General features: G+C 56.5%; 3 protein-coding genes across 3 annotated transcripts; 1 reads left to right on the forward strand and 2 right to left on the reverse strand.

The window, feature by feature from the left end:
* Positions 1-9,062: 9,062 nt before the first annotated feature.
* On the reverse strand, positions 9,063-30,233 carry CFAP92 (cilia and flagella associated protein 92 (putative)). The gene is made up of 8 exons (XM_040994913.1): positions 30,136-30,233; positions 27,048-27,191; positions 23,708-23,892; positions 19,040-19,938; positions 15,915-16,109; positions 14,117-14,414; positions 10,030-10,194; positions 9,063-9,694 (listed from the first exon to the last, which is right to left on the reverse strand). The coding sequence occupies exons 1-8, from the start codon at positions 30,200-30,202 to the stop codon at positions 9,185-9,187; spliced, it is 2,463 nt and encodes an 820-aa protein (XP_040850847.1). The 5' UTR covers positions 30,203-30,233; the 3' UTR covers positions 9,063-9,184.
* Positions 30,234-31,217: 984 nt separating this feature from the next.
* On the reverse strand, positions 31,218-36,990 carry LOC121165949 (uncharacterized protein CFAP92-like). The gene is made up of 5 exons (XM_040994969.1): positions 36,741-36,990; positions 34,550-34,740; positions 33,194-33,545; positions 31,341-31,569; positions 31,218-31,239 (listed from the first exon to the last, which is right to left on the reverse strand). The coding sequence occupies exons 1-5, from the start codon at positions 36,988-36,990 to the stop codon at positions 31,218-31,220; spliced, it is 1,044 nt and encodes a 347-aa protein (XP_040850903.1).
* Positions 36,991-40,341: 3,351 nt separating this feature from the next.
* On the forward strand, positions 40,342-60,272 carry EFCC1 (EF-hand and coiled-coil domain containing 1). Its single transcript, XM_040994970.1, has 9 exons — positions 40,342-41,007; positions 42,186-42,472; positions 54,157-54,314; positions 54,754-54,756; positions 55,525-55,669; positions 56,465-56,768; positions 58,054-58,191; positions 59,272-59,341; positions 60,136-60,272. Exons 1-9 carry the CDS (start codon positions 40,342-40,344, stop codon positions 60,270-60,272), a joined length of 1,908 nt encoding a protein of 635 aa, XP_040850904.1.
* The last annotated feature ends 3,356 nt before the right edge of the window (positions 60,273-63,628 follow it).

Below are 63,628 nucleotides of genomic sequence, written 5' to 3' on the forward strand. Positions count from 1 at the left end.
TTCAGCTGCATATGCCCTTGAAAGTTCACTGTTGAGCCCTCAAGATCTAAGTGTTTATAGATATCAGTATACGATAGTGGGTGTTGTTAAACCCACACTGTCCACAGGAGAGACAGTGTCTCTCTCAGCTGTGAGAGGCTGTGCCCCATCCCCACAGAGCAAGCCCGTACTGTTTAACTGCGGCCATGGAGTTGGCCAATAGCAGAAAGCTCCAGAACCTATGACCTGAGCAGATATAAAGTGGTCCCTCATTGGGCTATCACTAACAGATTAGTTGGCCAGGCTGCGCCAGTGGAATTGCCTTCAGTGTGCCCCCTTGGCTGGCTGCTCAGGCTGTTGGTCGGGCCCCGGGACCTGGCCCGGCCCTGGGAATCCTGCCTTGCCTTGTTCTTCACTTGGGTAGATGCGCTCGACATGTGTGGCCCAAGGAGTCTGTGTCTTTTAATAACATAAGTTTGTTACATCTTAAGCATCGTACAAGCTGCTTTCTAAAAACTTGGTGTCTTTGATAAAGGAAATAAGTGCCTACTGGTTTTTGTTTGCTGTGTGCCAAGCTGGTGTGGTGTCCCTTGTATGTCTAACTGATCCTACCACATACTAGTGGATATTTCAGTTATCCCCAGTTTTCTGTTAGAATTCCCTAAAAGCTGCCTCCCCGTACCCATGTGCGCACTTCTGTAGCGTGAACTCCAAGGCAGGCATTTAATCATTTTGATAGATAGTGTCAGAAGGGGAGCTCAGCACAATGACTCAGTGGCTTAATCCTCACTTTCCATGTGCCAGGAATCATTTGGGCGCCTGTTCATGTCCTGGCGACCCCACTTCCCATCCAGCTCCCTGCCTGTGGCCTGGGAAAGCAGTCAAGGACGGCCCAAAGCCTTGGGACCCTGCACCTGCTTGGGAGACCAGGAAGGGACTCTGGGCTCCCGGGTTTGGACTGGCTCAGCTTTGGTCATTGTGGCCACTTGGAGAGTGAATCAGCAGACAGAAGATCTTTCTCTCTCCTTTCTGTATATCTGCCTTTCCAATAAAAATAATACATATATATATTTAAATGTCTCCAGAGGGTTCTGACTGTTTTCTCTCCTGTGGACAGTGTGAGGACCTGCTTGTCTGCCTGCTGGTGCACCTAAGCTCAGACGAGCCATGGAGAGACCCTCGAGGAGCTGCAGGCTTTGGGGGCAGATCACTGTCAGGAGTTACTCTCAGGCTCCCGGGGAGCTTTATTCCTCCGTCAGACAAAGCCTTCCTGTCTCCGCAGTGCAAAGTGCAGCTGCTTTTTCTTTTCCTCAAAAAATTTTTATTTATTTGAAAGAGTGCCAGAGGAGAGAGAGAATGAGAGACAGATTTACTGGTCTACACGCTAAGTGAATGACTGTACTGGCTGAGGCTGGGCCAGGTAAAGCCTGGAGCTTCACCTGGGTCTCCCACAAGGGTGGTGGGCACGAACACTCGAATCAGCTTCCACTGTTTCTCCCAATCATCAGCAGGGAGCTGGATTGGAAATGGAGCAGCTGGGACTTGAAGCTGTGATGCTGGCCTGACAGGTGGCAGCTGTATGGGCTGTGCCACACGCTGAGTGGGGATCATTGTTGTGGCTCAGCAGGTTATAAGCCACCACTCACAGTGCTGGCATCCCATACGGGCACTGTTTGAGTCCAGGTTGGCTGCTCTACTTACAGTCCAGCTCCCTGCTGATGTGCTTGGAAAAGCAGCAGAGAATGGCCCAGGTACGTGGGTCCTTATAGCCGTGAAGGAGACCCAGATGGAGCTTCTGGCTTCCATCTGGTCCAGTCTCAGGCAACCCTTGTGACCTTTTCAGAAAATGAACCAGCGGGTGAAAATTTTTCTAATTCTTTCAAATTAAAACAAACAAAACCAAAAACTATTGTCCTTTGAAAGTTGATGCCCCTGGAGGTAGCGATGTTGCATGGAATGGAATGTGCATTAACTTCCTGGGACTCTTGCAACACCTCCTGCAGAGTGGAGGCCTCAGCCTGGATGGTTCAAGTTACACCGCAGAGCACGCCTCGGTCTCTGGCTATGCCCACTGCCCCTCTGCATCCTCTCACCCCATTGCCCCTGGTGGGCAGCCTTGCTCCTGAGACTGTGCCAGGCTGTGCACTCCACCTGCAGTGCCTGCCAGCTCAGCCCCCACAGGACTCAGTAGAGGGGTCCCTGCGAGGGCTCTCCCACCCCACCCAGACCAAATTGACCCCTGCAGTCTGTTGCAATTCAAAACAGGGTTGGCATAGGGATGTGACAGGCTGATCCTCCAACTATTGGCGCTGGTGTCCCATGTGGGCACTGGTTCATGTTCTGGCTGCTCCATCTCCAATCCAGCTCCCTGCTTATGGCCTGGGAAAGCAGCAGAGGACGGCCCAAGGCCTTGAGGCCAGGCACCCATGTGGGAGAGGCTTAAGTTCTCAGTCTTTGGATGGAGTCTTTTTTTTTTTTTTAAATACATAGAGTGATATCTGAAACAGTGATTTTACTTTCTCTTATTTCTTTGCCTGTGTGTGTGTGTGTCTTGCTTAGTTGCTTTGGCTAACGCTGCCAGTACCGTGTCCAATGAGAGCTAGGAGAGCGGGCATCCAAGCTGCTTCCCGATCTTGTAGGAAATGCTCCATTCAATCCAATGTTAACTGTGGGCGTGTTGCGTATTGTTTTTATCATGTTTAGATACAACGGCTTCCGCAGATCATTCGGGTTTTGATCATGACTACATGCTGATTTCATTGAGGGCTTTTTCTCTGTCTGGAGATGATTGTATTACGTTGATCATTCTGTCGATGTTACCTACCACATTTGTAGATTTACATGTGTTGAACCGTTGTAGCATCCCTGATAAATCCCCCTGGACCATGGTAAATATCCTTTGATGTGTTGTTGGCCATGGTTTTCTAGTATGTTGTCAATATTGGCATCTATGTGCACTATTAATATTTGTTATTTTCTCTTCTCCTCCCCTTCTCATCTCCCCTCTCCCCTCCCCACAGTTTTAGGATTAAAGTATGCTGGCCATCCAGAGCTTGGGCGGCTGTCCCCTGGAATTGCTAAGTAGTAACTGTTAGCTCTTGCTGCAGAGGTTCATAGAAGGCGCTAATGGAGCTGTCTTGTCCTGGGCTTTTCTGCTTGGGTCGGCTCCGTTGCAGATTGCATTTCATCCCTTGTTATTGGTCTGATTTTCTTTGTCTTCATGGTTTTTTTTTTAAAGATTTATTTGCTTTTATTTGAAAGACAGGGAGACAAAAAGATCTTCCATTCGTGGTTCACTCCCCAAAATCACGACAGGCAGAGCTGAGCTGATCCGAAGCCAGGAGCTTCTTCCAGGTCTCCCACATGGGTGTAGGATCCCAAGGACTTGGGCCACCCTCCACTACTTTCCCAATCCATTAGCAGAGAGCTGGATTGTAAGTGGAATATCCAGGACACAAACCAGCACCCATATGAAATGCTGGCACTCAAGGCAGAGGACTAGCTTGTTGAGCCACTGTGCCAGCCCCTGTCTTCATATTTATGTCAGCAATATCATTCATAGTATCTCCTTTTTTTAATCCTATTTTAAATTCATTTTGGGCCCGGCGGCGTGGCCTAGTGGCTAAAGTCCTCGCCTTGAACATACCAGGATCCCATATGGGCACCAGTTCTAATCCCGGCAGCTCCACTTTCCCATCCAGCTCCCTGCTTGTGGCCTGGGAAAGCAGTCGAGGAAGGACGGCCCAAGGCTTTGAGACCCTGCACCCGTGTGGGAGACCCGGAAGAGGTTCCTGGTTCCCGGCTTCGGATCAGCATAGTATCGGCCGTTGCGCTCACTTGGAGAGTGAATCATCGGACGGAAGATCTTCCTCTCTGTCTCTCCTCCTCTCTGTATATCTGCCTTTCCAATAAAATAAAATTAAAATAAATCCAAAAAATTCAAGTTTTATTTTTCTTGATTTCTCTCTTATTTTTAAGGATTTATTTTATTTTGATTTGAAAGGCAGATTTACAGAGTTAAGGAAATGGAAAGCATCTTCTATCCGTCAGGTCACTCCCTAAATGGCTGCAAGAGCCAGGAGCCAGGTCCTTACGAGCTTCCCGCATGGATGCAGGGACCCAACGCCCTGGGCCGTTCTCTACTGCTTTCCCAGTTCATTAGCAGGAAGCTGGATTGGGAATAGAGTAGCCAGATCACAAACCAGTGCTCATATGGGATGCTGGCACTTGCAGGTGGAGGATTACCCAATTGAGCCATTGTATCAACCCCGATGATTCTTTTAAAAAGACATTTATTTATTTAAAAAGGAGAATTACAGAAAGAAGAGACAGTGAGATCTTCTGTATGCCTACTCACTCCCTAAGTGACCACAATGTCCAGGTGTGGGCTAAGCTGAAACCATGAGCCTAGAGCCCCTCACACATCTCCCACAGGGGTAACAGGAGCCGCCGCCTTCCACTGCTTTTCTAGATCCGTTAGCAAGGAGCTGGGTTGGAGGCAGAGTAGCCAGGACTTGAGCTGGCGCCATGGGGGATGCTGACTTTACAGGCAACAGCTTTACCCACTATGCCACAACACTTGTCCTTACATGACCTGTCAAAGTCCCCCACTAGTAATATATTTAATATATTGGAGCTTACCTCTTCCTTTAGAGCTAATGTATGTTTCGCAGCATCAGATGCATAAACAAAGATTACACATATTTTTGTTGAATCAGTCCCTTGAGTATTGTATAGTCTTTCCATTTTTAGTTTTTAAAATTTATTAATATAAAAGAACATATTTCATAGTTTTCCTTCCCCCTTCTCCCAATCTTTCTTTCCTCCTCCTTTAATCTTTGCAAAATGTAATTTCAATTCACTCTAATCAACAGGCAGAATGCAGCAGTAACTAATATTCAGCAAGGAAGACCGCGGTTCCACAGGAATTTAAATAAGGACTCAGGTGGGTTTTTTAAAAAAAGATTTATTTACTTTTATTACAAAGATATATAGACAGAAGGAGAGACAAGGAGGAAGATCTTCCGTCCACTGATTTACTTCCCAAGTGAGCAACAGCTGATCCAAAGGCAGGAGCCAGGAGCTCTTCCGGGTCTCCCATACAGGTACAGTATCCCAAGGCTTTGGGTCGTCCTTCCTCGACTGCTTTCTCAGGCCACAAACAGAAAACTGGATGGGAAGTGCAGCTGCCAGGATTAGAACCAGTGCCCATATGGGATCCTGGTGTGTTCAAGGCAAGGACTTTAACTGCTAGGCCATGGCACCAGGCCCTCAGGTGGGTTTTTAGCAAGTAGTAGTTGTCACAGACTGAGCATGGCCCAGAGGTGTGGGAAGGGATGCTGGGATGTGCACCATCGGCTGGTGGGTGGGTAGAAGAGGCTAAGGATTCTGGGGTCCCCAGCTAGTTCCTTCCAAAGCCCAGGGTCCCAGCCCAGAGCCCCCGACTCTATCTCGGCTACTTGCTCATGGTGGCTTGGCTCCTCCTCTGGGAAGGGGCTGGCTCCGCTGCCCCGGGGTAAGCTCTCCCTGGGGCCCTGGCAGGTGTTCAGCTCGGAAGCCACCTGGCAGAGCATCAGCAAGGCCCTGCACGTCCTGGGGGGCTCCTGAGATGACCCACTCCGGGAGACCTCCCAGGCTGCTCTGTTCCCAGCCAGGCCCCGTGCATCCCAGCAGTCCTTGCTGTCTCAGTGGACAGACCTGGTGAAGGCACCTGGGAGCAATGGCCACTCCCCCCATGGACTGCTGGCTGCAGCCCTGCAGGCCAGGAGGGTCAGGGTGACAGGCAGGGAGCCCAGAGGCCATGGTCAGAAGGGCGCAGAGCCTCTCAGTGTCTGGGATAGGCTCAGTGCCCCGTGCTTCTGCCTGGAGCTCCCAGCTCCCAGCACCTCTCCTGTAGGAGCCTAGTGGTCCATGGTGCCAGCTTGGCTGCAGGGGGCCGTCTTCAGTCCCCAGTGCTCGCATTTGGCCTGGGCCCTTTCTGGCCTGCAGTGTGATGATGCACAGTGGGTGACGGCGTGGGGGCATGGGCAGGGCAGCGGCTGCTCTGGGGAGACAGGTGTCACCCCGGAGCCAGGGAGAGTCTCCCCAGCAGTGGCTTGCCTCTAGTGTCATGGTTCCTCCCCAGGCAGGGAATGCTGATTCCAGGCTTGGGATCTCGGAGGGTAGGGACACCTGCAAGGCTGGTCATGAACGGAGGTGGGTCCCATGGGAGGCCGTGGCTGTGTGGCCAGCCGCCCGCCCCGGCCCGTGTTCCTGAGCCCTGCTCCCCACCCTGCTCCAGTGCATTTGGTCCTGTTGCAATGTCACCCCCTGTGCCCCAGGGGGCAGCTTCTGACCCTCACATTGCTGGCCACAGGGAACCAATGAGATTCTGCGGCTGTACATCGCCCTCACTGGACTGCAGCACGCTGGGCGCATCCTAACCGCGAGGGTCAAGTAGGTGCCATTCCCTCTGGAGCTCGGGTACACCTGCCCAGCAGAAGCCCACCTGGACACAAGGCAGGGACGAGACACCGTCTCCTGTGCTCACTCGTGGGGTAGTTATATCCTGGACTACCCTTAAGTCATGCATCAGAGCCTGGCCCTGCCCTGGGATGGAGGCGAGGTGCCGGCTGTCCTGGGAAGCCCTCATCGTCCAGATGTTGGAGTGAGACTGCCCTCCAGACCCTGGGAATCCCATCCTTCCCTCCCCCAGCAGTGCCTGTGTCCCACACTGGGGAGCTGGGTTCTCAGGAGGGGGTGGTGCCCCTTAGGCAGGGTGCCAGCCCTGAGCCCACCATTGACGGGGGGTCTGTCCTGTGTCCGACCCTTCTGCTCTTGCCTAGGAGCAGAAATCGCTGCTGGCAACCAGGCATGGGCGCTCACAGCATTTGGCCGACTTCTTAGCCATGAAGCTGGCTGTGCCCTGCACCCTGTAAGAGAGCAGATGGAGGACCCTGGAGGTGGCCCTTCTCTGCCAGCCTGTAGCCAGGCTTCTGAGGGGCCATCAGCACACATCGGGGTGCGGGACTGTGGACTTTGTGCTCTGAGCAGTCACACAGACCACTGGCTGGAGACCTCGAAACTCCCCCTCAGCTAACTGTGGACCTAGAGTTGATGGGCAGTCCTGGGGTCCTGCATCCTGGTCTCAAAGGATAAGTGGCCCAGCAGGTGCATCACGGGCCAGGAGTGTGAGTACAGTCCCATCTCCTGCAGGGAGAACATGCTGTGCTTTGCTGGACATCCACAAGGCTGTTGTTCAGCTTAGGTGAGCCTTGTGGGACTGCTCAGTCACCAGCCCCTGGACCAGTCAGGAAGCAGAAACCTGGATTCCCTGGGGGTCAGGTAGGGTGGGGAACACACTGGCTGTGTCTGCAGGGCCAGGGGAACCCCACCTGGGCTAAGTCCAGGAGCCCTCCGTGGGGTACACCCAGTCCCAACCTCTGGGGAAGACAGGAGGGGAAAGGCAGTGCAGGGACTGAGCCACTGTGGCCCCGGGCCCCCCAGGAGCAGTGTGGGGCCTGAATTCTCTGGCCGGCCAGCACAGCAGGCCAGCCCTCTGCACCGGACACGGGAACCACGATGCTCAGGGATGTCCCACGAGCACTTTAATGCAGTTGAGGGTGGGAAGGAAGGGGGGGTCCCTGGTTGCTGTGGCCCTGCAGGGGGCCCCGGGAGGCAGAGACAACGGGAGTCAAGGCTTTGATGTCCAGTGCTGGTGCCTGGGAGGGCGAGGCCCGGGCTGCGGCATGCGGGGAAGCCGGGCAGGTGCTTGGGGCTGCCGAGGGCCTCTGCTGCTCCGGTTCATCTCCTGCCTGAGAGAAGTGGGGGTTAGCGACAGGGGCCCAAGCTCAGACACTAAGCAACCTGCTCAGTGTTTGCACTGGGGCTGGATTATAACCCCAGACTGGGCTGCTGGGCCAGGCTGCCCTGCGTGGCTGACAGGCTGTAGTGAAGGGGTCGGGTTCTCAGCATCACCCGTGCCCACCTCGGTTCCGGCAGGTCCTGTTGGCCAACATGTTCTGTGTGGAAGCTCATCTCCAGAACCTCGCCAGCCTGTCTCAGCTGGACAAGCATGAGTGGGCAGCCACAGGGGAGAGGGCCCCACTCCGGGAGGGCGGGGTGGCAGCCGTCCCTGGGATCCGGGTCAGCCTGGGTTCATGGCAGCAGCGCCTGCCTGGCAGGGCACACACTGATGGGTCTGACCCCTCCCCGGAGCAGTTGTGGGTGGAGCAGAGGTGCCCACCCATAGCCGCTTGTGTGTGCTGGCCCTGCTGGGCAGGCCTGGCCGTGTCCTTGTGTCTGCCAGGGGTGTGTGGAGGAGGGTTTGGTGACACTGCACAGGCTCTGGAGAGAACATTTGCTCTGCTCCTCAGCCACTGCCCGGCTCTGCCTGCCTCAGGCTTGGGCCTTCCGTTTGTGGTGTCCCTCCTTCTTGCCAGCCCCATAGTGGACTGTGCAGCTCCCAGTCCCCTCCTGACCCCCGAGTCCTGTGGGCTGGGGGTGCTGGATCAGCGTCCTTGCAGAGGCCCCTCTGGGCCGGGCCTGGTGTGGGTGTCAGAGCAGCACAGGAGGTGGCCCTGTGGCACTCTCCGAGGTTAGTCCACAGAACAGCGTGGGCAGGAGGGGAAATACCGTTCCAAAGGCCCTGTGCGCATGCTTGGGGGCGTGGACTGCTGCCTCCCTCTGGCCACGGTGTGGATGGGTCTCCCTTTCTCTCCTGCAGTGTTTCTTCAATGTGGCAAAATAACCATGTTTCTGTCCATGAATTCCTGGGAGCTGGCACTAGGAGCCTGCCAGTGGGGCCCATAAGAGAGCCCTGGCACCCCTGGGTGGGCAGCAGCCAGCTGGAGCCTCAGCATGTCCCGGGCCAGCTGGACGAGGAGGGGCACCGGAGGCAGGCAAGGACTGGACCCCTGCTTACGTATCTCGTGTTGCTTTCTAGGAAGAACACTCTGGCCAGCCTTGGGGCTGAAACTCACTCCACATCTCAGAGTTCTCACCCATTAGCCTACCTCCGTGGGCTCTGTCAGCCTGCGAACGAACCACCAGAGTGGAAGAAGGGGGACCCGTTCCTTCCTGGAGAAGCAGCAGTGTCAGGAGATGGAGGGGTGCAGGAAGATCCCCATGAGGCCCAGGGATGCAGAGGCCAGCCAAGGACCACAGCATCATGTCTCACTGTCCCTATAACCCCCTGACTTGATGGGCAGATGCCTGACCTGGCATCTCAGCTGAGTGACAGGTGCAGCTCTCCTGAGCCCCCCCCCCGGACCCCACCTTGAGTTCTCAGCACAGCAAATCCAGACACCACTATACACACACGGCACAAAGTCCCTGGCAGCAGCAGCAGAAGCTCCAAGGGGCTAGGCCCACCTGTCACAGGCCCCAGTGCTACAGGTGGGGGCAGCTGGAAGAAGGGCGGTGGCTTCTTGTACAGGTCAAAGTCTAGGTGGCGCTGGTCCCAGCTCCATCTCTCTCGATCCAACACGGGCTTCAGCACGTTGGCGAACAGCGCGTTCTCCATCCACTCCTCGTCCAGCTCTCTGATGGGGGGCAGCCTGAGGCTCTCGGCTTGGCCAGTGCTGCCGCTCCGCAGGCCTGTCACCTGGAAGCCACTGGCCGTGAGCCAGGCCTGGCGGGACCGCTGCTCGGCTTGCTTCTTCTCCTCCTCCGAGTCCTGAGGCTCCACCGTGGCTGACAGGTAATTCTGGGAGTAAGTGAACCTCCTTCCTGGCTCCTGCAAACACGGGCAAACAGATCCACTTGGAAGGGCTGGCGGCCATGGGGATTGCAGGTGGGGTCAGAAGAGCTAGGGCGCAGTGTGAACTGTGCGATGACCCGTAAGGGGCCTCTTGCTTTCAGTGGAGCACCCGCTGGCTGTAAGGCTTCGCAGCTGTCTCTGGCCGTGGACAGCCAAGCATAGACACGCAGTCCCTTTGGTCACCCTTGGGTGCTGTCCCCAGTGCCGGACCCAGCCTGTTCCCAGGGTGCCTGCCTTGCCTCTGCACATCTGAGTCCTAGGAGAGGACGGAGCTTGCCAGACATGCCACCCGCCAGTGTCCCGTCTCTCACCTTGGCCATCTCCTTGTACAGCTCCTTCTTGGCAAGCTGGGCAGAGTTCAGGGTCTGAGTGCTGTAGTTGTAGACAGCCTGGTTGGCCGGAGCAGAAATTCTGATCACCTTCACTGCCGACTTTGGGGGCCTCCTGCCGGCTTGGCGAACTTCCTGGATGTTTTTCTGCGGAAAGAGACCCCAGTCCTTACCTGTGCTGGTCCCCGCCACTTCACCTGGCAGCTCTGGTGCAGGGAGCTGGGGCACAGCTGCAGAATGGGCACTGATGGGCACTGAATCCTGGTGCTGTGCATCACCCTAGGGCCTCGCCCAAGGTCCCTGCTGTTGGAGCTCACGGCACAGGCCCCATCCTTCCTTTCAGCTGCTAGAGACCCCCAGCTAGGAGGCCAGCGAGGCAGAGGCTTTCTTGGGGCTCTGCCTCTGAGGAGGAACTCGCACAGTTCCCCCCTCAACCCCACCTTGAGAGAGAGAGCGCCACTTGGGAAGCCAGAAGCCCCAGTCAATCCCCACCCCAGCAGAGCAAGTCTGACCCATGCACCCAAGCCCGTGTCCCACGCCTGCAGGGGCTGGAAGAGCAGGGGGTCCTGATCCATGGGGGCACTTGGTCCCTGCATTGGAGGCCCAGTGCCTCCACCTTTGTCCTCCCAATGCTGCTGGGAACAAGGATGAGAGCCCCACTGCCACTTTCATAGCAGGGAGCCTGCAGCCTGGCAGATGGAAAGATGTGACCACTGGCAGAGGATTAGGGACACTGGGCAACTGCATGCCAACAAATCGGAAAATGTAGACGTTCCTGGACACACAGAACGTACCACGAAGACCGAAAACCTGAACCAGTCCGCCCTGGGTAACGAGACTGAATTGGCACTGAAAGTGCCCCAGCAGAGCAGGACTCAGGCCTGAGGGTCTCGTTGTGGGGTCCCCGCCCCAAGTTCCACTGAAGAACTGACACCAATGCTTCAACAGTCCCAGAAATCCAACATGAGGCAACCTTTCCAAACTCGTCTTTCTGCAAGGTCAGCATTACAGTGCCATAATCAGACAAGGACACACACACACAGAGTCAGCATTACAGTGCCAGAACCAGACAAGGACACACACACACACACACACGATCAGCATTACAGTGCCATAATCAGACAAGGACACACACACACACACAGTCAGCATTACAGTGCCATAATCAGACAAGGGGACACACACACATACACACACACACACACACGGTCAGCATTACAGTGCCATAATCAGACAAGGACACACACACACACACAGTCAGCATTACAGTGCCAGAACCAGACAAGGACACACACACACACACACACGGTCAGCATTACAGTGCCATAACCAGACAAGGGGACACACACACACGGTCAGCATTACAGTGCCAGAACCAGACAAGGACACACACACCCACACACACACACACACATACACCCCTGTGACTGCAGCAAAACTTCTCAAGGAAGTACCAGCTCAATTTAGCAGTGTATTAAAAATATTCCTCCCAGGATCAGGTGGGATTTATCCTAGGGCTGCAAGGGACAGCTCACCATATGGAAATAAACTATGTAAAACAAGGTATTAAAAAATAAAGGTATTAGCAGAATAAAGGATAAAATGAAGAGATGTTAAAAAAAAAAGCTCTAGAAAATAACCAACACCCACTCCTGATTAAATCCTGAGTAATGTTTATATAGAAGGGCCTTATACCAACAAAATAAAGGCTGCATGCGACAGACCCACAGCTTTTCATGGGGGGAAATCAAAGCATTTTGTCTAAGTTCTGGCACTACAAAAAGACCTAACACTCCGGGCCGTACTGAGGTGTAGCACGCTAAGCCGCTGTCTGCGGTGTGGGCATCCCATGCAGGCACCACACAGTCACGGCTGTGCCACTTCTAATCCAGCTCCCTGCTGCTGCGCCTGGGGAAGAAGCAGAGGACGGCCCAGGTTCTTGAGCCTCTTTACCCGCGTGAGACCCAGAAGCAGCTCTGGGCTTCCACCTGACATCACGGTCATTTGGAGAATGAAACAGCAGATAGAAGGTTCTCTCCCTCTACACTTCTGTGCAAATAAATCCATCTGAAAAGAAAAGGAGCGTGAACTCTCATGGCTTTAACTGAAATGTGATAGAAATCTCTGCACCACAACAATTAGGCGAGAGAAAAGGCACAAAAAGGTGCCATAATCCCCCTGCTGGCAGATGTTGGTATTGCAGGAAGAGGCTTAATCCCTATGCTACACTATCAGCCCTGAAAGAACTACTTTTTATTATTTTTAAAAGATGTATTTATTTAAAAGGCAGAGTTAAAGAGACAGGGATGTGCTCTGTACAAGGGTTCACTCTGTACAAGACTGCAATGGCCAGAGTTGTGCCAGACTGATGCCAGGAACCTGGGGCTTCATCTGGGGGTGTCATGTAGGCTCAGGGGTCCACACACTTTGGCCATCTGCCGCTGCCTTTCCAGGCACGTTAGCAAGGACCTGGACTAGAGGTAGCGCATCGAGGATTCAAACCGGTGCCCGAATGGGACGTCAGGGAAGCAGGCATTGGCTGAACCCATACCAGCACAGCGCCAGCCCTGGTCATTTGTTTTGTTTTTAAATGCCGTGTGGGGTTAAAGGAAGCACATAGTGTAAAGCAGCACAGGCATTGTGGAGAATGGTAGGAAATTCCTCAAAAATGCCAGACCTCGTGTGTGATCCAGCCATCCCACTTCTTTGGGCATCTTGCCAAAGGAAATGAGCCCCTCCACGCGCTGCCCACACCCCCACGCTTACTGCAGCCCGACACATAAAGCGTGGACTCAACCTTGACGTCCGACAGGTGACAGAGCAACTGACGGGTGTACGTTCACAGCGGCAGGTTCGCTGTCAGAGTGAGTCATCCGCAGCACGTGGACGGGACGGGGGCGCCGGGGGGAACGTCACGCTACGGGAAACACGTCAGCCACAGAATGACAGATTTCACTCATGGTGTCTCGTGTGGACGTTCAAGGGGAAAGCTCCCTCTGTACAATAGCCCCAGCGGGCACCGAAACAGCCTTGGACAGGAGCAAGCTCCGGCGCCCCGCCGCACTGCAGGGTGACCAGTGTCCACAGCCACACATGGTTTTGATTAAACAGAGTCCAAAGCCTCCAACAGGAGATGGAACTACCCCGACTCAAGCAGAACACATTTTACACTTGTCCTAAAATATCACACTGTGCCCATACATGTTTGCAATTCCCATGTATTCAAGAAGATTCTTGGGCCAGCACAGTGCCTAAACAGGCTAAGACTCTGCCTGCCAGCGCTAGCATCCCATATGGACACTAGTTCGTGTCCTGGCTGCTCCACTTCCTGATCCAGCTCCCTACTTGTGGCCTGGGAAGGCAGTGGAGGACGGCCCGAGTCCTTGGGTCCCTGCACCCATGAGGACATGCCTGGCTCCTGGCTTCAGACGGCTCAGCTCTGGCCATTGCAGCCATTTGGAGAGCGAACTAGTGGATGGAAGATCTCTGGCTCTCCTTCTCTCTGTAAATCTGCCTTTCCAATAAAAAGAGATAAGGAGATAGGAACTCTAACCTAATTTCATCTTTAATGTATGTGATACATGTTATCAAATCATACTGTGCTCCAAAAATATGTGCGATAATGAAAATATTAACTCATGAATAAATGCACTGTATTCCTGCACAACTGGAAGTGGCGAGGCGGTAAGGTAAGGAATATTCTATTGCTCAACCTTCTAACAGGCACATACTTGGATCTGACTTCATAATTTAGAAGAAATTTAAGGCACATAACGAGAACATACAGTGCATATTATCCTGTGTTGAACAGGGCCAAGGATGTACATAAAGGAAGGCTCACAGCTCTAAATGTCAGCATTGCTCATGGGAAAGAACAAAAGCCAAGCAGCCAGCTCAGCTGGTACCTTCTGTCCAAGGTAACGATGGAGGCTGAAGGCGATGAATGGGAGACACGGGAAGTGCCGAAGTGAGAAACCCAAGAACTGCTGTTTGTGGAACACTTGCCCTGGGTGTGTGTGCAGGGGAGTGACGGCCCAGGGGCCCCGGTGCCCAGCAGAGAGAGGCCCACCTGGATCAGGCTGAGCTTGTGGCCTTCCTTCTGCAGCAGCACCGCGTTCCGCCACTGCAGGTACTTCCGCTGGTGGGCGTGGATCTCGGTGGAGAGCGTGGAGGTCCGGCTGCGGAAGTGTTCCAGATTGGGGCTGGGCTGGGGCGGTGTGGCCAACAGCGCCTCCTCCGAGAATCCTTCTTGGGTGATGGGGATCCCAAACTCCTGGCTCAGGTCTCTGATCATGGCCGAGGAGGGCAGCAGGTCGCCCACGATCACGTCCCTGAGCCTGGTGCTGTTATAGCAGATGTCATAGATCCTGCAGGGGAAGAGGAGCCAGCCACTCAGCCTCACCCGCCTGGCGAGGGGTGCCACAGTGGAGATGGGAACACCGGGGTGCCAGGCAGAAGAACCGATCCTGGTCTGATGAGCCTGAACTCAGAGCAAACTCTCTCACCATCTCCCTCCTGGCCCTGGAAGCCAGGTCCCCTCACATCTGTTCTGGGACAGTCCTTACCCAGGCTCCCCAGCTGTCCCACCAAGCTGTCCACAGCAGTGCGTGTGGATCTGGGAGCCTCCTGTGTGGGGGACAGGGGACACGCACGACCCCTCACTTCTGACCCCACTTCCCCCAGCCACGAGAACACTCACAACATGAGCGCACATGGGAGAGATGGTCTCTGGTTTCCATAGACGGCATACCAGTGCCTGCCAGTGTCATTCCACCTCCCCCATCTGAGGGCTGGCCCGGGGCGCCCTCCCCAGGCCCTGGCCCATGGATCGCGTCCAGCACACACACTCCAGGACTGCCCGCTGCCGCTGTGTTGGGGTGCCCAGGATTGGGCCTGCCTGTCCCTGTTAGAGCTAGGGAGGGCGATTGGGGGTGTAGGCATGGTCTTCCCAGCCCTGGCTGGGCTGCCTCCTCCTCTTCCTCTTGAGCGGAAAGTTCAAGCAGGGATCCACGGGGTCCCCCTGATACTGGCTTTAAAACTGCAAAGACAGGGCCTGCGGACCCTGCACACCCACATGGGAGGCCAGGAGTAAGCTCCAGGTTCCTGGCTTTAGATAAGCTCAGCTGTAGCCACTGGGGCCATGTGGGGAGTGAACCAGCAGATGGAAGATCTTTCTGTCTCACCCTCTTTTTCCCTTTTCAATAAAATAGTCTTAAAAAAAAATACAAAGATAGGGCTTGCACCTCCAGTCCCACACAGAGCTGCCCCAGCTAGCTAGCTGTGCCTCGAGGTCCTGCCTTCCTCCTACAGCGGGGGCAGGACCTGCCCCTCAGCATGCCACCAACTGTCACTGTTCAATGACTGTTCCACTGAGTCATGGCGTGGGAGCGTGCTCTCGGCATCAGAGCCAGAAATGGGAAACCCTCAGGAAGCGCAGCTGAGCCAGCCTGGCTGGCATTGCCCTCCCGCGCTCCCTCAGGTCTCTGGGAAAACAGGCTATAACCCCCATCCCACGCCACACACTCTCGTCCAGCCAGAGGCGGCAGCAGCAGGCGGCAGCAGTCAAAGGCACGTATGGGAATGACCCTGCCTTCCTCCTCCTATGGGGAAGTGCCTAGAACCATCGGTCACAGACCACACCTGCACAGGGGCCCCCTACACCTGGCAGGGAGCCTCCCCCACACCTGCACAGGGGCCCCCCACACCTGGCAGGGAGCCTCCCCCACACCTGCACAGGGGCCCCCCACACCTGGTAGGGAGGCTCCCCCACACCTGCACAGGAGCCCCCCACGCCTGCACAGGGCCCCCCACACCTGCACAGGAGCCCCCCACGCCTGCACAGGGCCCCCCATGCCTGCAGGGCCCACCTGGCCAGCGCCCGGAAGACGCTCCTGGGCACCTGGCGACGCACATAGAGCGCAGCCTGCCGCATGAGCAGCGACAGCGGCTTGAAGAGGTGCACCTGGCACAGCAGGGTGTCCAGGTCCCCGTAGAGGCGGCAGCGGAAGCGCAGCTGCGAGTTGTATAGTACCTTGTATCTTCCCTTCTCTGTCTCAGGAATTCTGCAAGAGAAGCGGGAGGGCGTCAGGCTTGACCTCGCTCTGCTCCTCTGGGTCCGAGCACTGGCTGCCTTCACCAATATCCACCGCCCCAGCCCTGGTTACCAGCAGACCACAGGCTCACGAATCAGGCGGGGAGAGAAGTGTCAACACCCGAGGCCTGGCGGGGCGGAGGGGACCGTGAGGGCTCCCACCCTGCCCTGGCACTCTGGCCGCTGTGACTGCTGAGCCAGGGCGCACCCTTCCCACCCCCACAGTCTGTGCGTGCCCTGGCGTCCCCAGCCAGGACTCTGTCCTGTCACAGCCCTTCATGCCTGCGATGCACACCCATGTCCCACCCTTCCATGGAGATGTGTCTGTTGTTTTCATATCAAATCACAGGCTTTTCATGTGTTTAAGATACTCTTTGTTCCACAGATTGTATGTAACTTGTTTGTGGTTCCTCTTGTCACAATTTTAGGTACCTTTATCAAAACAGAAGTTATGCAGTTTAACGAAGCCAACTCTATCATTCCTTTCACTTACATCCCACTTTCTCTACTCTGAAGTGATGAAAATCTATAATACCATCTAGCAGTTTTGTCAGTTTGCTGTATAAAAATAGATTTATATGCCCAGCACAATGGCTCAATTGGCTAATCCTCCACCTTACAAGTGCAGGGATCCCATATGGGCACCAGTTCTAATCCCAGCAGTCCCATTTCCCATCCAACTCCCTGCTTGTGGCCTGGGAAAGCAGTCGAGGACGGCCCAAAGCCTTGGGACCCTGCACCTGCGTGGGAGACCTGGAGAAAGCTCCTGGTTTCGGATCAGCTTAGTTTCGGCCGTTGCGGCCATTTGAGGAGTGAACCAACAGACGGGATATTGTTGTCTGTCTCTCCTTCTCTGGAAATCTACCCTTCATCAAACCAAAGGTCTTCTACAGCAGAAACAATAAAGAGATGATGTACAGGAGAAAGTGCCTGTAAGCTGTACATGTGGTGAGGAATCAGGAGCTGAACATAGAAGGAACTCAACCCAGTAGACAACACCAGCATATTCCCATCTTAAAATGGGCCCATCGTAAAGCAACCTTACACACAAGTGGCCAACAGGTACCTGACAAAACGCTCAATATCACCCACCGCTGAGGATATGCAAATCAAAACCACAGTGAGACTCCACCTCCTGTCAGACTGGCTGCTGTGAAAAGGACAGAAGCCAACAGGTGCGGGGGCCAAGGGCGTGGGCAGCCAGGCATCCCTGGGCCCTGTTGGTGAGACAGCCCGAGGTAGGCATGAGAGCAGAACTGACACAGGGCTGTCCAAGGGAGGTGAAACCCACCCTGCCGACACACACCGGCACTTACTGAGGCCGGAGAATGGAAACCACCTCAGTGTCCAGCAATGACGGAGGACAGTGGCACAAGCCGCTCAGCCACGGCCAGGATGGAGCCTTGCTGTCCACACCAACACGAACAGGCCCCCCACCGGGGGCCTAACGGGCATGACAAGTGCCACGCGATCTCACACGCTCGTGACGTCCCGCCGACACCGATAACCGCAAGTCCAGATGGCTCTGGCTTCCTCTGCTTAGCATAACCATTTCCAGGATCTCCCAACAATCCCCCGTGTCCACATACCACATTCTGTTTATCCGTTCGTCACTCAACGCACGTTCAGGTTCTTTCCACCTTTTGGCTACTTATAAATTATGCTTTTTTAAAAACTTATTTTTGTTGGAAAGAGATTTACAGAGAGAAGGTAAGACAGAGGGAAAGGCATTCTGTCTGCTGATTCACTCCCAAAATGGCCGCCATGGCTGGAGCCGAGCCGATCCGAAGCCAGGAGCTTCTTCCAGGTCTCCCATGAGTGTGTCGGTTCCCAAACTTTGAGCCATCCTCTACTGCTTTCCCAGGCCACAAGCAGCGAGCTAGAAGGGAAGTGGAGCAGCCAGGACAGGAACTTGGCATTCGTAGGGGACCCTAGGCGTGCGAGGTGACTATTTAGCCACTAGGCTATTGTGCCAGGCCCCATAAGTTACACTGTTGTGGCGCTCAGAAATGGAGGGAAAAAACCTCTGAAGATGAGTCTACACTAAGTCCAGTTGCTGGCCCCTCTGGCACAGCCAGCCTCCAGTCTGACCTCCTCGGGGTTACCATCCTCGACATGACCCTACCAGCTGCATCACAGAGCACCCACACCACGGGGGCAGAGGGCAGAGGCCACGCTCCCCTGGGGTCAGATGCCCCCCAGATGTCAGAAATTCAACTTTGGAAGGTACACAGTGCAATTGTCTCCAGCGCGTTCACAATGGCAGCTTGTAATTCCAGACCCTTCCTATCACTCCAGGAAGCAGCTCTTAATCCTTATCCACTGTGCTTCCTTGGTGGGCTCCCCAGGGTCCACACTGACACCTGGTCTGTGTCTCTTTCCAGATCTGCCTAGTCTGGACACCGAACAGAGACGGCATCTTACGACTTGCAGCTTTTCGCATCCATCAGCACGAGGCTTTCGCAGTTTGCCCGGGCTGCTAAGCAACATCCCCTCAGTGGATACGAGTCATCTCCTACTAACGGCACTTGGCTTCCTCCCTCATCTTGCTTTCAGTCTTGCTGACCGCTGGGGTACAGCGCCCTGAGTGGCCATGCTTTCAGTTCTCCTGGACACAGGGTGTCAGGCCAGCTTCTCCCTGGAGCTTCTCAGCACATCAGGCCAGAAACCCACAGCCTGCAACAGCCTCCCAAGCCGGCCAATGCTACTTCCGCCTGCTCTGCTCTCAGCAGCTAAGATCAAGGCACACCTGCAGCGTGAGGACGGATTGGGCCTTCCACCCTAAAGGAGGGGACTCTGCTTACCCTGACCAGGACACCCGCACGGCTTCAAGCAGCCTCTCTGCTCCCCACCCCTCATCCATCTGTCACTTGCATGCAAAACTCAAAGCCAACCACCTACCGGTGCTGAAGGTTCTCCCACAGCTGCCTCAAGCCCTGGTCGGCCAAGCCTTCCAGAACAAAGAGGTGGAGCTCGCCGTCCAGCAGGTGGAAGCCGGTGAGCACGTTCAGCTGCTGCTGCTCCTGGATCTTCACCCGCATCCTGAAGGTGGACAGGACCTGCTGGATGTTCCTGATGGGGCAGGAGCCCAGCTCCAGGGCCTGGGCGTTAATCACGGTGATGTCCTGAAGCACGTTCTGCAGCAGGAGTGTCTTCCTGTGGTCAAACAGGATGATGATGCGGCCGAACGGGGGGCCCTGGAGGTCGGGGTCAGCGGTCCCTGCCCTGAGTGGCACCGTGATGTCTACCCGAAGCTTTAGCTGGGATCCAGCATCCAGGTAGTTGCCCATGGGCATCGGGCCACGGCGGAGGCCATCTTTGGGGACCCGGAAGCCCCCAACCTTCCTGAGGCTGCTGTCTTCCACAGGGTCTATGAGCTTGGGCTCACAGCTGTGGATGGGGACATCCAGGGCCAGGAACCTGTGGCCCAGAAGGAGGTCGGCAAAACTGACCTGGGCCACCCCGTACGGGTCCCACAGCTTGTGCCTGGATTTCAGAGGATTGACCTCCGTCTCCTTAGGGGATATCACAGCAGGCAGGTTGAGGGACATATCCAGGGGGTCCTCCCCAAACACGCTGGGCTTCTGCAAGTAGTCCTCGGACTTGCGGTCACGGTCATGAACTTCCACCACCATGGGGGGGCCTTCCAGGTACTCCCTCAGGTCACTGGGGTGCATCCCGCCGAGGAAGACGACGTTGATGTCCTGGAAGTGAATGTGGGTGGCATGGGGCTCCCCCTCAGTCTTGTGAACCGGGGCATCATGGAACTGATACTTGCAGTACACAGGCATGCACAGCCTCTAGGGGAGACAGGGTGGCAGCAGGTCACCTGGCTGTGGCAGTGCTCGCTCTCCTCCCGCTTCTCCCCAGGAACAGGCGCTCCCACGGGAGCTGTGCACATCCCACTGCCACGCTTGCTGCCGCGGCCCTGGGAGCCCAAGGACCTCAAAACCAACAGGCCCCCGAACACCCACGGTGCCAGCTGGTTCTGGGACTGCCTGGCCTCATGCACGTGAAAGCACCATGGTGGCTGGCAGGGGATGAGGTCAGGACTGGGCGCTGGTGTTTCTGTGCAGGCAGACACTTCATGGGACATGGAGTCCAAAGGTAAGCTTGTTTCAGTGCCAAAAAAAAAAAAAATTGAAATGTAAGCGTGGTTTTTCCATACTGTGCATTTTCCGGACACTTTTTGAAGACTCTTGGTGTGTCTACTGACTGGCAGAGAACAGTTTAAAATAGAATTTTTAGATGACCGTTTACATTCATATAAAAAAAAACAAAGCTTTTAGGAAGAAACTAAATGAAAGTTAACAACTCCAAAGCACGGCAGAGAGAAGTGAGGAAGGCTCTGATAGAGAACCAGACCGCTGCTGTGGCCAAAATACACAACACAAAGCCAAACACTAAAGCCGGAATTACAATCAATCTACGAGAAAACATGGTGTGGGGGTCTCCATAAACCTGGGGCGAAGGAAGATTTAACAGGATGCCATAAATACTCCTAACAGAAACAGCTGGTAAACCAGACTCCATCAACAATACCAACTACAGAACTGAAGTTCACACAGGAGAAAGACCTTAGGACGGAACCCTCTCTATGTGTACATGAACATACATGCACATGCGTGTGCTAGGATCTGAATGTGTCCATCTAATATGTATACGTTAAATATAAATGCCTCATGTGACAGTCCCCTGGGAGAGGACCGGTCACAGTAACCCGCCCCCCAGATGGGACCAGTGTCCCTACCGAAGGGACACAGCCAGCCAGCTCCCTCCACCCGCTACGCTCGAGGAAGGGGCTCTCGGCAGGCCCTTGGCTTTGGCCACCTCAACCCCAGCGGCATGAGAAACAAATGTGTTTCACAAGCTACTCATTTTACAAGATCAAGCAGATGAGATATGTGAAACACAAAGGACTCGCATCCAGAATACAAAAACAGAACGCCTGCAGTCGGTAACGAAGACAATGAAAACCAGCGACAGAGGAGCTTTCAAACGCGGCCGAGCGGAATGAGCGTGCATCACCTGCCTCTCCAGGACAGAACTGGTGGGTGGCTGAGGGCGAGGCCCGCGGAGGGCCTGGCGCAGCAAGGCATTTCCTGGGCCTGAGTTCCCCCTTTATGCTCAGGATGGCACTCACAGGATGACCGAATCCTCAACACAGTACCAGGCGTGGACATGTGCAGCCCCAGAGAAGCCCTCTACTGCCGACCAACACCCTGTGAACAGACAGCACGAGGCATTCATCGCCACTGCTTCCTGTTCCCGGCCCTGCCCTTGGGGACGTCCAATATCCAAAAGTACCTCTTGGTGGCTGAGAGCAGCCAGGCAAGTGCCTAGGACTCTTCTGTCCATATGCCCACCCCTCAGCCTCAGACACAGGTCCCGGGTCAGGAGTCCAGGGCAGAGTGGGAACCAAGAAGCCACAGCCGTTAGCCCACTCAGCAGCCCAGAGAGCTGGCAGACGCAGTGGGCGTGGCAGACAGGAGAGAAACAAAGACGGGCTCCCACGAAAGAACGTGAACACGCAATGGACAGACCTGCTCCAACACAGCGCGCCAGAGGCCTAGCGAGCGGAGCCCTGGAGCAATGTCCCCAAGAAAGACACCTGCAGGACACAGCAGGGACATACCAGCACTGAAAAACCACAACCGCTCCAACCTGTGACCCAGCGCCCCACGGCCAGGGACCGAGGGCAACGAGACAGTGTGACAAGCGGAACCTGCACGCCTGTGCCCACTGCAGCTCCATTCATACCAGCCGAGCTGCGGCCGGCCGTGGCTGAACGGGTAAAGAAAGGGTGTGGTGTGCAGGCAATGGAACAGCGCGCAGCCGTGACACAGAAGGACATTCTGACATCTGCAGGCAGACAGAATTGGGGTCATCACGGTAAGGGAAGTCAGACAGAGGAAGACAAATAGTGCATGTTGCAGGCCGCACCGACAAAAAGTCAATCTGCTCTTAGAACAGCGGAGAACAGATCTTACGGCGGACAGATTTCAGTGTTCCACAGCACAGCATGGGGACCGTAAGTCACAGTAAGATAGTCTGTGTCATACACAAAATTAGAAGAGGGGAGCTGGTAGACTCCAAATGTAAAGTTAAGGAAATGAGGGCCTGGTGCAGTAGCCTACTGGCTAAACTCCTCGCCTTGTATGTACCTGGATTCCATATGGGCGCCGGTTCTAATCCCAGAGACCCACTTCCCATCCAGTTCCGCTTGTGGCCTGGAAAAGCAGTTGAGGATGGCCCAAAGCCTTGGGACCCTGCACCCGCGTGGGAGACCCAGAAGCTCCTGGCTTCGCATTGATTCAGCTCTGGTCCTTGCAGCCACTTGGGGAGTGAATCAGCAGATGGAAGATCTGTCTGTCCTCCTCTCTGTATATCTGACTTTCCAATAAGAATCAATAAATCTTTAAAAAAAAAAGTTAAGGGGATGAAAATGCTTGATTTGGTTAATTTATACAAAATAAATGGGTTGAAATATTACCCATAAAAATGTGCAAGCATTAGGGCTGGCACCATGGTTCAACAGGTTAACCTGCCACCAGCAAATACCAGTATCCCATATGGGTGCCGGTTCTAATCCTGGCAGCTCCACTTCCCATCCAGCTCCCTGCTTGTGGCCTGGGAAAGCAGTCGAGCACGGCCCAAAGCCTTGGGACCCTGCACCCGCGTGGGAGACCTGGAGGAAGCTCCTGGCTCCTGGCTTCGGATCAGCTCAGCTCCGGCTGTTATGACAATCTGGGGCGTGAACTAGCAGATCTTTCCCTCTCTGTTTCTCCTCCTTTGTAAATCTACCTTTCCAAGAAAAATGAGTCAATCTTTTTTTAAAATGTGCAAATATTATGTTAAGTCAATATTTAAATTTAAAAAATCTACTGTTGATAAGACAAAACGGAATACTAGAACAATGTTCAAAAGACTCACAGTGTAACAGGAAAAATAAAATGAACAAAAAAAAATGTTAAAGAACAGTTAGAAAACAAATAGATGAAAACGTCAGACTAAATGTAAACGCTGCAAAGGGGCCAGACGACTCAGGGGCTTCATCATGACTGGGGGACAACACAGGGCCAGCGCCAGCCGGTCTCCGCTGAAGGCCACATCTCCATGACTTTGCCATACCCAGCGTAGCTAAGCACCAGCAACGGACGAATTAAAGCAGAAATTCCTGGTCTAGCATTTCTGAAGCCTGTCAGTCCGGAACCAAGCTGCTGGCAGCGCCTCGGCCCCCTGCAGGTGCCGGGCAAGCTTCCTGGTTCGACCTCTGGAAGTTGTGCCTCAGAAGAAGCACAGGCGAAAGAGGAAGAGACAGGATGCAGACAGGGAGGGCTCAGCCCGGCGCTCCCAGAGGCCGGCGACCCCCACTGGAAAAGCACCTGGGGTGTCAGCTGCCCCCTCAGCCTCAGCCCTTCCTACCCGCAGCTCTCACTGCCTCCTGAGGGACCCTGGGTGGAGAGATGTGCATGACCGTCCTGGCTGCGTGGGGCTTAGGGAGGGCTAGAGGTACATGGGACCTGGGGGGCTGGGGTGGGGACGGGCACCTGGCTGTCTGCCTCTCACCTCCAGCTCATGGATGGGCACGGGCTGTGCCGGCAGGCAGGATGCACACTCGATCTTTATGATCAGGGGGTTCAGGTCCTGCTTCTGCTCCTCGGTCATGAGGGGGACTTCCGCCCGCAGCGTCAGCAGACAGTCCAGGATGTGGGCTGACTTCTCGCTGCCGCGGCTCATGACGGTCTGCCGTCCTGCTGGGAACACGCACAGTGTGAACCCTGGAAAAGTGCAGAGTGGTGGGAGGGCCGGGGATGGGGCGAGCCCCCAGGGAGAGGGCGACCCACAGTTCCTCAGAGGGAGCGCCCTTCAGTTCTCCAGGTGATTTAATGCTATTCTGCAGCAGCAAGCACTGGGAGCATTTCCAGCATCCCCTGGGACACAAGGAATGCTGAAGCACCGGGGCCACCCAGCCTAACCAGACCTCTCCACTGGGAATGTGAAAGCTCTCCTGGGGATTCCAGAACCCTCTACCAGACCCTCGCTGTGCACTCTGGCAGCCACTGGCCACCTGGGGCTCCAGGGACTTACACATCATTTAGGGTACAGCTCCTTCATGGCATGAGATGCACCCCCAGTGCTCAGTATCCCTATGTGCCCAAGGTCACGGCTGGGGTCAGCACAAAAGGCGTGAGGGTGGGAGCAGGGCTGGGCTATTCCAAGCTGTTGTGTTCACACCAGTCAGCACGAGCCAAGTCCTGCCAGCATGCGCACTCGGAGCCAGCAGTGTGGCCCCAGGGACACGGAACAGACCTGTGCATTGCACCCAGCAGTGTGGCCCCAGGGACACGGAACAGACCTGTGCATTGCAGCCAGTGGTGTGGCCCCAGGGACACGGAACAGACCTGTGCACTCGGAGCCAGCGGTGTGGCCCCAGGGACACGGAACAGACCTGCGCACTCGGAGCCAGCGGTGTGGCCCCAGGGACACGGAACAGACCTGCGCACTCGGAGCCAGCGGTGTGGCCCCAGGGACACGGAACAGACCTGCGCACTCGGAGCCAGCGGTGTGGCCCCAGGGACACGGAACAGACCTGCGCACTCGGAGCCAGCGGTGTGGCCCCAGGGACACGGAACAGACCTGCGCACTCGGAGCCAGCGGTGTGGCCCCAGGGACACGGAACAGACCTGCACATCAGTTGAGCTGCAAAGGCCCCAAGTGCCGGAGCTTCTCAGATTTTGGAATCTTTGCATCAGCTTGGCCAGGAGAACATCCCTAAACCTAACCTTACAGCACAGATACACAAAGCCCTCCTGTGGAAGGTCACTTGCCATCTCGGGTTAGACACATGTGTCCTGGCTTTGGCTCTGGCAGACACACCCGGGGAAAAACAGAATTGCAGTGTAAAGCAGCTGGAGAAACCTCACATCCCAGAGCTGCCTCTCAGCCACATGCACATCAGAGCCTTTCCGAGGCTCATGTCCCCACATGCAATGTGGGGACAGAGCTTCCTGTCCAGGGGTAAGGGGACGAGATGACCACAGAGAGGTGCCAGAACGCTGCCCGCTACAGCACGTGCCCACCCGGGTTAGCCCTGCCCCTTCCTGCACTCCAGGACACACAGAGCTGCAGTGCTCAGGCTTGGTACTGCTGCTCACACAGCCATGAGCAGGCTGTGACTCTGCACAAGGCGCTCTGGCCCCACCATCCTCTCCCATAAGGCGGAGTCTCTGACGGATGGCCAAATGCGAGCTTCGTCCATGGCTGTGAGCTCTCCCAGGGGACGGGGAACCCCCAGCACACACAGGGCCCCGATCCGCACCCAGAATCAGAAGTTGTCAGCCCTGAGGCTGGGCAGCAGTGCCCGGCTCAGGACTGACAGCTCAGTGCAGCCCACTTCACAGCAGCAGCACCCCACTCACAGGGCTGATGCTGGAATTGCCTCCACTCTGCCCAGGGTGCCCTGGGGGATGGGATGCCCAAGCTGAGAGGGACACTTGTGCAGCAGCTGGGCGCGAGCACACATCACTCAGTACCCCAAAACTGCCTCACCTGGCAGCTGTCATCTCCACCTTCCAGAGGGGAAGAGCCCCAGCAGGGTCGGGAGGCCCTTCTCCCACCCCACCCTTGCAGCTGCCAGCTTCAGCCAGCTCTGAGCCCTGCCCCATGTAGGTCTGTGCCAGGCAGCCACACACTCTGAGCCTCAGGGAGGGAAGGAAGGAGATGGGGGGAGGGGGGTATCACCATCTCCATGGGATGGATGAGGCAACAGGCTCAGAAAGAACACGTGATCTGCAGTTTGGTCACCGAGTCTGCTTGTCACCAAGGTCCTGCACCCATGGAACACTGCAAAGCTGGGACAGCACAGGTGGGGAGGGAGGTGGCCTGGACACATCCTGGCTTCACTGGGTGGCAGCCCCGTCGGGCAGCCAAGGCCCCTGGGGCGGAGGCAGCCCAGAGATATAACAGGGAAGGCTCCATGAACTCCCTACGGCAGATGACAGGAAGCACCTGCCACGGCTCTGGCCCAGAGCAGGAGCACAGGGTGCTGTGCAGGAGACAGGAGTGCCCGGGGCACAGCATGGCCCTGGGCAGCAGCCTTGGGAAGTTCACACACACACACAGGGCCGTGTCCAGAAACGACGTGGATGCCACTCCCAGGCCAGGGAAGGCAGCCTGAGAGGATCCCTTCAGTGCAGACTAAACAGTACCTGCTCGGGACAGACCGACATGGCCACAGGAGCCAGTGAGGGTGCCTGCCTCCCGACCCTGCTGGGCGAGCCTGGCACTCCGACTTCAGGAGACTGACTTGCACCGCGGTTTACCCTGCCAAAGGCCAAAGGCCAAAGCCTGTGCCTCTGAGGAAGAGCCAGCAGGGGGCACACATCCAACCTGATGCTCAAAAAGTGACTGGACACTCTTAGCCAACAGGACAGGAGCACTTCCTCCTTAGTTCCCATTTTAAAACGAAATCATGTACTTCTACCCAAAATGTACTCACGTAAGTTTATCTCAAATATGCTCTGAGCTTTCCATCATCAAACCATGCGGCCTGGCCACAACCTTTCACCAGAAGATGGGCAGTGCAGTTCAGAGACTGTCACGTCTCAAGTGGCCAAGGGACTGCACCCCTGCCGGACCCCAATGGCGGCCTGATCAGGGAGCCACGTCTGCCCGCGTGTTTTCTCAACAAGCTAATGCTGACCCACCACGGCCTCAGGCTCAGGGACGTGACCAGAGTTTGCTACCAGGACCGGGGGTGTTAAAACGTTCTTGGAAAATGACATGAAGGGACAGATTTATTGGGGCACCACCTGCAGCTCTGGCACCCCATCTGGCCAGAGGAGGAAAGCGGACTTGCCAGCCCCATGCGACAGGACTGCCGGAAGCCGCAGGCAGGGCCACCTACCGGCCAGGAGCGGCATGACAGCCAGTTGCAGGGAGAAGGCGCTCTGCCGCCAGGGGCCCAGCAGCTTCCGGCCTTCCTCCTCCACCCCGGGCTGGGTCTTCCTCTTTGGACTTTTCTTATGTCCTTCGGAATCCTTCCCTTTAGCTGCAAAATCAAAGAGCAGACATAAACATTCAGGAGAGATGGGATCCAAGCCACCCATTGCAAACTAGGTGCTTGAGGAACCTGGGGAAAGTTCCAGAAGCCCTGAGAAGGCAGCAGTTGTTCTTGTGCTGCGGCACATTCCCAGCAAACAGAGGAAGTAGAAGTTTCAGATTATGGAGCTGGTGTTATGGCACAGCAGGTAAAGCTGCCACCTGTGCCATCAGCATTCCACGTGGACATCGGTTCAAGTCCCAGCTGTTCCACTTCCCATCCAGCTCTCTGCTACATCCTGGGAAAGCAGTGGAGGACGGCTCAAAACCTTGGGATTCTGCACCTGTGTGGGGACCCGGAAGAGGCTCTGGGCAAACCCAGCTCAGTTGGCCACTGCGGCCGTACGCAGAGTAACCAGCAGACGGAAGACCTCTTTGCCTCACCTTTTCTCTCAGATAAAAAAAAAAAAAAAAACACAGGTGCAGAAAAAAAGCAAGTCACCCACAGAGACTCCAGAAGCAGCAGGGCCCCCGACACTCACACACAGCTTGTGGGCTGTTCCCGGCCACATGTCACTGAACCACCAAGTTCACAGAGATTCCTGTGCGTGCCCGTCTCCTCCAGCCTCGCACTCTGAGCTGGCATCCCTGCTTGCTCCCTCCTCTTCACACCCAGGCAGGTGGGCCCCTCACCCTACTTAGAACACGGCCTGGCACCAACAAATTAGCGTGGGTTGATCAGGGTGCAAAGAAGACGTTCCACATGATAGGAACTGCCCACAGCTCCTTGAAGAACCTTCTGGCAGCAGCACAGGTGGGTCCCCGAAATAAAACCCTGAGAGCAGAGCGAGTTGCAGGAAGGGACACAACAGGCAAAATCATTTCTGCAACTCACAAGGGTGAAAGTCAGTGCGGGGCCAGATAACCATCCAAGAGGACGGGGCCAGGCACACTCCGCACGAGTGGATGCTCACACTCCCTGGCGGACAGCAGAGGGGCCCGCACAGATGCACTGCCTGGTGCTTCTCGCAAGAACAGAAGAGAAATGCGAACTAGAAATACCAAGGCTTCAGCAGTAAGCACACGTAGTCAGCCCATTTTTCCCTGAACTCCAAGGTTGACTGGGCTGACGTGTTGCTGAGGTAGAGGCCGTTCACTAGAAAAGCAGAAAACTCAGAGGAGCTCAGGGCTGCCAGATGTGCCGGTGTGGACTGACGTGTCAAGCCTTTAAAAATGGACAAGGGCTCTAACACTGTGGTGCAGTGCGTTAGGCTGCCGCTGTGATTCTGGCATGCCCTAGGAGGGTCCATTTGAGTCCCGGCTGCCCCCTGCTGGTGCACCTGGGAAAGCAACAGATGGCCCAGGCGCTTGGGCCTCTGCAACTTCGTGGGGGTTGTGGATGGAACGCCCAAGTTCAGCCTGGCCCAGCCGTGGAGTGAACCAGACATGGAAGCTCTCTCTCCCCGGTCTCTGCCCCTCTGTCCTCCTCCCTCCCTCCCAGGTCTTGGTGAAACTCTTTGAAATAACTAAATAACTCCTGACTGAGCTGTCTTCCCTAGCATCTCTAGCACCCCTTTGCCCGGGCGGTCAGTCCTCTCGACGACCCTCGCCTACTCATCCAGCGGCAGCTCAGGCTCAGAAATAAACTCACTGAGAGCACAGGAAGTGTCTGCAGCGGCTTCAGCTTTACGTAACACAGCCCTCCAAGGAGGGTGCAGCTACAACCTCTGGTTCTAGAACTATCACCTCATACCAGAAACCCGGGCACTCAGTGACACAATGGGGAATGGAGGAAGACCAAACTCGAGTGCCCCATGGAGACACTTGTCTCTGGACAGCCTGTGACCGAGGTCGCACAGTTCTGCCCGACTAGGTCCCATGACGTGGGCTGCCCAATCCCTCATTCCACCAGAGGAAGCCAACAGTTTACCATCTTTCAAGGAGGAGCCTTCCATAGCCCTCTCAAGAAAATAAGATTTATTTCTTTTTACTGGAAAGGAAGATCAGATTTCCTGAGAGAAGGAGAGACAGAAACATGTTCCACCCACTGGTTCACTCCCCAAGTAATGGTAATGGCTGGAGCTGAGCTAATCTGAAACCAGGAGCCAGAAGCTTCCTCTGGGTCTCTTATATGGTGCAGCATCCCAAGGCTTTGGGCCATCCTCGACTTCTTTCTCAGGCCACAAGCAGGGAGCCGGATGAGAAGTAGGGCCGCCAGGATTAGAACCTGTGCCAATAATGGGATCCCAGCGCTTGCAAGGAGAGGATTTAGCCCCTGAGCCAATGTGCCAGGCCCTATAGCCCTTACTCTCTCATGATTCCAATGTTATACTGTCTGCTGCATCGGAGCATCCATCACCAGAACTGTAACTCCTTATCTGAAAGTTTCTGCTAGCTATTTTTACACTCTCACCTACAAAATAGCATGGGTCAAGAGTCCCAGCACTCCAGCAGATGGGAGGAGACAGGCAAGGGAAATGCATGGCATCATGAGGGTGAGTGAGTGGAAGATGAAGGGAATGAAGGATGAGATGAAGAGCAAAGGATGAGGTGGACGAGGTGGACAGACAGCTGGCGGGATGGACAGACGTGAGAGGCGGCGACGAGATGGACAGACGGCTGAGACGGATGGAGGGATGAGGACAAGGACGGATGCATGGACAACAACAGATGGAGGGATGAGATGAGGGAAGGATGAAGGGAAGAAGGGAAGGATGAGACGGGGAAGAGGGAGACGGGTGGGGGATGACATGGCTGTGTTGAGAGACGAGAGAAGGGATCACACGTGGACAGATGTCACAGAGGGATGATGGGTGAACGTGTGTCCAGCACTTACTCTCAGGTAACATTTGGTCAAGTCTCCAAGAATCTTCTCGCATCCTCCTGAACGTGAAGCGCCCCGTTGCTCTCCAGGGCTAGCCGAGGGAGAAGCTGCAAGGCCACCGTGGACTTACCTTGCCATTTCTGCCTGTCTAAGTTGCTGAATGATGATCTCTCGATTATGTCATTGATTTCCAGCATGGTCGCCTCGGCCAAGGGCGTCGTTTGCACTCTTGAATTATTCCCCCTGGAAAAGTCACAAAATCCCTATTTTCCCATCATGGCCTTGTTCACCAACTCTTTGAAGATCCGCCCCTCTCCTGACTGTGCAGGCATTTTGAAATACTTTGCACAAAAGTTAACTCATCTGGTGATGCTATTTTCCAACGGACTCGCCCTTCCGCCCACATCCTCACCCAAGCACAGGGTCGTACCTTGGGGCTGACTTCTCTTGTTCCTCGCTACTCTTGGGAGAAGTTTCAGTGTCTGTCTGGCGAGAATCTGAAAATATCAGTAATGTCTCCAAAAATCCTCCTTCGATGAAGTTCACTCAGAAATGGGCCCCCCACCCCGGTCCTGCCCACCTCTGTCGCGCCTGTCTCTGCAGGGGCCTGGTGCATCATGTGACAAGCGTTTGGTATCAGAGTCTTGTTCCCAGGGAGGGAGACAGGGACGGGTACACAAACCAGGGAGGGAGGCAGGGACGGGTACACAGACCCGCTGCATCTGCCCGGAAGGAGGCAAGAGCAGCTTCCGCTCCTGCACAGAGCCCCGAGCGAGAAAGCAAGACCGTCTGCAACCTCCGGGACGGTCCTCCAAGTGTCAGCACGCAAGACCCTGAAACCACTCCCAAGTTTTCCGGGTACCCAACGGCAGGGGGTGCTTGAGGAGACAGCCTATCAGCAGACGAAACATACAAACTAAGGACAGAGAGACCGCAAAATCCATACGACGGCACAGGGACGATTTTAGGATACGTAATCCACAAAGGGTCACAGAACAAAGGCAAAGAAACACCTGTGGACAATACGGTAACCAGGATGCACTGAGCCAGGATGGAAGGGGGGATTAACCCTCCTGTGATCTGAGCCCCTTCTGTCTCTATCGCATTTTGTAGACACCTCACACACGTTGCTTCTTCTGTCAGAAACAGCTTCTCTATCTTACAACACAAAGAAAAGTCCACAAAGAGCTGAGTGCCCAGCACAAAGCGAGCTCACAGGGCAGCGTGGCACAGGCTGGGAGGGAGGAGGTGGCACATCATCACGCCAGCCAGGGCAGGGCAGTGACCTGAGAGCTCTGAGCCACAGCCCCTGCCAGCCACGCAACAGCAGCCCACAAAGGCTGTGTCCACTCACTGTGTCGGTGTGAGTGCGGGTGCTTGGAGTGCTTCTCCGCCTTGTCGGGCTTCTCCGCCTTGTCCTGCTTCTCCGCCTTGTCCTGCTTCTCCGCCTTGTCAGGCTTCTCCGCCGGCTCCTCCTGGTCCCACTCCACTTTGACTGCGTTGGCTTTCTCCAAGTCCAGCTCAGACAGGCTCCTCTGACTTAAAACCAAACGTCGCACTTCCTCTAGGAGGCAGAAAGGATGACTAACTCAGCAGGTCAGAAACACCTCAGCCCTCCCCTGGCGACGACGGCTTCCTCCACCGAGGCCTTGGATCTGTGTTCGGTCCCACACATGCCATGGCGGGGGTGTGGAGCCATCCTGCTCTTCTTGCTCTTTTTAAACCTTCCCGGGGCATGCATGGAGCCAAGCGGTGATGAAGCCCTCATTCTACTCCGGAGTCCCAGGTGGGATTGGGGCACCTCATCCTGGCTTTCTGCTATCACTCAAGTACACTAGACGGCCACATGGAATTTCTGGTTTCCGCCCAGACTTGGGCTGCTGTGGCCATGTAGGGAGTGGACAGTGGGTGGGAACTCTCTGGCTGCTGCACATAAATCAAAAATGTATGTCAATGTTAAATACAAACAGTAGCCCAAGAGAGTAGATGCAGAAGAATCTGGATGCAGAGAAGGGGCAAGACACAGCTGGGAGAAGGTGAACCCAAAAGGAGGACACACAGGCGGGGTCACCAGCTGTCAGGTGGGGGTGCCCAGTCCTGACACCACACAAGGGGGCAACACTGATGTCACCTTTTTCCACCACTGAAAATCAAGCAGATGGGTGGACGGAAGAGAAAAGGTCCCTCTGGTTGGGATGTTCTGGTCAAGGCCAGCAGGTGGGAAGCCACCAGCCTGGACCAGCAAGCCACCTGCGTGCTGACACATGGGCACATGGGGCAGATGGCACCCCAGCACTTGTCCTTCTCCATTACTATAAATGATGGTTTTGTGTGGGAAGAATTCTCTCCACATTTCGTTTTCATTGTATTTGTATTTCATTGAGAGGCACAGTTAGATAGAGATGGTCTTTTGTCCACTGGTTCATTCCCCAAATGACCACAACGGCTGGGACTGGTCCAGACAGACACCAGGGACCTGAGCTCCACCTGGGCCCTCCACGTGGGTGCAGGTGCCCAAGGACTTGGGTCATCTTCTAGCTGTTTTGCTAGGTGCAGAGCAGGGAGCTAGATTGCAAGCCGAGAGCTGAGACTCCACCCAGCACATGGTGGGATGTCACAGCCAGCTGCTTTACCCGCAGCACTGGGAGTGCCGCTCCCTATGGTCGTGTTTGCTGCTCTCCCCCCACAGGGGAGCACACATGACCTTCTGACATTCAATACCGTATTTCCACAAACACCACAAATGTCATCACAACATCTTGGGGAGGTGGCTTTTTTTTTTTTTTTTTTTTTTTGTCTTTTGAATCTTGGCATCCTCTTAGTTCCAGCAAGCAGGCTGCCGGCAGATGACTGTGTCATAGCCTCCAGCCAGGGACACAGACCGTGCCTACCCAGGTCTATCACTCCCCAGCAGCATGGCAGGATACCCAGGCACACCCTGGAGGGAGGCAGCGCCCGAGATGAATGCCATGTGTGCCCCAGGAAGCCGCACTGGAGCAAGCAAGGCAGTACCAGCTCCCACTCCTGCTGGCATGGCTGGGGACCAGAATTCTCTATTGGGGCGATCTGGAGGACATTCGCATATAGACACTGAGGTCCCCCGGGGACTGGATGGACATCTAAACACAGACTCACAGACGTTTCACGCACGGTATTTTCAGCGAGCCTGGGTTTTGACCGTGACCCACGGTCAAGTGTGGCGTTCTGCACCTGGGCACCATGTCTACGCCCAGACAGGCTTGAGGTCCTGGGGTATTTCAGACTGCGGCTCAGGAAGCTCCCTGGCTCCCGCCAAGTTTCCAGAAACGTCGTCAACAAAGCCAGAACGTCCAACGTACCGACAGACGCCACGTCGTCCAGAGAGCCGGCAGTCTTCAGCCCGTACCTGATCTTCCTGGGGACCCTGTCCTTGGTGTTCCACAGCTTCAGGGTTATTTTGTGGGCACATATTTTCTTCAGCAATTCCTTGGTGACGTTGATGTTAAACGTCTGAGTCCACGACACCCAGACTCTGTCTCCTTCTTCCCACAGCTTCACAATCTGTGCAGAACAGGGTTCAGAGGTGTGAGCTACCGTGTGTGAGTGTGTGAGTATGTGTGTGTGGAAGGAGGGCTCTGTCAGCCCATGCTGCTTCAGTCGTGGAGTCAGTGCTCTGTCCCACACCCTTGCATCCATCTGACCTTAAACCTGGCAGAAAGAATCCAACCAAAGCCATCAGCGCCCAGCAGTGGCTGCTCCGGAACCACCAAGCCAGCCTCTGCAGGCAACAAGTGCACACGCGTACACACATGGACACAAGCACGTGCGTGCTGTGGGAGATCGCCCCTGGATCTCTGTGTGGGAGAGCATAAGCGTGCAACACACCGTGTCCCCGGGGAAACCCCCGATGATGGTGTCAGCGAACCAAGAGCTCAGCCTGGCCTGGTCACTGGTCAAGCAGGCAAGAGCAGTGGGCTGCACCCATCTCTTCTCCGTCCCTGGACCAGCTGTGCTGGGACTTCCTTCATAAGCAACTCTGAGAGTCAGCTGCAACCCACAGCCTGTCTGCCAGCCACTCACAGTGAATGTGACCTGATCTGTGACTTGGTTGGAGGGTCCACAGACAGACATGCCTTCCAGCCAGTTACAATGTCATTGCTGGGTGGCAGGACTGTCAGGGAACACCCTTCTGCCTTCCCCTCTCCTAGTCTATATAAATTTGTGTCATTTTGCAATAAACGGACATGCTCAATTACGCTGTCTCCGGTGGCTCCTGTGGCCAAACAACACCATCACCTCAACCTCTCAGTGGTTTTGGGGACCTGCTGGCAGGAAAAGCCACCAAGACACACATGCTGACACACGTGCATAAGTTCACACACACACACGTGTGTGTACCACATCCGAGTGAAAAGCTGGCACACACGGTGAGGGCAGAGGCCCACGCAGGGGCCTGAGTGGTACCCAGGAGCCTGACTTTCTAGAACACCCCAGATGGAAGCACAAGTGGCAGATCCCCAGAGTACACACTGCGCCTAGGTGTCAGACCCCACACGCACACACACCTTCACTCCTGACTCCAGGAATACTTTGGCCATGGCCGGAAAAATCACCACGTCGACTTTCCTGGGTTCAGTGTCATCGGGCAGCAGGTAGTACTCGATGTGGCAGAAGCGATGAGCCCTCACGGCAGAGGTTTCCAGCCGGGGATGTTTCCTGTATTTTTCAATCAGCTTCGTGTATTTTACTCGATGACCTAGAAGTAAAGATTGACAAAGTTCGCTTCAACTTCGTAGGGAAAAGTCCCTATTTCCCTCTGCACAAACAGGATGAGCTCTAAGACACTAGAGATTTTCTCTCTCTCTTTTTAAAAGATTTTATTTATTTTATTGGAAAGGCAGATGTACAGAGAAAAAGAGAGAGAGGAAGATCTTCCATGCGATGACTCACTCCCCAAGTGGCCGGCCGCAACAGTTGGTGCTGCGCCAATCTGAAGCCAGGAGCCAGGAATTTCTTCCAGGTCCCCCATGAGGGTGCAGGGTCCCAAGGCTTTGGGCCGTCCTTGACTGCTTTCCCAGGCCACAAGCAGGGAGCTGGATGGGAAATGAAGCTGCCGGGATTAGAACCGGCGTCCATATGGGATCATGGCATGTTCAAGGTGAGGAGCTTAAACCATTATGCTATCACGCCAGGCCCAAAGTTTGAGATTTTCACCCCCGCAAGCCTCTGCTGCACTAACTGTGCCAGCAAGAGCATCTGTACAGTGTGGTTTGATTAAACTTCTCAGGAATCATTAGAACTTTCCTGGTGTTTAGCTCTGTGGCTTAGCAGGTAAACTCACTGCCTTTAGCACTGGCATTCCATACGGACAGGGGTTCAAGTCCCAGTTGCTCAAGTTCCTATCCAGCTCCCTGATAATGACCCGGGAAAGAAGCATGAGATGGTCCAACTGCTCAGGACTCTGCATCCATGTGGGAGACCAGGAAAAAGCTCCTGGCTTTGCCACAGCCCAGCCCTAACCATGACAGCCATTCGGGCAATCGGCCAGAATGTGGAAGACCTGGCAATCTCACACTCTCCCCCTCTCTAACTCTGCCTTTCAAATAAATAAAACAGAAATTTAAAAACAACGAACCCCCATACACACAAAAAAATTCCTCCAGTTGGCTTGTTAAAGAAAGGTGGGCCCAGTGTGGTGGCCTAGCAGCTAAAGTCCTAGTCTTGCTAGAACCGGGACCCCATATGGGCACCAGTTCGAGTCCTGGCTGCCCCACTTCCAATCCAGCTCCCTGCTTGTGGCCTGGGAAGGCAGCAGAGGACGGCCCAAGAAGACCCAGAAGAAGCTCCTGGCTCTGGATCGGCGCAGCTCCAGCCATTGCAGCCACTTGGACATTGAAGCAGCAAATGGAAAATCTTCCTCTGAGTCACTCCTCCTCTCTGTATATCTGAATTTCCAATAAAAACAAAATCTTCAAAAAAAAGTGTCACATGCCCAATGAAGAAAATACTTAACATATTAAAAAAGAAGAGAGCACATGGGCTGCCGTGCCAGGAGGCAGAGGACAGCCACACGAGCAGCGACGTGAGCAGCTTGCACAGCCAGGCCAGCGGAGTCCCGTCGGGAGGAGTGGGCTTGGGTCTTTTTCCCGGCACTTCACAGCCACAGCTTTTTTATTTCACGACTTAATTATTTGAAAGGCAGACTTAGAAAGACAGGGAGATCCTCTATCCATTCCCCAAATGGCTGCAACGTCCGGGGCTGGGGAGCCAACAGCTCTACTGAGGTCTCCCATGGGTGGCATACACCCAAGTCCTCGAGCCAGGAGTGCTAGCAGGAGCTGGGTGCAGCAGCCAGCCGCAGCCAGCCTCGAACCAGCGTGGAGAAGACCGAGCAGGCGAAGCCCACAGCTGGGACCTCTAAGCCTTGTTTCCATTTTCCAATTTAACTGACTTCTCCAAGGGGCAGAGCTCGCATCAGCTGTTCACTCCCGAGGGGCACGGCCTGAGCCAGGATCCCAAGTCCACCACACTGGTGGCAAGAATCCCAGAAGCCCATCACTGCTGCCTTCCAGAAACTCCGAGGGGCACAGGGTAGGATCTGAGCTGGCAGCCAAACACCTTCCCCGTGGGGGTTTCCTTCCTCGCCTCTGCACCGCCTCCCCCCAGCCCCGCAGCGGCCACAGGTGCCAGCATCTCCTAGGAGAAGGGCCTCGATGCCTCCCCCCCCCCCCGGGCAGCAGGCGCCCTGGCACCTACTCAGCTGTGGCGGGAAGGCCAGGGAGACAATCAGCTTCCAAGGCACGACGTGGGGCACGTCGGAGCGGAAGCAGTTCGGGGCCACGTCCGAGTATTCGCTGCCCTCCTGGCGCCCCAAGTCCAACTCCTTCGCCCGGGCCGAGGCCTTCAGGTCCGCGTCCACGTCAAAGTTGTAGGAGCTGGCGATGGAGTAGGCGGGCTCCGTGCTCCCCCTGTCTTCATACTCCTTGTCCCACGCCTGCACCGACATCCTCTCCCTCCTCGGACCGGGCTGCCGGGAGCCCCACCTGCTGGCTGTGCGGAGACCAAGGCTTTCATCCCCTGTGCTCCCAAAAGAGGGTCTCCCCGAGAAAGGCGCCCTCGGCCCCTCTCCTCCTCCCCTTCCCTGGGCAAGGCCTGAGCTCCGCACACACTGGGCTCCCCGGCTTAGGGCACCCGCACAGAGGACAGGCTCAGCTGCTCCTCCTCTCCCAGCCCCGGGCCCCAGGTGGGCGCAGCTCCCGGACAGCCCAGGAGGGCGAGGAAAGGAGGCCTGCCCAGGGGCAGAGGGCTGTGCCCAGGCGGCCACCACGGGCGTCTGCGCCTCCGGGGAGCCAGGGCCCTGCACGCCCCAGAGCCCGGTGAGGCCGAGGCGGCGGAACCCGGGCAAGACGGGACAGGGTGCTGGGGACCGAGCTGGGGGTCAGTGGAGGCGGACCCCGGCTCAGGCCGAGAAGGGGGGCTGCACGGGCGGCCAGGTCGGGTGTGAAGGGACTCCAGTCGCCCACGTTACCTGCGAGTGGGCGGCAGCCGGGCTCCTCAACCAGCCCAGGCGCGGACGCCTACACCAGTAGCGCATCCAGGGTAAACGGTTACCCTCGGCGGCCCCCTAGCAACTGGGCGCTGTTAGTGTTGCTAGGAGAGAGGCGTGGCTGCGGCCGGGGAGGGGGCGAGCTTCTTGCTCCGAGGCTGCGCCCGACACTTTATCAAATAAACGGCCTCCGATTTGAAGCGCGTTTCCTTTACTCATCCAATCAGCGGTTCGCTCTCTAAGCAGCTCCTATTCTTGCTCGTCACCTGTAGCTTATATACATGGTCAACAGCATCGCTTCCGCTCAGCAGATGCACCTGTGTGACTCCTCGGAACTCCTGGGCTACCTTCAGCAAGGAAGGTCCGCTCACAAGATGCGCATGCCCCAACGAGCACCTTCGTGCACACGTGGGCTCCATCCACGCATCCAGGCACCTCCTTTCTGTCCAGGTGAGGCTGCCTTCCTGGTCTCGGTCTCTCTGTCTCTCTCTCGGTCTCTCAGTCTCTCTCTCGGTCTCTCTCTCTCTCTCTCTCTCTCTCTCTCTCTCTCTCTCTCTCTCTCTCTCTCTCTCTCCCGGGCATCCTCCTCTCAGCCACAGGTCCCTGACTGCCACTAAATACACAAGTTGCTCTTCTGACCCTGGGCACCCCCAGACCCACGACCATCACCCCTCTGTCACACAGGACAAGCTGGGGCAGGCCTGATTCCCAGACACCTCAAGGATTTGTGCCTTAGGGATTGTGGTTTTTCCATGTCAAGGATGACAGGAATACAGTTTTTTCCAAAAGGAAAAATGAAAAGCCAAGTGGAGACAGATATATTCCAAACTGCAGGAATATCCACACAGCCCTGGTAACTCAGAGACACAGATGAAAAGCCAGGCGAACACAGAGAAATTCCTCACACACAGAGGAACTGTGAGAAGGAAGATGATGGGCGTGCAGAGAGCAGCAGTGCCCACTGGGGAGTCCTCCCCAGCGAGCCCCCAACACCCTCCCCGCTCCCCAGCCTCTGCCCAGCGTGGCTCTACACCCTACTGGACGGCGCCAGGCAGCTGGTCTACCTTCCACGAATCGGAACGTGCAGGAGGACAGATCGCCCACTGTGGGACTGAGTGGCTTATCTTTTTATGACTGAGTCGTAAGAGTTTATCGCCAACCCCAACACAAGTCCTTATAGGCCCCAGAGCTTGAAACGGTTAAGTGACACAGACTAAGATCTATCCATCCACTGGCTCGCTCCCCAAGTGGCCACAATGGACAGGCTGAAGCCAGGGGGCTGGAACCTGCGCCATAAGGGACACCAGCATTGCAAATGGTGGCTTCACTCGCTGTGCCACTCCGCTGGCTCCGTCTTTTCATTTTATGATAGCGTCTTCTCCAGCATAGAAGTCTCAAATTTGGGTGGGGGGAATCCCAGTGCCTATAAAACTGTATCACATAATACAATGTTAATAACAATTAAAAAATCAATTTATATAAAAAAAGTCTCAAATTTGGTTAAGATCTGACAATATCTGCTTCCTTCTTTTTCAGAACATACGTTTGCTATTGTTATCTAAGAAACCTTTGTGAAACCTAGGCCCGTTGTAAAAGGAAGAAGTTAAAAAAAAAAAAAAAAGTGGTGTCTACACAGAAAGCAAAATCCACGGACCAAGGCTCCCCGACAGTAAGACTGGATCAAGGATATTCCCAGACACTTCCAGGGACTGCACAGAACAGGACAGCTTTCAGGAAAACCTGACAGTTTGGAGCGCCTGCGAAGGGTCGCTGCTCCTGGAGGAACCCCAAATCCCTGGGGACACAGAGCCCCTTCCACAGTCTGGCTTAAGGGGCCAGGTGAGGACGCCCTCATCTCGGCACCTCCCGCTCCTGCCAGCAGAGGGCGCCACGGGCTGAGGAGGGAGGCGGCTCCGGCCCGGGCTGGGAGGGCCCGCGTCAGGTTCCTGGGGCGCAACTGAGGAACCCAGAAACCTGCCCGGTTCGCGGGTTACGGCAGAGCCCGTCCTGTACCCTCCTCCCGAGGAAGACACGGAACATGCTGTCCACCTAAAAAGCTCCTTCTTGCCTCAGTGCATGGGAAAAGTCTAAATGAAAATGTCAGAAGGGCGCGGTCGAGGTCTCTTGATGACAACAAGGTGGATTTTTTCCCCTTCTTTTTTTCAGTCATTTCCCGGCGCCTGGGAACGATTCTGCGCTGGAGAAGGCTCCAGCGGGGCCGACCCGGCCTGGACCAAGCGTCCCTTGGCTGCGGCGGGAGGCAGGGGGCGCGGGGGCTGGACAAGCCGCTTCCCAGCTCCCAGGCCTAACAAAGGCGCGCCAGGAGACCCCCTGACTCGGCGCGCTTGGCACCTCCAACAAAAACCTCGTGGATCCCAGCCGGATGCTTTCCCGGGCGCCTGGTAACGGGCCGGCGCGCCATGCCGGGCCCCTCGCGGCGCCACCGCGAAAGGCGTCCCCGTGGCCGAGCGGCTGCGGCGCCGAGGGCTCCTTCGCGAACGCCGCTCCCGCTGCGTGGGCGCAGGGGCGCACACCCTGGCCCGAGGGGCGAGCGCACCGACCCGCGGCGCGAGGATCTGGCGGGGTGGCGGGGACTCCCAGGCCGCCTCCCTCGGCCTCCGCTGCACGGCCACCCGGGGAAACAGAGGCTTGGTGCGCGGCCAGCACAGCTGCAGGCCACTGGCCCCGGCGTCGCTCCAACCCGCTCGCGGCCGCCAAGCCCCTCCTCCCGAGAAGCTGCGGGGGCCGGCGCTGGAAGTGGCGGGCGGAGGGCCCCGAGCAGGGCAGGGCGGTGCGGCGCCGGAGCCCGGCATGGAGGGCACGGCGGGGGACCCATACCGGCGGCCAGCGCGGCGCACGCAGTGGCTGCTGAGCGCCCTGGCGCACCACTACGGGCTGGACCGCGGCGTGGAGAACGAGATCGTGGTGCTGGCCACGGGCCTGGACCAGTACCTGCAGGAAGTCTTCCACCACCTGGACTGTCGCGGCGCCGGCCGCCTGCCCCGCGCCGACTTCCGAGCGCTCTGCGCGGTGCTGGGGCTGCGCGCCGAGGGGCCGGGGGCCGGCGGGGGAGCCGCGGAGGCTGTGGCCGCCGGAGATGCGAGCCCCGGGGGCGTGAGCCCTGGGGACGGGGACGCGGATGTGGACGAGGAGGCACGGCTGGCGCTGTGTGCCGAGCCGCCCGAACTCACCTTCCGCCAGTTCCACGCGCGCCTCTGCGGCTACTTCGGCGCCCGCGCGGGACCCCGGCTGCCCCGAGGCGCCTTAAGTGAGCACATAGAGACGCAGATCCGCCTGCGCCGCCCGCGCCGCCGCCGCCGCCCGTCCCGCGAGCCGGGCCCCGATGGCGGCCCCGGAGGCGACGCGGACGGCGAGCGCGTGGCGCGGCTGGAGGAGGAAAACAGCAGCCTGCGCGAGCTGGTGGAGGACCTGCGCGCCGCGCTGCAGAGCAGCGATGCGCGCTGCCTGGCGCTCCAGGTGTGTGTCGCTGGCTGCGAGGGTCGGTCAGGGTAAAGCCGGGGACAGGGGAGAAGGGCTGCATCTAGAAGGGCCAGCTGGCTGTGCAGCCCAGACCGGCGAAGGTTGAACAGGGGAGGTAGAGCTCAGCTGCCCTCCACCGTCCCAACCCACCTGCACCTGCTTGTCTTTGTCACCCGTGCACACACACAGCCGCCATCCTCCCATCTTGTCTTGCCCCTCCCGAACTAGAGCCCGGCGCTATGGGGTGGAGTCCTCCACAGATCCCGTCATATAGCAAGCACCCTTCCTGCGGGTCCTCTGGAAGGTTTAGGGCAAGGCTGAAGATGACCCAGTTCCTGCCTCAAGTGTCTGCTCATGTGTTGGGGTCAGGAACAGCTCCTTCCCTCACGCAGCAAATAGTTACGGGACTGCCGTGGGGGCAGAGCTACAGCCCGAGTGGGACGCAGACAGCGTGGCCAACGCTGTGGAGCGGGCAGTCACGGCCGCCAGGGGCGAGCCCTGGGGAGCAGTCATGGACACAGTTCCAACCCCAGCATCTGGGATAGATCCACACACGTTGGAGTTCTTGCCCAGCCATGTGCCAGGGGCAGTGCTTTGGCCAAGGGTTGCGGGAGGAAACCAACAGCCCCAAGGTGGGGAGGGAGTTGGCAGGATGTTAGCCCCCAACCTTAGCCCAGAGGGTGTGAGGTGTGGTCTTCATGGCAGTGAGTGTGGAAGGGAAAGTTAGGTACAGGAGGTCTCGGCTGAGTCAACGGAGGCCAGAAAGTAGTGCCTGAGAAGGAAGACCAGGCGACCCTTCTCAGCGTTTACTCAGCATCTACCGTGTGTCCAGCCTGTTTCAGGCATGAGGCACCCCTGGCAGAAAGCCTCCAGGACACAGGGCTGGCAATGTCTGACGCTTGGCATGCTCCTCCAGCCCGAGTCTGACCGGCCAGGGCAGTTGAACGCCCATGTGCAGGCCGGTCGACGTACGAATAGAGTGGGCTTTGCGTGTTTCCCTCGTCCTAAAAAGGCGCCCGGGGTCTCCTAGGGCTGTTACCAGGGTTCCCTGAATGGGACCAGTGGGCCCCTCCTGCACCTCCTGCAGTTCCACGCACTGGTGCGCCATCACCTTGCAGCTTTGCTAACGCACCCCTGTCGCTCACCTTCCGCCCTCTGCCGCCCTGTCTCCACAGGTCGGCCTCTGGAAGAGTCAATCGGGTGGCCACGAAGAGGGGCTCGGAGAGCCGGAGGCAGCAGCGGTGCGGGAGCTGCAGCAGGTGCGGGGCGCCCTGGCAGCGGCCGAGGCCCGTGCGGGACGGCTGCGCCGGGGCCAGGCCGAGGTGCGGAGGCGTGCGGAGGAGGCCCGGCGGGCGGTGCTGCGCAGCCTGCGCCGGGTGCGGGAGCTGGAGGCGGTGGCGCAGCAAGTACCCGGCCTGCAGCGCTGGGGGCAGCGGCTAGAGGCGGAGCTGCGGCGCTACAGGTGAGCGCGGCTGCCAGGGGTCCCCACTCCAGTTCTCACATTCCACGGGTGTGCTCTCCCACACCCACACAATCCCGTGCCCAGCCGTGTGTTCACCAGTTCGCATCCCAGTGCTTCTTCCAGCCCCCCCAAGCCATTCCTCAACCCTATTTCTTGTTCTCGGTCCAACCCACCATCTCTTCTCTCCACCCACGCACAAATTGCATGCTTCTTTGCACTTGAATTTGATTCTGACCATCATGGTCATGTGCAGGCTCTGAGCTTTACAGGCTAACCACATTTAATCCTGGCCACGCCCTGGCCGGTGGGTGCTGTCATGTTCCCTCTGATAGCTGCGAGGAAGCAGGTTTGCACTGGACACCTGATGCTGGCTCCCTCTGGCTGGGATGCTGGCCCTGGGCCCATGGTTCACCTCCTGGCAGGGTCTCTGCCACGTAACTCTGGGCAAGTCGTCAGCCCTCTTGGCCTCTGCTCTGGAGCAGAACTGATTGCTGCCCTTGCCAGCACAGGGCCCTGAGACAGCCAGAACCCCCAAATCCAAGCACAGGCAGTGAGCCCGTGGGGCCTCCCCATGAGCCAGCACAAGTCAGGCACAAGGCAGGCGGGTGAGAGCTCACTGGCAAGGGCTGGGGTGAGGGAGTGGGTAAGTGGGACCCTCATACTGCTCAGCCTGCCCATGAAGAAGCCGCTGGCGCCGAGAGCTGGGGACAGGAGGTCACCAGGTGAAAGAAGCTGGAGGGGAACATTCTAGAATATGGGGATGGTGGATAAACGAGATCAGGACCTGTAGGGAGGCAAAGACCAGGCCGTTTAGGGCCCAGGAAGAGGGCAGCAGGGAGACCAGTCGTCCCCTTAGAGAAGCGGAGGCCAGGGGAAAGCTAGAAAGGGGAGAGGGAGATTTGCATCTCAATGAAGAGTGACCCGGCTCCCGCTGTGGTGACAGAGCGGTGGGGGAAGGGGAGGAGCCCGCCAGGGGCCTCTGCCAGCTGGAGAGGGTGGGGCGGCTGGAGCACGGCTCCTGGGAGGAGGGCTCTGGCCCTGGTGAGGTGCTCCCAGCTGGCAGATGACAGGGCGGCCGGCCTCCTGCCTCTGCAGATGTTTGGACAGTGACTTCCTGTTTGCACAGCTGGCCGGCCAAGGAGCGCCTGGCTCGAAAGCCTTCTCGGGAGGAGGAATAAAGGGGCTCCTCCCTCTGAGACCCTCACATCCCTCTGGGTCCCTTGCAGCCTCGTTGGAGGAGCAGCTAGACCCTGGGCAGGGCATGTGGATGCTGCTCCATCCCCCAGGTCCTAGAAGGCCCAGCAGAAAGCTGGATCGGACGTGGACGCAGGACCCAGCCTTCCCCGCCTGGGCTGTGCTCTGGGCCCCCCCGGAAGTGGCACCGCTGCCTCCGACAGCCAGTCTCTGAGTTGCACTCCCTCATGTGGGACAAGAAGCAGCTGCTAGGCCTCATCAGACAGTCCCTCCCTGGACATGTCTGTGTGCACGCAGACTACTCATGATGGGCTGGGGGTCTGCAGTTAAGTAACAGCTCGCAAAATCTGTCACTCAGAAATGAACCCCGCTCGCCCACGACCTTCCCCTGGCTTATCGCCGTCAGCCCCAGCCACTTTCCACTTTTCTCTGTTTTCTACCCATTCTTCCTTCCAATTAGCCAAGTCTCCTTAAAGTGCTGTAAAGCTTACGTCAAGCTGGCTTTGGTCAAAACAAAACACTTGTCTTAAAGCTAGCAGGTCTACCCATGGCCAGCTTCAGGCCTGGCTGGGTCCAGGGACTGCACTGTCTCCAGGAAGTGTAGCATCTCTTGTTTTAGGCAGGCTCTCTCCCAGTGGTCCCAGGGGCGGGGGGCTACAGGTGCTCAGCTGACCTCTGCGAAGCTCAGTCTGGGGCAAAGGTCCCCTCCTGCCTGAGCCATCATTGGATCAATCAGAAACACATCATCCCTAAAACCATCATGGGGCCAGCCTTAGGCACAACCCCACCCCTGGAGATTCAGGGGGTGTTTCCTGGGTGTGATCAGATACACTCTCCTGCTGTTCCATGGGGGCTGGCAGCTCCTCTTGTCTCAGGCCCCGCCCACCCAAGGCAGCCCAGCGGTGTTTGGATCCTAAAGGACCAGGGAGGGGGCCTGTCAGGGCCGGTGGGGCCTGACTCCACATTTGCTTTTTGGCTGCTGAAGGCTTCAGGGTTTGGGAGCCAGTCTCCTCACCAGGCCTCATTGTTCAGGTGCTTGAATGAATGAGTCCTCAGAAAGGACCCGTGTGTGGGTTCCTGAGTGGTCCAATGGCCTGGGAGGTTCATTTGGTTTGGAAAAATGATAATTACATTTGTTTTGACAGAGATCTGTCCACTGGTTCACTCCCAAGATTCCCACACCAGCCAGGACTGGGTCAGGCTCAGAGCCAGGAGCCCAGCAGTCAGTGTGGGTCTCTCACATGCATGGCAGGGCCCCACGTGCTCAGGCTGTCCTCTGCTGCCCTCCCAGGGCCCATTAGCAGGAAGCCATGTCAGAAGTAGCAGAAACAAAGTTGAACAGAATCATCCCAATAAGGGAATGTCGGTACCCCAAGTGACAGCACTACGTCCAGTGCCCACCCATGCTTCTTGGAAGGTGGTATGTGGCCTGGGCAGAAGGGCTCTGGGGGGACTCCTGGCATCTCCCTAGTCTTTCATTTGCCTGGCACAGCCTCCCCAGCTCTATAGCCAGAGACCAGCCGAATCTTCTTGGCAGGATCCCCAGGGCACCTGAGCAGCAGGCAGCAGGGCCTGGGGCTCCAGCAGCCAGAGGGAAAAAGACCAAAATGCAAGCTTAGCTTGGTTGGGGTGGAGGCAGGCGCCAGCCTGGCCTGGATGGCTTTGTTGTGGGAAGGATAAAAAGTCTGGGAGGGAGAAAGGGAGGGAAGGAGGCTCGCGGGAGGCCCACTCTTTCTGCTGACCACCTCGGAGGGGACACAAAGACCCGGCAGCCCAAGGGCCCCCTCCTTTCTTCTGCCTTATTGCTAGGGCTTAGCCTGGCCCCCAGGGGCTGGGAGTTAGCAGGTCAGGAGGCAGGGGCGGGGGAGGGAAGAGGAGTGGCCAACAGCGGGAAGGGGGTGGAGCACCATTTGGAGTTCCGTTACCCTTGGAGACGGGGCATGTGGGTGGCCAGTGGTAGGAACGGGAGGCCCATTTCCCAGGGACAATACCCAGAGCTCACTAAAGGCAGGGCTGCTGGACACCTGCCCCAGGCCCTAAAAGCTTGGGATGCAAAGACAGCTCCACACACTGGGCTCTAGGCTCAGGAGACCCAGTCCAACAGGACTGGAATCCTTTTGGGGCACTAGGGTGAGCTACAGCCACATCTGTCAGGTGGGCAGGGACTCTGCAGCCTGTTCTGTATAACCCCGGTGATGGGGGAGGGGCACCAGGACTGCAGCAAGCCAGGCTCGCCTCTGTGAGCCCTGATGTTCATCTGTGAAATGGGCTAATGTGAACATGTTCATCTGTGAAATGGGCTGATTCGACACTAACGCATAGAAAGGATGCACGCTACCCAGCACTGAGAAAACACCTGTTAGACTCTGGAATTGTCACCACTCACGTCTCATCTCACTTCCCACCAACAGGGGACCCTATAAACCAGTCATGCTGGTGAGACCCAGCCTCCTGGGTGCCAGAGGAAGCAAATGGACAGCTTCATTTGAGGGTGGCAGAGCCCTAACAGAGAGCCACATTGTAGGCAAGTACAGAGAGCTGGCTGGGCGAGTGGGGTGTTGACGTGTGAGGGAGAGTTTCCTCAGGCAGTACACAGCCAGGTTCCTATGAGTACAAAGGCTCAAAAGTGGGAGAGGTCTTAGCATCTCCTTGGACAGGCCAGGGGCCCTGGGAAAGGGAGTTGGGAGTTCCTGGGGATCCCACCAGGGCACCTGGAGTCTTGATTGGGGGTGATTGTCCCTCCTACTCACCAGCCGTGTTGCGCTGTGATCGCTAAATGCCAGTTATCAGGGACCATTGCTCCAGAGAGCCCCACCCTCTTGTGACAGTGGGCGGTCACCAGATGGTCAGTCCAGCCACACCTAGGCAGAATAACATTTTGCAGGCAGCAGGCAAGACCACTGAGCGGTCAGAAGTGTTCTAGTTGGAAGGCTCGGAGCACCCAGCCTTGTTGGGTGGGTCTGCCCTCTGCTGGGAGCAGGAAGTGTGGCTGTGAACTTAGTGCTGTCTTCCACAGGTCACCCCAAGTAGATGGCCCGCTCAAGTTTGCAAGAGGAGGTGGGAGGTGGCGGGGGGGGGCTTTTCTTGTCTATCCAGGAAAGTAAACCTACGCAGAAGCCCCTAGCAGATGTCCATGTAAGGGCCAGAGCTGGGTGGCCAAGGACCATGTGGCCCCAGAGAAAGTTACCTTAGTGAGCACAGAACCCCCACTGACTGGCCCATGGCCCCCAAATGGACCCTCTGTCCACACACCGGCCAGGGGAACCCTGACTACACAAGTCCCTTTGTGTAGCAGGTGTGCCCCTTGGAGAAGGAGGGGGCCCAGAGAAGGACAGTGAGTGGCCCATGGTCACTCAGGAAGTCAGGGACACAGCCCAGGCTGTATTCCATCTTGTACAAGTCCACAGACCCGCAGGGCTCTCTGCTGTTTTCCACGGAGGCGGGGTGCAGGAGGGTCTAGAAGTAAGTGGCAGCCCTGCCAGGCTTCAGACAGTCCCACAGGGTCCAGGCTGGCCTGAAGCGCTGGGGCAGTCATCGTTGGCCATGCGTCTGCTCTGAGATGCCTGGCCACCCCTCCCTTGGGAAGCTTTCACGTGACCTCTCTGCTCACCTGCGAGGACCGTTCATGGGTCTGCCACACACTCCATGAAGCCAACTCGGGCCCGGAGTCATCAACAGCACCCCCCCGCGTGTCTGCTAGCTGCAGCTGGAAACATGGCTGCAGGGACCCCCACTACAGCATTTTGCAAACCCTGTGGCACAACACATGACTCCCCAGTACCTGTGGCCCTACCTGTAACAAAGGGACCCAGAAAAAGAAAGGGTCTGGTGCTCCGGAGACCAAGTGTCTCCACTCCTGTGGGTGATGGCGGCACCCACTGTCCCTCCTCTGGCCCTCGGCCACCGAGCCTGATGGAGGACATGGCACACAGGGATGTGACCTGGGCTGGGGGCCTCTCCTGCAGGGATCCATCCCCAAACCAAAGACAGATTTTTCACATCACAGTAGTTCAGTATTGTCACAAAATGATCAGTGGCTTTTCTTTTTTCAGCAACTTCTACATAGAGTCCTGATTCAGCCTAAATGTGATTTGTCTTCACTAAATACTATATTTAGGTCCATGGTCACAGTGTTGGGAGGCGGGGCCTAGTGGAGGCAGCTTTGCCCTTGGGAGCGGTGGTCCTCATACAGGGACCGGCAGGAAAGCGCTGAGTCCTCCCCTAAAGTCCTGCTGAATGCCCCAGCATCCCAGCCTCCTCCCTGGTGTCCCACTGATGCCCCCCCACACACCCATCCCACCACCTGCTGTGCCCCCACACACACCACCTCCCTGGGAGCCCCCCCTGTCCTTTCTGCCACAGAGGTGCATCTCCCAGGGAGAAGGCCAGCTGTATAGGATTAGCAGGTATTCTGTGGCTGCCAATGGTATTGGCCCCGCAGCTCTTCTGCTGGCCAGATTACTGAGTAGCCTCCACAGCTCAGGAAGGCCTTGGGGGGGTGCTCAGCCCTGCCTGTCACCCTGCCTGGTGTCCCTGGGGTTGGCTCAGACCCTCCTGTGGCACCTGCGGCCCCACCCCATTCATGAAGGCGGGTGTTTCCCAGGCCCAGGCCAGAGGACCCCAACGCTGCCCCCAAGCCTGCACACTCCATGATTTATTCCCAGCTCTTCCTCCGGCCCCCTCCTTCCTACTGTTGTTCTCGTGTTTGCACTTGCTGGGCTCCGTTTCCTGAGAGGCTTCTTTGCTCAGGAAATGCCACACAGCAAAGGAAGCCACTGTGCAGGGACTGTCAGGACCTCCTGGGACAGGTTTGGCAGAGTGGCCGTGACCAGACAGCCCACTCGCACCTCTCAGGCCCCGGCTGGCTCTGAGGGTCCCGAAGCCTGGAGCCCCACGGCTTCCCGCAGCGTTCCAACCTGCTGTGCAGCGCAGGGGGTTGGAAGTGACAAGAAGAACACACACAAGGGACATTTTGCATCCACGCCAGAAAAAGCGGGGCCTAGGGGGTGCAATGATCTTTGATGTGTGGCCTTCACTTTGATGTGCACCACGAAGGGTGCTTTGGTTACAGTCTCAGCTGCCTGGATACACCCTCCTCCCTGGATACAGTGACGGTCACTGACAGACCTTCCAAGTCTGTGGTTAGTCCAGTTCAAGTCAGGGGACCAGCAGGTGGGCTGGGCGGGTCTAGAAGAGCCTGGCTGGGGCTTACTGTAAAAGAGGAGCAGTTTCACCTGCTAACATTGTACCCACTGTGGACAGGGTGTCGGCTGTGCCTGCCTGCTCTGCCTTGAGTCGGAACTGGACATGTGGAGTTCGATGGATGTCACCTGCTTCTCTCGTTGAGCCCTGGCTGGCACAGGGGCAAAGGCAGGGGGGCTGGCATTGACCAGGGAACCAGAGTGACATTTCTAAATGTCAGCAGGGCACTGGCCAATACTGGGAACAGTTTAACCACCATGATGCTCTAGACCGCAAGTTAACATCAAACCCGGCTCAGAATGGCTCCAGCCACACAGGCCCTGATGGCATCACAGGGCAGTCTGGACAGGCAGCTCCTGGTAACTCGGTCATGTTCTCAGGGCCCCAGTTCTCTGCCTTCCTGCTCTGTCTCAGCTCGCCATCTGGGCTGTCGGCAAGGCCGCTCACAGTCACGCAATAACTTGGGCTACAGCCTGGATCATACCACCCCATTCAGAAAATGGAAAACAACCATTCTTTTTTGGTTTTCCTTCTCAGCCCAGGATCTGCTGGGAGACTTTTGCGCCCTTCTCATTGGCCAGAATCACAGCTCAGTCTGTGGCAAGGGGAGGAACCATCCCCGTGGACCGAGGCCCATCAAGCCTCTTGCCAGAGTGGTCCCTCAGCCGGTGCCGAGAGCGCACGCTGGGTGTGCCTGTTTGGTCCTCTCTGTTTGGTTTCTATCACAACTGTGACAAACACCATGTGAGCTCACAGTTCTGTGGGCCAGAAGGCCAGGCAGCCTTGGCTGGGTCCAGTGGCCCCGGTGCTGGCAGAATCAGCAGAATCAGGCCCACATTTCCCTGATGGATGTTCACAGGGTGGTTCTCCATGGTCTGTCCCCTGTGGACCCTTCACCTTCCGCCCTTTAAGCGACCTGACCCGAGACTCCCTCATACCTCATATGTCTCTGACTTCCTCTTCTCTGACCAGCCCAGAAAGCGGCTTGCTTTTGTTTTTTTTTAAGATTTATTTATTTTTATTGGAAGGTCAGATATACAGAGAGGAGGACAGACAGAGAGGAAGATCTGTCTGCTAATTCACTCCCCTAGTTTCCGCAATGGCCAGAGCTGAGCTGATCTGAAGCCAAGAGCCAGGAGCTTCTTCCAGGTCTCCCACGTGGGTACAGGATCCCAAGGCCTTGGGCTGTCCTCAGCTGCTTTCCCAGGCCACAAGCAGGGAGCTGGATGGGAGGCAAGGCTGCCCGGACACAAGCCGGCACTATGTGGGATCCTGGTGTGTTCAAGGTGAGGACTTTAGCCACTAGGCTACCGAGCTGGGTCCAAGCTGTCTGCTTCATAAGGGACTTGTGTGACGGGGCAAGGGTGAGTTCCCTCTGTCACGGTCCATGCCGTGCCATGGAACATCCAGTGTCAAGGCATGACTGCCACCTTGTTCATGGGAACAGGGGTGAAGCATCCTGGAAACTGCTCCCAGAAATCGTGCCTGCCCCTGCAGGAGCCCAAGTGCCCATCCCAACTCCACGGACACCTGCAGATAGAGTGAGGAGTGGAGAGGCGGTTGAGAAGCCGCAGACACATCCTGGGCTGAAGGACATTCTGGCCCCTTACAGAGAAGTGGCCAGGGTGGCAGCCTCACTCAAGGTTGGAACAGCCAGCGAGTGGTCAGGGGCTGCTGTCTTTGCTCAGAGGGGATTTCAAGACAAGTTACAGCATTCCTCAGATACTTCCTGCAAGGACTGGAGCCACAGCAGGAACCGCTCTGATGTCACACTGTGCTCACGTGAACTGTAGTCGGGTTCTGTAGGTTCCAATCACTGAGTGTCTGGGTACCGCATGAACCTGACAGTGGCTTACAAAGGAGTTACCATTGTGGGCGAAATGACTGCCAACTGTTAACCTAAGCTCCAGGTCCAGGCTGCGTTGTTGGGCAGGGCTGGTCTAACGTCCTGTGTGGATGGAAATGCTTTCTCTGTTCTGTAGGGTTGGCCGTGAGCCATGGGGGGATGGGGAGGCATGGGCACTAGATGTGTGGCTGCTGTGATGCAGGAACTTTGTGTTTGATTTAGGTGAATTTGCATTTAAGTAGTCACATGCAACTAGTGCTTGCCATGTTGGACAGTGTAGGTCAGGTTTAAATATGGTGGCATTATCATTGTTGCAATTCACCAATTTGAAGATTAAAATAATAAGATAATATGCAGGGGAAAAGGAGAGATGGATAGGGAGGAGGGAGGATGGAGGACGGGGGCCAGGTGTCCAGGTGCTCATCCCAACTTCCTTCCTGTAGCTGCAGTGACTAACTCTCAGTTGCCAAGCTGCCAAGTGGCCTGGGTGTTTGGCCTCATGGTTAAGATGCTGGCCTCCGGTAGAGAAAGGAATGGTCCCGGTGCACTCCCCATGCCAGCCTCAGGTCAGTGCAGGCTCTGGGAGGCAGTGACAGTGACTCCGGCAATCGGCTCTGTCACCCACGCGGGGGACCTGACCTTGAGTCCCTGCCTTCAGTTTTGGCTCTTGTCCTTACAGACAGGAGGGGAGTAAACCAGTGAACGGCAGCACCCTCCGTCTCCCTGCCTCTCAGATAAATCCAGGGGGCCGGCTGTGTCCCCCTGAGGTGAAGGACAGGAGCGGCTGGCCCAGGATAAACCAGACAGAAGCCAGACCCTCAGTCCTGTCAGGCTGGGGAGGGGCCAGGATGGCTACACTCTGGCACCCGCACTCTGGCACCCGCAGAGACTCCAGAAGGTTTCCCTCCTTGGACACATGCTGGGTCCAATTGGCTGACCCAGCAGCTTTGAAATCCAAGTCCACAGGGATGGACGCCTTATGCTCCCAGAACTAGGCAGCCAAGGTCAAATGAGGGGTCTGGGATGGCCACATCTGCCCAGGAATGTTCTGGAGATTGCAAGGTTGGGGGGAGGACAGCATCTGGGGGATGAGTGGTGCTCCGATACTCGGAGCCCTGCCAGGAATCCAAATCTCCATGCAGAGTTTGCGCAACCTAGATGGCCCCCATACCCGGCGCAGCCCCGCGTGCCATGCTGACCACTTTCACAGAAGGGAGACGGGAGCCCCACTCTACTACTTCTGTAAACACAACATTTGTGCTCAAAGACTTTGCCAAGAATGTGTGGCTATGTGCATTGCAGGGAGGTTGTACTTTTCTCCGCTCAGAATTTCCCAACAACTGCCCCTCATCTTAGCACCGCCTCACGGCCAGCAACAACACTTGTGGGCTTACCCAGCTGCCGAGGAACGCCGGGTCCACGGACGGTCACCCCTTGTCTGGGTGTCCCCTTGTCTGTCTGGCTGTCCATCTCTCTAGCCTCTCTGTACATCTACCCAGGACGTCAGAAGGTTTATGGCAAAGTAGAAAAGGTGAATTTATTTCAATAGAATCAAAATTTGAAATCTGTGTGCACCAGTGGTTGTGAAAAGCTCATGGAAATGCCTGTGATGAAAAACTGCAGCAAGGGTCGGGCGTTGTGGCTCAGTGCATCTAGCTGCAATAGTCTTGTCTGAGCACCCCTTGGCCGTGGCTGCTCCCCTCCCACCCAGCTCCCTGGAATGCGCCTGGGAAAGAGCAGAGGACGGCCCAGTGCTGGGGTCTCTGCCACACAGAGGAGACCTGGACGGAGTTCCTCATGGCCTGCCCTGGCCATTGCAGCCATTTGGAGGGCCAACCAGTGGAATACAAGATCTCTCTATTGTCTTTCAGATAAATAAATCAATAATTTAAGAAATGTACATGGATTTCAATTTTTTACACAAACTTGTGTTTTAGTTGTTTTTTTTTTTAAAGATTTATTTTTATTATTTTTTTCATTGGAAAGGCGGATATACAGAGAGGAGAGACAGAGAGGAAGATCTTCTACCAATGATTCACTCCCTAAGTGAGCGCAACGGGCCGATACTATGCCGATCCGAAGCCAGGAGCCTCTTCCGTGTCTCCCACGCGGGTGCAGGTTCCCAAAGCTTTGGGCCGTCCTCGACTGCTTTCCCAGGCCACAGGCAGGGAGCTGGAAGGGAAGCGGGGCCGCCGGGATTAGAACCGGCGCCCATATGGGATCCCGGGCGTGCAAGGCGAGGACGTTTAACCACTTGCGCCACCGCGCCGGGCCCTTGTGTTTTAGTTTTTAAAAATTTATTTTTCATTTTATTAGAAAGGCAGAATGACATAGGCAAAGATCTGTTATCCTCTGGTTCATTCCCCGGAGACCTACAGCCAGGCCTGGGCTGGGCAGAACTCAACTCGGGTCTCCCTCGGGGGCAGCAAGGCCCCGTACATGAGCCGGCATCCACTGCCTCCCAGGTCTGTAGGACCCAAGGCCAAAGCAGAGGCAAGACTTTAAACCCAGACACTTCAATATGAAATGTGAGCACCCCAAACACTGCCTTGACCATCACACCAGTCCACTCCTCAACTTTGCTTCTTATTATTTTTTTTTCAAATTTATTTAAGAGTTACACAGAGAAAGAGATCTTCCATATACTGCTTTTCTCCCCTAATGGCTTCCAGGCCAAAGCCAGGAGCCAGGAGCTTCCTCCAGGACTCCTACCTGGACCGTCTTCTGCTTTACCCAGCTATGAGCAGGGAGCTGCATTGAAAGGACAGCAGCCGGGACTTGAACTGGTGCCCATGTGGGATGCTGGCATCACAGGCAGAGGCTCTGCATGCTCTTCCACAAAACCTTCAACTTATCTTTTGATTCCATTTTCCCCATAGACTATTTTTATACTGCCCTTATAGTTACTTATCTACCTATCTCTTCTTCTTACTAATCTTTTGGAAAGATTTATTATCATTACTGGAAAGGTAGATCAGATTTATGGAGAAGAGGAGAGGCAGAGAGAAAGATTTTCCATCTGTTGGTTCATCCCCCAAATGGCTACAATGGCTGTTTGCTGAAATTGAGTCGGTCAAAGCTAGGAGCCAGGAGTCTCCTCCAGGTCTCCCACACAGTGCAGGGTCCCCAGGCTTTGGGCCGTCCTCTGCTGCTTTTCCAGGCCACAAGCAGGGAGCTGGATGGGAGGTGGAGCAACCAAGACACAAACCAGTGCTTATGTGGAATCCTGACTCTTGCAAGATAGGATTTAGTCATTGAACCATCACACCAGGCTCCTATCTATCTGTTCTATCTGCATATGTTTTCTTTCTTTAATATATATAACATATATATATATATATTTTTTATTAGTTACATTGCGTTATGTGACACAGTTTCATAGCTCTGGGATTCCCCCACCCAACCCACCTCTCCACGCCTGTGTCTCTTCCTGTATCTACAGGGCAGAGGGTCCCCAACTTCCAACAACTCCCCGGGCCAGCCCAGAGCCAGGAGTCTTGAGTGGGGAACTTGAGGACGATGGGACCAGAGATCCTGACGCTGCCCCGACGGGAGCCTCGTCAGTGGACAGCAGCTCCGGGAGCAGAGCTCTGGACGAAGGTTTGTCCCTGTGCCCAGTCCTGCTGCCAGGCTCACGGCCAAGTTGGCTGCACCCCAGCCTGGCTCAGGAGCTGTGTGCGTTGGCCTCAGCACAGAAGCTGCTTCCCCTGTGGTTGGAAGCCCACGGGCCCCTTTTCCTTCTTTCCCCTGCCCCTTTCCTGGTTGCCTGAAGAACTGGGACCTTAAGGATCTGGTGGGTGTGGAGATAACAGGGCTCACAGGGCACTCCTGGGACAGGTCTTGCATCTCTGTCACCGATGACCATCCCAGCACCCTGCACCTGCCTGTGTTAGTGACACACGGGTGCATCATGGCCCAGCACGGTGAGCCACTGTTAGGGATCCCACACCCTGTATCAACAGTGCCTGGAGTCGAGTCCCGTCTCTGCTTCCCATCCAGCTTCCTGTGGTGGGCCTGGGGTGCCTCCTGTGGGAGGCAGCGGGTGACGGCCCGAGTACGTGGGCTGCTGTCACCCACCCAGGGGATCTGGACAGTGTTCCAGGCTCCTGGCTTCGGCCTGGCCCAGCTGTGGCAGTTACAGCAGTTTAGGGGATGAACCATCAGATGGAAGATCTTTATCTCTGTTATTCTGCCTTTCTTATAAATAAATTTTTTTTCTTTTACAAAGATTTATTTATTTTTATTGGAAAGTCAGATATACAGAGAGAAGGAGAGACAGAAGAAGATCTTCCATCTGCTGATTCACTCCCCAAGTGGCCGTAATGGCTGGAACTGCACTGATCCAAAGCCAAAAGCCAGGAGCCTCTTCCGGGTCTCCCATGTGGGCGCAGGGTCCCAAGGCTTTGGGCCGTTCTTGACTGCTTTCCCAAGCCACAAGCAGGGAGCTGGATGGGAAGCGGGTTTACCTGGACATGAACCATTGCCCAAATGGGATCCCGGTGTGTGCAAGGCAAGGATTTTAGCCACTAGGCTACCACACTGGGCCCATAAATCAATCTTTAAAAGGAGAGAGAAAAATAGGGTGTCACTCTCCCTGTACCCCTGTGTAAAACCCCAGGGAGAAACCCTGGGGCATTGTCCCCTCTGAGCCAATGAAGTGGGGGTGAATGGTGGTGGGCACAGGCCTGGCCTCAGTGGAGCAGCTGGCAGAGGGGGAAGGGGAAGGTCGGTAGGCCCTCTCCTTGGTCATTCCCCGGGTGTGCACGGCTCTTCCCCCTCGTCCCTGACCCTGGTACTATGACTTCCACAGTGGGCGAGCAGCTGTTCCGCTCCGTGGAGGGCCAGGCCGCCTCGGATGAGGAAGATCGGGAGGAGGAGAAATGGCGGGCAGAGCACAGGCCACCAGCGGCCGAGGCCAAGGCCCTGCCAGCTTGGCCCTCCAGCTGCGGGAGTGGGTGAGTGCGGGGGCCGCCAGGGCTCCAGGACCCCATCCCAGCCCTGCAAGTCCCTGAGACACTGCCCAGCGCCTCTGAGGCTGTCCCCTCATCCATCAGGGGGAGACAGGGCCACCCTTGTGCACAGAGATGACCATGCACATGGCCTTAACCCCTGTCACTCGTCTCTCACTCCGTGGACCACTGACCCAAGGCAACTCCAAAGACACTAGTGTCCTGCTCAGACCATGCCCAGCCTGGTGACCTCACACACACTGTCCCAGCCCCGCGGCTGCTGCGTGCCCCACAGTCCCTGGCTCAGTCCTAACCACCAGGATGCTTGCAGTCGCACATGGCGCCAGGGAGCCCTGGGCGCGATTTGAGGCTCTGAGCAAATGCGGTAGCCCTCTTATCCTGGCTCCTGTGTCCCTGCCATGGTGACAAGTGTAAGGAAGAGACAGACAGACAGAAAGCAGCGAGATGTCGGAGGGAGGTAGAGGGAGACCCTGTTGGGAATAAGGGACTAAGCCAGGCAGTGGTTGGAGGAAGAACATTTGGAGAAGCAAAGGCCCTGGGGCGCGTTAGAAGAACTGGGGAGTCACTGCAGAGGGAGGGAGGTGAGAGAGCAGGGTGGGGGCAGGGAATGGGAGGGGAAGTCAGAGAGGTCATGGCAGGTCTGGGGTTCCCTCTGAGTAACACAGGGGATGGGGTTGGGGGGACATAGCCAGCTGTGGCCTGGCTCTGGTTTGAGAAGAAAGGCTGTGCCATGAGGCAGTGCCACCCCCTCCACCTTCCTGACTCTCTGCTCTGCTGTAGGTGTGATGCCCACACAGCCATGAAGACTCACCACGGCCCCCCGGGCATCGCTGACCACACCTGCAGCCCCGGGGAGCTGGAGGCCCCCGGTACCGTGGCACAGCGGCCAAGCACCCAGGGCACTGCCGACCACACCTGCAGCCCCGTGGAGCTGGAAGCCCATGGCGCTGTGGCACAGCAACCAGGCAACCATGGCACTGCCAACCACACCTGCAACCCTGCAGAGCTGAAAGCCTGTGGCTCCACAGTGCAGCGGCCAGGCACCCAGGGCTGTGGCGGAAAGGCACCAGGGACCCCAGGAGAGGTCAGCAGAGCCCCCCGGCCCTGAGGCAGCATGGCAGAGCCCCCGTCCCCACCGTGTCTGTCTCACAGAGGAGCAAGCCAAAACTCAGATGTGATTTCCTTTGATTTCAGTTAAAAGAATTACATTTAGGGTCCGGTGTGGTGGCCTAGCAGCTAACGTCCTCACCTTGCACACACTGGGGATCCCATATGGGCACCGGTTCTAGTTCTGGCTGCCCCACTTCCCATCCAGCTCCCTGCTTGTGGCCTGGGAAAGCAGTCGAGGACGGCCCAAAGCCTTGGGACCCTGCACCCAAGTGGGAGACCTGGAAGTGCTTCCAGCTCCTGGCTTCAGATTGGCACAGCTCCGGCCTTTACGGTCACTTGGGGAGTAAATCATTGGATGGAAGATCTTCCTCTCTGTGTCTTCTCCTCTCTCTATATATCTGACTTTTTAACAAGATAAATGAATAAATAAATATTTAAGAATTACATTTAAAATAAGTGAGGCGGGGGAGGAGGAGGTTTTCCATCTGCCGCATGCCCACAGCAGCGGGCACTCCTTGCAGCAGCTCAGTCTGCCCCTGACTTATATTAACCAAAAATCTGTAGGTTGTGTCTCAGGAACTCACTGGGGTGTGGAGCTGAGGGCAGCTTCAGGCACAGCTGGATCCAGGATTGATGCCAGATTGCATACCCCCCTACACCCAGGGTCGGCCCCACTTCCCCCTCCTCAGCCTGGTGGGGGCAGGGCAGGCCGGACCAGACAGCCTGGAGATGCTAGATGACAACTCCCAGAGGGAAAGAGTCCCCCACCTGCGCAGCCTCAGTGGTAGGGTGGGGGTCCGAGCAAGGGGAGTGAGGCAGCCCGCTGTCCCCGTGTCAGCAGGGTCCTCGCGGGCTGCGGCTCTGCCTTTTCCCCTTGGGGACTTCTCTGTTCTAGAGCAGGCAGAGGCACAGGGCTGCGGAAAAGCTGTTGCTTCGCTGGGCCTTCGCCCCCAGCACGCTTTGATGCCAGTTTGTGAAAACTTGTTGTCCCATAGGTTGTTTACGCAGGTCTGGGGTGCTCCTCCCAGCTCCTTAGCTTACCACTTAGGACAGTGCAGACATGCTTTGTCTAAGACTCCAGGGAGGGCTGGGCACAGGGGTTAAAGACGCCTCCTGGGACGCGCATGTCCCCTTTCCAAGGGCCTGGTTCAACCCCCAACTCCTCTACTTCCCATCTCAGATGGCCTCTGAGAAAGGAATGGGGGTCCAGGGGTCCCGGGAGGGCAGGTAGGGGTGTGTTGAGAGCGCCCTCTCCGCAGGTGGAGCTGCAGCACAGAGGAGAGACCGAGCTGCTGAGGCTGGAGCTGCAGATGGTGGAGACGGAGCGGGTGCGGCTGTCCCTGCTGGAGGAGAAGCTGGTGGACGTGCTGCAGCTGCTGCAGAGGCTCCGGGACCTGGTAGGCCCCTCCCCTGGGGCCTGCGGGGAGGGCAAGGGAGCCGTGCATGGGGCTCCCTTTGTACAAGTGGCGTCCCATTTTACAGATGCAACAGTGGAGCCTCAAAGGAGCCCACCAAGCAAAGGGTACAAGGCTCCCAAGTCATTTCATGAGACGGACATAGCTACAAGACGCCAAGCAAGGGCAGTTACAAGCTCAGCCCACATGAGTGCAGAATACTATGTAAAGTCCCAGCCAACCAAACGTGGCTGAAGAGACGCAGCACAGCCCCATCAGACTTATCCTGGGAATGCAAGGACAGTGCCATGTCACCTCCTTGTACCCCCCATTGCAGGTGCCAGGTGAAGGCCACATGGTCATCACAATAGATGAGGGACAGTCAGAAACACTTAAAAACAAATAATCAGAGAGGCTGATTAATTTATCCAGGAACATACACCGAGTGAGGTGCAGGTGGGATTTGAACCCAGGTCTGAAGGGCTCTGAGGCGGCTCTATGATGCTGGGCAGGGGCGGAGCTGGTTGGGCCCCGCAGCCCTGGGTGTGTCTTCCCACCTGCCCTGGTGTGGCCTGCACCTGGTTAAGCTGTGCATACTGCAAGGAGCTGTGCAAGCATCGTGAGGGTGCCTCCTTCAGTCACACTGCCCCCACATCTCTGGAAACAAGTCCATTTGCACTAGAACTCCTGCAGATCCCAAAAGCTGAGGGTCCCCCGGTCCCTGATGTAAGTTACAATGGCCGCTCGGCTACATTGTTCAGACAATGGGGACAAAAGAATAAGTCTGTGTGTATTCAGATATTTCCCACCTGCGCTGGCTGACTCCTTGGGTAGAACCTGCCGAGTGCCCATGACCTTGGTAGACAAAGCCCACACACAGCTCCCTGCACCCAAAAGGCTCTGAGGGACCCAGTTCAGGCAGCCTAGGGATAGGGGGCCAGGGAGGGTGGGAGGGTGGGGTGAGACCTGATCAGTTCCCAGGGGGCTGCACAAAAGCCCGTGAGCTCTCCAGGTAGCTGGCAACCCCAGATGAGGAGGCAGCAGTTACCGTGTGACCCAGCCCTGCCTCCATGTGTTTTTCAGAACATATCGAAGAAGGCCCTGGGCAGGACACTGCTGAGTGCTCTGGACGCTCGCAGGGACCCCACCCACGGTAGGATGGTGAGGGCGGGGCGAAGGACTGGGAAGCAGGTCTGGGGACCCGGACCAGGAGTGTAGGACTTGGCTGGGGGGCTGCAGGTCAGGGCATGTCATCCTGGCAAGGAACTCCCACCCCACTCACTGCCTGCAGAGCGACCTCACTGTTCATTCTGAAGGGACGAGCTGGGCCACAGAGAAGCCAGCAGGGTGAAACCCGGGGTGGGGCGGGGTGGGACTGTGGGGGTGCTCAGCCTGGTTACTCCAGGGCTCAGTCCAGCCCAGCAGTGTCTCTAACTCCCCACCCAGAGTCCTTACAACAGCCCAATAAGCAAGGGGCCATTATTCCCACACTTAGATGTGGAGACTGAGGCACCAAGTCCTGCAGGCCTGATGAGCTACACTGGGCTGGGAAGCATCTGACCTGCGGGCCGGAGAAGGCCCGAGAAACTGCATGGTCAGGCCCCGCCAAGGCAACCGCAGGCAGGACTGGAAATTCAGCCAGGCACAGCTGGGTCATTGTAGCGTGATCGTTGTGTATGGCCTTCAAGTGACACAGACATCCAGACGGCCCCAGGCAGAACAAAGTGGGGACCCTGAGACAGAGCTCAGGGGGCAGAGTTCCCACAGGACCATGCCCGGCGTGGCCAGCAAGAACCTACTGGGGCCACTTAGCGATGGGCAAGTGGGCCTCAGTGGGCATTGGTGACAGGGATCCGAGACGTGCAGGGCCTGCGTGGCCCCGGCACTCGGGGAGGGAGACCCTGTGAGCTGACACAGCACCCCACCCTCCCCGTTGCTTCTCTCTAGATGTGAGCTCCAGTCCCGCGGCCACCCTGGACGCCCTACACCAAGCCCTGGCCAGCTGCGAGCTCTTGCGGAGACGGCCCCCCAGCCCGTGCCCTTCAGCCCCTGTGCTCCCCAACCCCCTCATCATCTCCTGCTGAGCAGAAGTGTGGTCTCAGCCAGCGCCCCCTGTCAACAGCCTGCCCAGGGCCCTGCTACCTGGACATGCCCCACACCTATGCTGCACAGGACAGACCTACCACGTAGGTGCCGCCAGCGCTAACCTGAAGCAGAGTGCAATGATCCCCCTACTGAGGAATCTGCGCGCAGCCACAGGGGTGCAGCTGGGATACAGGGGTCACCCCAGTCTGCTCAGCCTGAGCCACAGTGGGGAGGGACTGGGGCAGGGGTGGCCACGGGGGCCTCCATGGCACTGAGGGTCTGGAAGGTGATCTTGCAGGGAGGAATCCAGGGGCAAGGCACGAGGGGGGTTAATAGAGACCACCACCACCTGGAGAAAGCCAGAGAAGAGACTCGTCCCTTCCAAAGAGAGGAACCACATGGGGTGACACCCCCTCACCCCACAGAAACTGGACAACCAAGAGGAAGAGGTGACAACACCCTCCACAGCCTGGGACTCTGCACCCCAGGAGGCGGTCCTCGGAGCCATTCTCACACGGAGAGTGGGGAAGCATGTGGCCGGCACACACTGCCTGCGGGAGCAGTTCAGAGGGGACGGGGCGTGAGGTCAGAACCCGACCCCAGGTGAAGGATGGAAGGTCCTTAGAGAAGGAAGGAGTGATGTTTCTCATGCGACAGCAGGAGCATCTGTGCGCTGCGTTCCAAGGCTGGTGCACGGCACTACGACGGGGATTAGGCCTGCTGGTTACTGTAAGGTACCTGGACCAGCCGTGGAGCCGACCAGTGCTATGTGAGAGCGCGCCGGATTAGTTGCGGAAGCGTAATGCAAATGGTAGAGTAACCACTAAGATAAAGTTTAAAAACAGACGATCCGGACGCTGAGAGAAATCGAGATTATATGAAAGGATCCGTTAAGGTCACAAAAGGCAGAGGAGGAGCGGAAGGCGCCAGGAAGAGGCGGTACAGGCCACACCCACACACGACTGACGTTGACCCAAGAGATGGACACATGGTCCGTGTTCTGCACGCCATCACGAGTTCAGGAGGTGTTCAGCTGCCGGGCCGTGTCCAGCCTGGCGCAGGGGCTGCATGAAGCACAGACAGGGCGGGTTTCAGAAGAAGAAAACCAGAAGGGGCAAAAGGGAGCAAGGCCCCCCTAAGCCACGGCAATGGAGGAACCAGCGGCCCAGCCACGGAGGCCTGAGCCGACAGCGGCAGGGAGGAGCGTCCAGGTCATTCCTGGTGGAGACCCAGCGCCCTGCGGTAGAAACAGCGTCGCCAGCAGGTGGAAATCAGGAAGGACCAGGGCCTGGCCAGGGGCGCCATGGCCAGCTGCCGCTGACATGCCATGTCACGCAGCAACGGCAGCATCCGCCTGCTCCCCAGAGCCACGCAGCGCCTCGCCGCAGCGCACCAGGCACATGTGAAAGGTGGGGTGCCACAGAGTTCAAGAACAAGGAGTGAGCCGCACACCAGTGACCAAGAAATGACTGCAAACTCTCCAGATCATGCAGGGCTCAAGGGAGAAACCTCAAGAGAGATGCTTAAAATGCAAATATCATGTACACAATTGATGTGAAATCGCACAAGAAATTATAGAGAAATGCATCCTTTTGAATACATGTTCTTAAAAAGTATTTTTTTAAATGCTGTAAAATCGATCATGTGAACTTTCCCACGGCAGCAAACAATACAAATGAGGAAACGTGGATGAGAAGTGGGTGAGAAGTCAAACAAGCACAAACGGAAAGGCGCGAACACAGCAAACAAGGAGAATCAATAAACCTACATCTGATTCTTGGAGGCGATCCATAGAAGGATGAGACCCTCCCCGGAGCATTAAAGAAGCAGTGAATAATGAACAGAGGGGCGGGACATGAGGGCCTGCAGCACACAGCACAGAGGAACAGCTTCACGGATGTGACGCCTGACATGAAATGAACGCATTTCCTGAAAGGCAGAGAATCCCAAGAAAGGACAGATCACAGCTTTCCTGGAACATCTAAAAGTTTTGTCAATCCTGCAGTCCCTTAAATGTATGATTGCCTTACATGTAAAAAAATACATATGCCTTCTTTGCTTATTAAATACTTCATGGTTAAAAAAAAACTGGGCCCGGTGTGGTACGCTAGTGACAAAAGTCCTTACCTTGAATGCACCAGAATCCCATATGGGTGCCGGTTCTAATCCCGGCAGCTCCACTTCCCATCCAGCTCCCTGCCTGTGGCCTGGGAAAGCAGTGGAGGACAGCCCAAGGCCTTGGGACCCTGCACCTGTGTGTGGGAGACCCGGAAGAAGCTCCTGGATCCTGGCTTCGGATCGGCTTAGCTGCAGCCAACACTTGAGGAGTAAACCAGCAGACGGAAGATCTTTCTATATTTCCTTTTCTCTGTAAATCTGCCTTTCCAGAAAAACCTAAGCAAAACAAGTAACGGTCCTCTTAGCCCCAGCAGGTCATCGTCGTCTTGCTGGTGGAGGGACTCGCGTGGACAGTGCTGGCCACGGACTGAGCAAGGGGCTCAAGGCTGGGCTGATGGGCTACTCTGCCCAGTCATGTGCCCTTCCCTCTGTGAGAGATGTCTCTGAAGGGTGGACTTCTTCCCAGATTGCACGGGGAAAGAGATCTTCCATCTGCTAGTTCACCCCCAAATGTCCTCCACGGCCAAGGCTGGACTGAAGCTGGGAGCCCAGATCTTTGCCTGTGTTCTTGACGGGGGGAGGGGGGGCAAGGCCTGAGCCCTAGAGCCATCCAGTGCTGCTCGCCAGGGTGCACCTGAGCAGGAAGTAGCCCAGAAGCAGAGCCAGGGACAGGGGAGGCCTGGGCAGCGCCTACATCCAGGAGGAGCCCCTGCTGCCTTAGGGCAGAGAGAACTTCTTTCCAAGTTGACATCAATTCTGCCACTGTTGGATCAGCCCGTCCTGGTCTGTGCTCCACGGCTGTAATGGAATGCTCAGAAAGAGGTTGGAAAGCTGCGCTCACAGATCGGCAGGCTGAGTCTAAGGCAGATGGCACGAGGTGGGTGGCAGAGCCCGGGAGACCACGTGGCAAGATGGGAAACCAGACAGTAGGGCAGAGGGTGTACCCAGGCCTGCTGTGCCACCCAGTGACCCTTCCTCAGGCAGCGCCCCCTGGAACAAGTCATCTCACACGAAGTCTGTCTTGAACTCCACTCTGCGAACCCAGTTTTTATTTATTTATTTATTTATTAGAAAGGCAGATATACAGAGAGGAGAGACAGAGAGGAAGATCTTCCGTCTGATGGTTCACATGGCTGGTGCTGAGCCAATCCAAAGTCAGGAGTCTCCTCTGGGTCTCCCACGTGGGTGCAGGGTCCCAAAGCTGTGGGCCGTCCTGGACTGCTTTCCCAGGCCACAA

This window comes from Ochotona curzoniae, unplaced genomic scaffold, assembly GCF_017591425.1.
Source record: "Ochotona curzoniae isolate NIBS_2020 unplaced genomic scaffold, NIBS_Ocur_1.0 contig_908, whole genome shotgun sequence".
In the NCBI taxonomy this organism is placed as follows: Eukaryota; Metazoa; Chordata; class Mammalia; order Lagomorpha; family Ochotonidae; genus Ochotona; species Ochotona curzoniae.

Excerpts from the sequence above, each read along its gene's own strand:
- CFAP92 (XM_040994913.1), bottom strand. The coding sequence starts at position 30,202 with ATGCTGGAAATCAATGACATAATCGAGAGATCATCATTCAGCAACTTA. Across the intron at positions 19,939-23,707 it reads TGCCCATCCATGAGCTGGAG|AGGCTGTGCATGCCTGTGTA; the intron begins GTGAGAGGCAGA and ends TGTCTCCCCTAG. Across the intron at positions 10,195-14,116 it reads ACAAGCTCAGCCTGATCCAG|AAAAACATCCAGGAAGTTCG; the intron begins GTGGGCCTCTCT and ends CTCTTTCCGCAG.
- LOC121165949 (XM_040994969.1), bottom strand. The coding sequence starts at position 36,990 with ATGTCGGTGCAGGCGTGGGACAAGGAGTATGAAGACAGGGGGAGCACG. Across the intron at positions 33,546-34,549 it reads TCCTGGAGTCAGGAGTGAAG|ATTGTGAAGCTGTGGGAAGA; the intron begins GTGTGTGTGCGT and ends TGTTCTGCACAG. Across the intron at positions 31,570-33,193 it reads GCAGAACGCCACACTTGACC|AGGAAGTGCGACGTTTGGTT; the intron begins GTGGGTCACGGT and ends TCTGCCTCCTAG.
- EFCC1 (XM_040994970.1), top strand. The coding sequence starts at position 40,342 with ATGGAGGGCACGGCGGGGGACCCATACCGGCGGCCAGCGCGGCGCACG. Across the intron at positions 41,008-42,185 it reads CGCGCTGCCTGGCGCTCCAG|GTCGGCCTCTGGAAGAGTCA; the intron begins GTGTGTGTCGCT and ends CTGTCTCCACAG. Across the intron at positions 58,192-59,271 it reads TGCAGAGGCTCCGGGACCTG|AACATATCGAAGAAGGCCCT; the intron begins GTAGGCCCCTCC and ends TGTGTTTTTCAG.